The sequence below is a fragment of the Drosophila subpulchrella genome, unplaced genomic scaffold (assembly GCF_014743375.2).
Source record: "Drosophila subpulchrella strain 33 F10 #4 breed RU33 unplaced genomic scaffold, RU_Dsub_v1.1 Primary Assembly Seq380, whole genome shotgun sequence".
Lineage (NCBI taxonomy): Eukaryota > Metazoa > Arthropoda > Insecta > Diptera > Drosophilidae > Drosophila > Drosophila subpulchrella.
Genome location: NW_023665602.1, coordinates 367,775 through 439,863, shown reverse-complemented (window position 1 = coordinate 439,863; position 72,089 = coordinate 367,775).

The window sequence follows — 72,089 nt, the reverse complement described above, 5'->3', positions numbered from 1 at the left end:
GGAGAAGGCCACGAAAGGTGGTAACGGGCGAAGACCAGTACCATTGTGGAACGACGAGATAGGCAGCGCGAGGAGAGACTGCCTAGCAGCCCGGCGCAGGTGTCAGAGAAGCAGAGGACGCGGAAACCAGGAGCTAAAGGAAACAACCTTTAGAGCCAAGAGAAAGGTGCTGAAGAACGCGATCAAAGCTAGCAAGGCCAGATGCTCTCAGGAGCTGTGCAAAGTGGCGGATGCAGAACCATTCGGCCCCGATGGCATTTCCAATGCTGCACTGCACACATTGGTGGCAAACTACCAGACTACCAAACTACAACATGTGACTCACCCAACGAACCTTCCCCATAAGTTGGAAGCGTCAAAGGTTGGTGCTTATCCTAAAACCGGGCAAGTTAAACGACGACGCATCCTCATACAGACCCCTATGTATGCTAAATACAACGGGGAAGATATTCGAGCGCATAATCTGCACCCACCTCGAAAAAGAACTCGACCTACTTAGAGCGTTATCGGGCCACCAGTTTGGCTTCGGGAGAGAAATAAGCTCCATTGACGCGATCCAAGTGGTCACCCAATTGGCTGCTCACGCATTCGAAGGAGAAAGGTGGCTAGGTGGCTCAAAACAGTACTGCCTCGTCTGCACCCTGGACGTCAAGAATGCCTTCAACTCTGCCAACTGGAACCTTGTCCTGCAGGCATTTCATCGCATGGGAATCTCGAACTGCCTGATCGACCTCGTAGCGGACTACTTCAAGGACAGAGTTCTCACATATTCCTCTGATGCCGGAGAGCACGAGTACCTGGTGACAGGAGGAGTACCTCAAGGCTTAGTCCTGGGCTCGATACTGTGGAACGTCATGTACGGCGGAATCCTAAGGCAGGTACTACCCGAAGGATGCACTGTTGTGGGATTTGCGGACGACATAGCGCTGGTAACGGTAGCGAAAACCCTCGAAGAGATCACGGATTGATGCAGCCTCTCGATAGACACCCTCATGTGCTGGCTCGCAGACAACGGATTAGCAGTCGCCGAATACAAAACGGAGGCAGTGCTCATAAGCAGCAGGAAGATTGTGGAGAAGGCCACAATACGAGTCGGATAAACTCCAATAGAAACAAGCGCCTCAATCAAGTATCTTGGAGTACTGATCGACCACAGGCTATCGTTTAAGACGCACCTATCGTATGCAGCAGCCAAAGCATCCAGATCGACTGCAGCCATCTCAAGGATGATGGCCAATACTCGGGGACCAAAGCAGCACAGCAGAAGGATCATAGCCACAGTGGTGACATCTACCATACTGTACGCCGCGCCCATATGGGTCGAGGCCATGAAGACCGCATCATACAGCCGCCAGTGCAAGGCTGTCTACAGACGCTACGCACTGCGCATCACAAGCAGCTTCTGCACGGTATCTGAGGAAGCCGCGCTAGTGGCAGCCGCTACTATACCGATAGACCTGCTGGCGGCAGAACGAAGAACTGGGAGCACAGGAAGCAGGACCCAGCGCAGTAACACGATCGAGGCATGGCAAAGGAGGTGGAACAATGCGACCACAGGGCGGTGGACGCACAGGCTAATTCCCAGTCTAGCCGCCTGGCTGCAGAGACGACACGGACAGGTAGACTTCTACCTCACGCAGATGATCTCTGGACACGGATGCTTCAAGTAATACCTGCATAGGCTTAAGCACGAGCCAAACCCCAACTGCGAAGCATCGAAGACGAGGAGCACGCGCTATTCATCTGCCCCTATGCGCTAGGAACCGAGCCGAAGCTGAAACGACAACCGATTGTAACCTGACAGCGGACAACGTGATCAGCTGCATGCTGGAAAACCAAAGCAAGTGGGACGCGATAGCCAACATGGCCGCTGGCATCCCGAAGGAACTAAGGCGTCGAGAACGGAGTCGACGCAACAAGTCATAAGGACGAGCGGCAACCTGACCGCCATCCGTCCCGCGAAGTATAGCTTTGCGGCAGTCCCGCGGGAACGGAACACTTCGATCTTCCTCTTCCTCTACCATTTTTATTCCTGTATATATTTAAGCTTTATTTAATAAAAAAAAAACATTCGGTCTTGCTTAAACTGCTTTGCCTCGTTCTGGCGCGCTCTTTGATTGTGTCGGTCTTTTCGCCTTCCTTGCTCCAATCGCGCATAGCCTAGCAGATATTTTCAGTACGGTGAGACAGTGCAGACATTCTATCGCTACCGCATTGCATTGGCATTTGCTTGTTAGAAATAATCTGAAAAAAGGAAGTTGCTAGTCACAAAGGGTGGAAGTCGGAAACGTATTGACAGAACTCCCTCAGGGGAGGACGACACAAACGAATTGCTGGAACAGCTTGAGCGGAATAAGAATCATATAATTACAATTGAGGCTACAGTTTGTAGTCAAGTAACTCCCCCTAATGCGTGCGAAATGGAATGTCGTTTAGGTATTTTGAATGGATACATCGAAAAGGCGTTCGAGTTGCAACACCAATTAGAGGCAATTAATAATGAACTAGTATGTAGAGAGAAGTTAGAAGAATTATGTGTATCTGCAAAGGCATTATTAACGTCAAATTGTAATCGGTCCGAAGAAATCATTCTACCTTCGCAAATAATAGTAGTTTAAATTCTTCAGCAAGTCACAGCAGAATACTACCACAAATGAAACTCCCGAAATTCGATGGCAACTATGCCGAGTTCAAAGATTTTATAGGTTTATTTAACAGCTTAGTTCACGACGACGAATCTCTATTAAATGTTGAAAAGTTTAATCTCCTGTTATCCTGTTTAGAGAACGAAGCCTTAGGAACAGTAAAGGCTTACCAGATCACAAAAGCATATTAAGCAAAGGCCCATGCGGCCTTGGTCAGGATTTATGATAATGATAATGATATGACCTCTCGAAGAACTTAAATCTAAATGTTGACAATCAGGTACCCTAACAGTCACTAAGTGCCTCGGTTAGTCAGCCTATGCCCCAAAAAATAGATCACGTTACGAGGATCGAAGTCAGTCAGGATCCAAGCTGTGCGCTAGGATTTTGTTAGGCTCAGGGTCACAGGTTAATTTTATTAAGGAGGAATTGGTAAATAATCTGCAATTAAAACGGTACCGGCATGAGGCTAAATTCTCAGGCATCTGGAAATCCGCGTGTTCAGCTAGCTTCGGAGTCCAGACCAATTGTCGTCGCGACGCGATTAAACTCTTTCGAAGCGGCAGTTGAATGCATAATTTTACCGTCGATCTCAGGGTATCGTCCAGAAGCAACCGCAATCTCTTCCGATTGGATTCGTAATGATATCTCCCTAGCAGACCCTTACTTTTACAAGACCGAACGCGACGACATGCTGATAGGCGCTGACTTGACGGACAAGTACGTCACAAGCACTTCTGGGAAAATTGAAAGAACACCCGGCTTAACGAAATCGCAGCTCTATACCCCTGATCAAGTGTTGAGTGAAAAATCGTTTGCTAGCACCGTCTCTTGTGACTCTACAGGAAAATTTGTAGTTAGCCTGCCTTTCAAATCGAGTCCTTCGTGTCTCGGTTCCTCGTATGACGGTTTCTGTGCTAAGAACAGCGTATGAAAGGAAACCCAACAAATCATTCGTTGTATACCCAGTTTATGAAGAAATATTTAGCTCTCGGTCACATGGAGGCTACAGATAATAGGATACCCAACGAGCCTCATTATTTTAAACCGTATCAGTGCGTTCTCCGACCTGAAAGCTCTTCGACTAAATTAAGAGTCGTATTCAACGCGTCGAGCAAAACCATTTCCCAAATTTCATTGAATGAAATTCTCTTGGTAGGGCCAACGATACAGCCTTGCCTGTATGCCACGCTGCTTAAATTCCGATTCCATAAATTTGCTTTGTCGGCAAATATTACTAAAATGTACAGACAAATGGTATTAGATGAGGCCCATAGAAAGTTCCAGTTAATTATATGGCGTGAGACCCCGCAAGACCCTCTTCAAATTTATCGGCTGAACACCGTTACGTATGGTACGGCACGTTCTCCTTTCCTTGCCATACGGTTTTGAAGCAGCTTAGCGAGATCTACTCCGATTATCTTCCCTTAGCTTCGCAGTCTCTAACAAATGATTTTTACGTTGATGACTTGATAACAGGGGCCGATTCCATCCGGTAGTTAAGCAAATTGCGAGGGGAAATCACAGAGATTTTAGATTCCGCAGGGTTCGCCTTGGCTAAGTGGGTGTCGAATTGTACCCTCAGGTCGCCGAGTCAGAAGTCCTTATTGGAGAAGACGCCGATACGAAAATTTTCGGTCTCACTTGGAGTCCAAAACAAGATACGTTCAAATTCAACGCCCAAAATCTGCAGCTTGAAGACCCACCCACAAAGCGATCCATGCTTTCATTTGCAGCGCGGCTGTTCGATTCGTTAGGACTCATTTGCCCTATCGCTACCCTTGCAAAGATATTAATTCAAAAACTCTGGTCAAAAACTCTGATGCTTACTGTTTTTGTCTGTACGTAAGGTCAGGGTTGCACCGATCAATAGACTTAGTATTCCAAGACTAGAACTCTGTGCGGCTCACCCCTTAGCGAAGTTATGGAGTGATTTGCAGACACTTAATCTTTACCGCGTCGAGCAGGTTACCATGTGGTCGGATTCTGAAGTTTTCCTCTTTTGGTTGCGCTTAAGAAATGTTATTTCTAAGCCTAGAAGGTCATATGTTAAAAAAAACCGAAGCTAAAATTTGTTTCAAATTATTTTCCCACCAATTTTCCGATCGTTCCTATGGCAGCTATATGATATAGTCGTCCGAGTTTGATCAAATTTAATTCTAAATTCAAAACTAGTTAAAAAATGTTATTTCCAAGTTTATGAGGTTATATGTTCAAAAACACCATAACATAATAATAATTAAAAAAAAATTGTTTCCGATTATTCCTATGGGAGCTATAAGATATAGTTGATTGATCCGGCTGGTTCCGACTTATATACTACCTGCAAAAGATATAAGACTTTTGGAAAAGTTTCAGCCCGATAGCTTTAAAACTGAGAGACAAGTTTGCGTAGAAACGGACGGACAGACGGACATGGCTAGATCGACTCGTCTAATCATGCTGATCAAGAATATATATATTTTATGGGATCGGAAACGTCTCTTTCACTGCGTTGCAAACTTCTGACTGAAATCATTATCATTATCATCATCATCATTATCATCATTTCGATTTAGCGTCGCTTGTGAACGGTTGTGTTTACTCTTGTGCTCTGAATTTTTGTCTATTCTGTGATTTTTTGCGAGTGTTTTGTGTTTGTTTATTAACAAAGCTTAGTCTAACCGCTGGGTTAGTGTGTTTAGTGTTTTTTACTAGATCTCCCAGTGATTATAGTTATTTTAACATTTCTATTAGATTTGTTTAGTCTCCTAGCTTTGTTAGTGTAATTTTATACTCACTAAACTTGCTAAAACTCTTTGATTTTCACTCTCTCTCCCGCTCTATATTAAAACTGTAACTTAAACTCTCTCTGAACCTGCCAAATTTCTGGTAGTGCTATTCTCTTGTCTCTCTCTCTCTTGCTTGCTTTACATTGTAACTGTTCCTGCGTAAAGTTGTCAGTATCCCACAAGCAACGCTCAATCGATAGAAGATTTATTCTCTCGTGCTCTCTTACATTTAAAATAATTACGCGATCTCGAGCTCTTATTTGTTTTCGTGTTTTGTGCCTTTGTGGTTTTGGAATTTGATCCCAGTGCCAAATTTACTTGACGTATTTTTCATATATTATTTTATTTTATTTCATTTCCTTTAAATGGCTCTTGTTTGCTCTAAGAAAAATTGTACTCTTTCGTCTTCAACTAAAGACCCTTTTATTTTCTGCTGGCTCTGCGAATCGATGATGCACGTTAAATGCGCAGGATTTACTGGTAGAGTCAAAGACTTCATTGATCAGAATTCTGGACTCATGTGGTCATGCGGATCCTGCAAGGAAATGGTTGTTGAGATGAGCGGCTTATGAAGCAGACTCGAGACAGCCTTTTGAATCTCTCTGGTGCTTTTAAACAGCTCAATGAGGGGTTCAATTCCGTTTGTGCCCAATTTAATAATAAAAAATTACTAACTGAGTCGCCTAAACGTAAAAAAACCCTTCGATCTTCCTCTACCATTTTTATTCCTGTATATATTTAAGCTTTATTTAATAAAAAAAAAACATTCGGTCTTGCTTAAACTGCCTTGCCTCGTTCTGGCGCGCTCTTTGATTGTGTCGGTCTTTTCGCCTTCCTTGCTCCAATCGCGCATAGCCTAGCAGATATTTTCAGTACGGTGAGACAGTGCAGACATTCTATCGCTACCGCATTGCATTGGCATTTGCTTGTTAGAAATAATCTGAAAAAAGGAAGTTGCTAGTCACAAAGGGTGGAAGTCGGAAACGTATTGACAGAACTCCCTCAGGGGAGGACGACACAAACGAATTGCTGGAACAGCTTGAGCGGAATAAGAATCATATAATTACAATTGAGGCTACAGTTTGTAGTCAAGTAACTCCCCCTAATGCGTGCGAAATGGAATGTCGTTTAGGTATTTTGAATGGATACATCGAAAAGGCGTTCGAGTTGCAACAACAATTAGAGGCAATTAATAATGAACTAGTATGTAGAGAGAAGTTAGAAGAATTATGTGTATCTGCAAAGGCATTATTAACGTCAAATTGTAATCGGTCCGAAGAAATCATTCTGCCTTCGCAAATAATAGTAGTTTAAATTCTTCAGCAAGTCACAGCAGAATACTACCACAAATGAAACTCCCGAAATTCGATGGCAACTATGCCGAGTTCAAAGATTTTATAGGTTTATTTAACAGCTTAGTTCACGACGACGAATCTCTATTAAATGTTGAAAAGTTTAATCTCCTGTTATCCTGTTTAGAGAACGAAGCCTTAGGAACAGTAAAGGCTTACCAGATCACAAAAGCATATTAAGCAAAGGCCCATGCGGCCTTGGTCAGGATTTATGATAATGATAATGATATGACCTCTCGAAGAACTTAAATCTAAATGTTGACAATCAGGTACCCTAACAGTCACTAAGTGCCTCGGTTAGTCAGCCTATGCCCCAAAAAATAGATCACGTTACGAGGTTCGAAGTCAGTCAGGATCCAAGCTGTGCGCTAGGATTTTGTTAGGCTCAGGGTCACAGGTTAATTTTATTAAGGAGGAATTGGTAAATAATCTGCAATTAAAACGGTACCGGCATGAGGCTAAATTCTCAGGCATCTGGAAATCCGCGTGTTCAGCTAGCTTCGGAGTCCAGACCAATTGTCGTCGCGACGCGATTAAACTCTTTCGAAGCGGCAGTTGAATGCATAATTTTACCGTCGATCTCAGGGTATCGTCCAGAAGCAACCGCAATCTCTTCCGATTGGATTCGTAATGATATCTCCCTAGCAGACCCTTACTTTTACAAGCCCGAACGCGACGACATGCTGATAGGCGCTGACTTGACGGACAAGTACGTCACAAGCACTTCTGGGAAATTGAAAGAACACCCGGCTTAACGAAATCGCAGCTCTATACCCCTGATCAAGTGTTGAGTGAAAAATCGTTTGCTAGCACCGTCTCTCGTGACTCTACAGGAAAATTTGTAGTTAGCCTGCCTTTCAAATCGAGTCCTTCGTGTCTCGGTTCCTCGTATGACGGTTTCTGTGCTAAGAACAGCGTATGAAAGGAAACCCAACAAATCATTCGTTGTATACCCAGTTTATGAAGGAATATTTAGCTCTCGGTCACATGGAGGCTACAGATAATAGGATACCCAACGAGCCTCATTATTTTAAACCGTATCAGTGCGTTCTCCGACCTGAAAGCTCTTCGACTAAATTAAGAGTCGTATTCAACGCGTCGAGCAAAACCACTTCCCAAATTTCATTGAATGAAATTCTCTTGGTAGGGCCAACGATACAGCCTTGCCTGTATGCCACGCTGCTTAAATTCCGATTCCATAAATTTGCTTTGTCGGCAAATATTACTAAAATGTACAGACAAATGGTATTAGATGAGGCCCATAGAAAGTTCCAGTTAATTATATGGCGTGAGACCCCGCAAGACCCTCTTCAAATTTATCGGCTGAACACCGTTACGTATGGTACGGCACGTTCTCCTTTCCTTGCCATACGGTTTTGAAGCAGCTTAGCGAGATCTACTCCGATTATCTTCCCTTAGCTTCACAGTCTCTAACAAATGATTTTTACGTTAATGACTTGATAACAGGGGCCGATTCCATCCGGTAGTTAAGCAAATTGCGAGGGGAAATCACAGAGATTTTAGATTCCGCAGGGTTCGCCTTGGCTAAGTGGGTGTCGAATTGTACCCTCAGGTCGCCGAGTCAGAAGTCCTTATTGGAGAAGACGCCGATACGAAAATTTTCGGTCTCACTTGGAGTCCAAAACAAGATACGTTCAAATTCAACGCCCAAAATCTGCAGCTTGAAGACCCACCCACAAAGCGATCCATGCTTTCATTTGCAGCGCGGCTGTTCGATTCGTTAGGACTCATTTGCCCTATCGCTACCCTTGCAAAGATATTAATTCAAAAACTCTGGTCAAAAACTCTGATGCTTACTGTTTTTGTCTGTACGTAAGGTCAGGGTTGCACCGATCAATAGACTTAGTATTCCAAGACTAGAACTCTGTGCGGCTCACCCCTTAGCGAAGTTATGGAGTGATTTGCAGACACTTAATCTTTACCGCGTCGAGCAGGTTGCCATGTGGTCGGATTCTGAAGTTTTCCTCTTTTGGTTGCGCTTAAGAAATGTTATTTCTAAGCCTAGAAGGTCATATGTTAAAAAAAACCGAAGCTAAAATTTGTTTCAAATTATTTTCCCACCAATTTTCCGATCGTTCCTATGGCAGCTATATGATATAGTCGTCCGAGTTTGATCAAATTTAATTCTAAATTCAAAACTAGTTAAAAAATGTTATTTCCAAGTTTATGAGGTTATATGTTCAAAAACACCATAACATAATAATAATTAAAAAAATTTTTTTCCGATTATTCCTATGGGAGCTATAAGATATAGTTGATTGATCCGGCTAATTCCGACCTGCAAAAGATATAAGACTTTTGGAAAAGTTTCAGCCCGATAGCTTTAAAACTGAGAGACAAGTTTGCGTAGAAACGGACGGACAGACGGACATGGCTAGATCGACTCGTCTAATCATGCTGATCAAGAATATATATATTTTATGGGATCGGAAACGTCTCTTTCACTGCGTTGCAAACTTCTGACTGAAATCATTATCATTATCATCATCATCATTATCATCATTTCGATTTAGCGTCGCTTGTGAACGGTTGTGTTTACTCTTGTGCTCTGAATTTTTGTCTATTCTGTGATTTTTTGCGAGTGTTTTGTGTTTGTTTATTAACAAAGCTTAGTCTAACCGCTGGGTTAGTGTGTTTAGTGTTTTTTACTAGATCTCCCAGTGATTATAGTTATTTTAACATTTATATTAGATTTGTTTAATCTCCTAGCTTTGTTAGTGTAATTTTATACTCACTAAACTTGCTAAAACTCTTTGATTTTCACTCTCTCTCCCGCTCTATATTAAAACTGTAACTCTAACTCTCTCTGAACCTGCCAAATTTCTGGTAGTGCTATTCTCTTGTCTCTCTCTCTCTCTTGTTTGCTTTACATTGTAACTGTTCCTGCGTAAAGTTGTCAGTATCCCACAAGCAACGCTCAATCGATAGAAGATTTATTCTCTCGTGCTCTCTTACATTTAAAATAATTACGCGATCTCGCGCTCTTATTTGTTTTCGTGTTTTGTGCCTTTGTGGTTTTGGAATTTGATCCCAGTGCCAAATTTACTCGAGGTATTTTTCATATATTATTTTATTTTATTTCATTTCCTTTAAATGGCTCTTGTTTGCTCTAAGAAAAATTGTACTCTTTCGTCTTCAACTAAAGACCCTTTTATTTTCTGCTGGCTCTGCGAATCGATGATGCACGTTAAATGCGCAGGATTTACTGGTAGAGTCAAAGACTTCATTGATCAGAATTCTGGACTCATGTGGTCATGCGGATCCTGCAAGGAAATGGTTGTTGAGATGAGCGGCTTATGAAGCAGACTCGAGACAGCCTTTTGAATCTCTCTGGTGCTTTTAAACAGCTCAATGAGGGGTTCAATTCCGTTTGTGCCCAATTTAATAATAAAAAATTACTAACTGAGTCGCCTAAACGTAAAAAAACCAGCTTAGCGGCAGTTAATACGGTCACGGTATCCACCCCAAATCCGAACTTGGCGGCTGCAGCAGTCTCTGTTAACACTGTGGTAAGTGAACCTACTGCGCCTATGGATACAGCTGTTTCAGGTGAAGTCACTGCTTCTCGAAGTCGGGTGGTAAAGATACCTTCAGTGCCGGCTACGGTGCCGACCGTACCTATAGGTACAGAAGTTACCGTTTCTGGCTCTCAGCTTAGTGAGGTGCAATCTGCTGCTGGGGGACGTAAGAAATTATCAGTTGTTCCACATAGAAAACAATTATTTGTTTCGAGATTCACCCCAGATACCACATCTGAGGATGTTTTGGAATTTATTCGTGAAAAATTCCCATCCGAGAATATTTCAGTTGAACAATTTAGATTTTCATATGCTCGTAGTATATCGTCTTTTAAAATATTTGCTCCGCCTGATGTGTTTAAGGTACTACTTTCTGAAATCTTTTGGCTTAATGATGATATAGTAATAAAAGAATTTGTTTCCAATAAACCGAGAACAAATAACAGACCTTCCACTGCACCAAAAAACTAAAAAGTTTATTTTTGGCTTATCAAAATGTTAGGGGACTAAATATGAAGCTACCCAAGCTTTATGCTGACTCCTCTGCATTTACTGCTGATATTTTGGCTTTTACGGAAACTTGGCTGAAACCAGAGATATCTGACAATGAAGTTCTGTCAAACAATTTTAATGCCTATAGGACCGATCGCTCCTCACGTAGGGGAGGCGGTGTGCTGATTGCCGTTAGCACTAGCCTTACATCCGAGAGAATTCACTCTGATACTCCTAATGAAATTGAATTTGTTAGTGTGAAAGTTTCCTTGCAATCATTCTCAATATTTGTTACATGTTTCTATATTTCACCTGGCTCTGATTTAATAATTTATGAGCACCACCTGTCTGCGATAAAATCTGTTCTATCCCTTCTTTCTAACAGTGACCTTTTGATTGTTTTGGGTGACTTTAATCTCCCTAATATTTCTTGACTCACTAGTCGCTATACCTCTATCCACCCATGATTTTGTAGATGGTCTTCTAGAATTATCGTTACAGCAAGTAAGCTTTATACGGAATTCATTAAATAGACAACTAGATCTCATGTTTGTTTCAGACCCGTCTGAAGTCACGGTATCTAGAATTGACGCTCTTGTTGTACCTGAAGACCGATATCATCCAACAATGGAATTGACAATCTGCCTCCCATGCGTTGATACCCTCTCTCCTTTAGTTTCTCAAACTAAAGTGGGATGTTTCCGAAAATGTAACTATAAAAAACTTAACGACATGATTTCTCAATATAATTGGACAGAATTGTACAATTGTATGGATATTGAAAGTGCCACTGAACACTTCTATATAGTGTTAAATACCTTTTTTAATGAATGCGTTCCTGATAGGTTTCCTTCAAAGACATACAGGCCACCTTGGTTTACCAATGCGCTTCAAAGACTTAAAAACCTTATAAAAAGTATAAGAAATCGGGTAAGCCATCTGATTTTTCGAAATATGTGGTGGCTCGATCGGATTTTAATGTTCTCAATAGTCATTGCTATTCTATGTATTTAAGTCAATGTAAATTTGAATTTTCAAATGATCCGAAGCAGTTTTATAACTTTGTCAATGCCAAGCGTAAGTCGTCAGCATTGCCTTCATCGGTACGTTTTAACTCAATGGAGGCATCGACGGATTCTGAAATTGCTGATTTATTTGCCGAGTTTTTCCAAACTACTTATAGTTCGGCTGCTTGGTCAAATTCTAACTACCCTAATCCCTTAAATAAGGCAAATTGTATCTTTAACCTTTAACCTTCTGGAGTTGTCATCTATTGTAATAAATGGATTTAAGAATAAAATGCAGACTGACGTTATATACACAGATTTTAGTAAGGCCTTTGACACTGTCAACCACTCTCTTCTCTTATTTAAATTAAATCAGCTTGGGTTTCCATGTAATCTATTAACTTGGATTTCAAGTTATTTGAATGGTAGGACTCAGAGGGTTATATACAAGAACGCTGCCTCAAAACTGAGCTATGTGACATCTGGAGTGCCTCAGGGTAGTCATTTGGGCCCTTTGCTGTTTACTTTGTTTATTAACGATCTTCCCTCTATCATAACACACTCTCGTGTACTAATGTATGCTGATGATGTTAAGCCTTGTTTATCACATAATGATATAGCGTCGGGTTTCAACTTACAGTCAGATATGGATTGCTTTCAGGGATGGTGTGAGTATAACCTTTTTAATTTGAACTGCCTTAAATGCAACGTTATGACTTTTCATAGGGGTACTACTACTTTTGTTAGTTACTCTCTTCAAAATACGCCACTCGACCGTATATATTCAGTTAATGACTTAGGCGTTCTTCTGGACCCAAAACTTAAATTTGACTGCCACATAATGTCCACTGTCAGCAAGGCCATGAGTGTTCTTGGGTTTATAAAGCGTTGGTCAAAAGAATTTGATGACCCTTATACAACCAAATTGTTATTAACCTCCCTTGTCCGTCCTATTTTGGAATATTGTTCTTCGGTTTGGAGTCCACAATATCAAGTGCATATTGACCGTATTGAGTCGGTACAAAAAAAATTTCTTCTTTTTGCCCTTCGTAGTTTGAACTGGGATCAAAACATAAGGCTACCTTCCTATCAGAGTAGATTACTATTGCTTAATTTACCTACCCTTGCAAATCGTAGAACAATGCTTGGTACTATTTTTATGCAAAATCTTATAAGAGGTGATATTGATTCTGTAGAACTTGTAAACCGCCTAACTTTCAATGTTCCTGTTAGACTTACACGAAATTATTATCCCCTAAATTTGCCACGATGTACATCTGATTTTTTTCTGCACGAGCCCTTTCGCGTTCTATGTAATAATTATAACAACCTTTATCATTTAATTTGCACTTCAATTTCTATCCCGGTATTAAAAACTAATATTTTAACTCATTTGCTTCTTTCTTAGATGCTTCTTTTATTTTCATTTGTGTCCCGTCTCTATTTGTTTTTTGTATCTTCCTCGCGAACTCGTATTTTTTGCCCAAATTTATAAAAGGGCCCCGCGCGTAACAAGCACGTGCTTGGTGTCGTTGGGCCACTTGTTTGTACTGCTCGTAGTGCATCAACGTCCATCAATATTATCATCATTAGCATCTTCAAAAAAATTGGAATTGACTCCAAGGACTTTGCAATTGCAGTATCTATTTTTAAGCACACTGTTCGTACCCAAAGGTACTCAACATGAACACACCCAACAAATCAAGCAGTAGCCAAGTTGGGAACAGTACCAGGCGCTTAGTAGCACTCACTGCAGATGAGAATTGCTGATCAGCATATTATATGTCTCACTAACTTATCGTCTCAGCGGTACTCTGACCCGCCAATGCAGTCAGCACATTTTGCAATGTCAGCCGAGCCAACTACGAAAACTGCTACCATAATCGAAACTCCCTGACCTACCTACCTACTTTAGAATATAGCTTATTTCACTAATCATTACACTAAACTGACGTGTTCCGAGTAGTACATAAGCATGTATCAAATGAAGAATAAATCAGTTATCAACGCACCTCATAACTCCGCGGTTCTACTTCCTACCTTTGGGAATAGGGCTCGTAATACACTATCTTAACTAGCAGCTAAACACGTTAGCTCAACCTCAGCGCAACTCAGCATCGCCTGTGGTCCGGCATCGCAGTAACCATCGTTACCATTGCCGCGACACGATCGTCCTGCCAACAAAGCGTCCCCGTGCCAGCGGTGTGACCCAGAAGTGTCTATTTTGGTTAGGCACAAACATTGGTGACCCCGACGTGATCCTTTACCAACAAAGGATCACACTCCAGCAACCCCCTTCTCACCAAAAGCTGAACCTCTGACTGGTGAAAAGAGCCGTTAAGTTTACAACATCTACCCGCCATGGAAACCAAAGCTCATCCAGCTTCACAGGATACGCAGCTTAATCCAGCTTCACAGGATACTCAGCTTCATCCAGCTTCACAGGATTCACAGCTTCATCAAGTTTCACAGGATCGTCAGATTCATCCAGCTTCACAGAATACCGAGCTTCATCCAGCTTCACAGGATACTCAGCTTCATCCAGCTTCACAGGATACTCAGCTTTATCCAGCTTCACAGGATCGTCAGCTTCACCCAGCTTCACAGGATACTCAGCTTAATCCAGCTTCACAGGATACTCAGCTTCATCCAGCTTCACAGGATACTCAGCATCATCCAGCTTCACAGGATACGCTTCTTCATCCAGCGTCACAGGATCGTCAGCTTAAGCCAGCTTCACAGGATTCACAGCTTCTTCCAGCTTCACAGGATCGTCAGCTTCATCCAGCTTCACAGAATACCGAGCTTTATCCAGCTTCACAGGATACTCAGCTTCATCCAGCTTCACAGGATACTCAGCTTCATCCAGCTTCACATGATATGGTTCTTCATCCGGCGTCACAGGATCGCCAGCTTCACAGGACTCACAGCATAATCCAGCTTCGCAGCACACAGCTTTATCCGGCTTCACAGGAATCTTTGTTTCCAAGACACACAATACGTCTACTTCATTCATAGAGGAAACAAGTCACACAAAAATCGATTTACACAATCGATTTCTAGATAACCAAAACGAGCTACAAGGGAAAATCCAACAGCTCATTAAGAGTTATGGCAAGGATTCTGCCGACCGACGCCACCGAGACGGCTATTATTCCGGTATACTAAATCAGTTAAACGGTCTCTGACAGCAGTTTTGCGACCTAGATGAAGAAGTCCAGCAAGCGGCATTACCAACTGGAAGTGAGTACTCTTCACGACTAGTAGCACTTAAGGAGATGGTCAAAAAATATCAGAATATCTTTCTGGACAACATGCCGACTGGAAGCGAGCTTCCGAAGGCCCCCAGACGAACTTCGACCAACATCAAGCTCGCAACAAGAGATCAAGTCAAAGGAGACTCCACAATTGACAGGGTGATCCGACAGTTGCAGAGAAGATGCAACGAATTGGAATCATCATTAAAATTAGCCTCGAACGCTCCAACCGGCACCCCAGCCCTATAAAGGCACCTGGATCTCCATTGGGCGTTACTGAGGCAAGCCCACGACAAATTAGATAGTACACCTGGGTCCTCAGCTCTGGCAAAAGCAGAGCTAGCCCAATTCCAAACCTTATATGAGGAATACGAAATGAACCTGCTTCGAGAAAACGACGCGCCAATGAGCCTAAACTTGGCACTTCCGCCAATTAGCATTCCGGAATTCAATCGCGAGTATATAGACTGGCCACGGTTCCATGACCTCTTTGTAGAGTTAGTACACAATAAACCATATTCGACCAGTCAAAAACTACATATTCTACAAAGCTCGCTTCGTGGTGAAGCGAGGAACGTCTTGACAAACACAGCCTTCTCGCAAAGATCGTTGACTTTAAGCCTATCTGGCTCTTCACGCCAAGTCAGGGCCCTACATGACACGATCAAAAATTCAATGAGCACTTTAAGAAACCTGGAAATCTGCACAAAGAGCTGGGATCCAATTACAGAGTGCGTCGAAAACTAGATCAGTATACGTATAGCCGCTCTCGAAGATTCAGCCAACTCACCGACAGAAGTCCCGTGTTTTAGCTGTTTTAGAACGTCGCTCCGGCATGTTGGAAAAATTGGATGCTCAACCCATGGAACATACAAAAACATTGGTATTACAAGATAACAGTTGTAAAACTAGCAACATGGGCACACACCGGCCGTTATCCTGAAACATGTTTCGAAGAATGGATCCGGACAACCGTCGGCAGGCAATTACGAAGATTGCAGGCTGTGCCAACTGTCTGTCAAACTACCATAAGACAAGCAGTTGCCCATCGCCAATGCCTTGGCGGTTTTGCCGTCAACGGCATCATTTCATGCTGCACAAACATCCAGAATCCACCGCGCCGTTGTTGCCATCACTACCCGAGATCAACCATTGCAAGCAATGGATGCTTCAGGTCCAAATCAGCAAACCCCATTGGTCAACAAGGTGTCTGCGTTGGCCCTCGAACAACAGCCGAATACGTACGTATTACTCGCCAAAGCCATAGTGGCAGTACAAGGACAAACCGCGAAACGAGAAGATTGTCGCGCAATCATCGCAATCAAGGAGTTGAACAACATACGCAGGGATCTTCGTCATGGGCACGTGTGCTGCTGTCATCGTTAAGGTCAAACTTTCAGAAAGAGATCGATGTGTTTATCTTACCACAAATGACGAAAAACCAACCGTCGGAATCCATAGATGAAGAACTTAGTAACCCGAGCACAGTAGTGTTGGCGGACCCAGAGTTCGGCATAGACTTACTTCTTGTAGCTGAAGTATACTCACGATTGATAAGGCCCGGACTTATCAGTTTGGGGACGGAAAAGCCAACTCTACAAGAAACGTCTCTTGGGTGGATGTGTTCGGCGCAGTGAGGCGACGTATGCCAGCAGCCATAGCAGGAAATGTCACGACAATAACACCGGAGGATCCGTTACCAGCCATAGAAAAATTTTGGAAGCTAGATACGTTTAACACCGAGGTACCTGCAATGACACTCCAAGAGAGACTTTGTGAAGAACACTTTCTATCAAACATCAAATTCTGCCCGGATCAACGACTAATGGTAAGATTGCCATTCGCAGAAAATCCAAGGGAACTAGGAAACACATTAGTGTTGGCTCAACGTAGATTTTCCGGTCTAGAACATCGGTTAAAACCGGATGCTCCATGACGGAGGTACCACTCTCCAGGGTACCAAGGAATCATTACTTTATTCCCCACCTTTGCGTCCTAAAACCGGACAGCTCCACCACAAAATTAAGAGTGGTTTTTGACACTTCGGCGCCTAGTTCAACAGGAAAGAGCCTTAACAACATCCTAAGGATCGGGCCGACAGTTCAGAGTGATTTGCTACTACGACTGCATGTGCGCCTTACTTAGCAACAAAATGTTTACAACATTTGGCACAGGGAGCGCCGACAAGCCAGCAGCTATGCGCGAACGACATTCAACAAAGCTTCTATGTCGACGATTGCTTATCTGGAGCCGACACGCTGGAGGAGGCGATACGGCGATATCAGATTTGCGCAATTCTAGGGTCGGCAAAACTAAGGTTAAGGAAGTGGTGCGCAAATCATCCCGAGTTGCTTAAAAACATTCCAAGGGACGATCTCAGCAAATTCTCGGATGCAACAATAAAAACACTAGGGATAGTCTGGAATCCTAAGGAAGATAAAGTCCAAGGATGCCATACGAACAAGGGACGGTCACAAAACGAGTTGTGTGCTCTGAATTAGCAAAAATATTTGATCCACTAGGGTTACTATGCCCTAGAACGACAGCAGCAAAAATATTTATGCAGCAACAATGGCAAAAATCGTTAAGCTGGGATACTGAATTGGACAAGGAAGATACAACCCATTGGCAGGCGTTTCGAAATGATAGTCAGGTATTGGTTACCATTGAGCTCGCCAGGTATCCGCTTCCACCAGCAGAACCAACAACCATTCAACTGCACATATTTTCTGATGCATCAGAAGTCGCTTATGGAACGGCTGCTTATCTTCGTACGATCACATCCACCGGTACAATAGTAAGTAGGCTGCTATGCGCGAAATCACGAGTGGCACCCTTGGAAAAACAAACATTGCCTAGACCAGAATTGTGTGCAGCTGTGCTAGGAACTGAGCTAGCAGAAAGAATCCAAGGCGATCTGAGGATAAGGATCGATAACGTCCAATATTGAACGGACTCGACAATAGTTTTAGCATGGATAAACGCAACAGCATCATCGTTTCACACGTTCGTGGCAAACCGAATTGCCCGGATTCATGAACTAACAAATCCGGAGCAATGGGTGCATGTAGCATCAGAAGACAACCCAGCAGACCTTGCGTCAAGAGGGTGTTCAGCAACACAGCTTAAACGAAAGGAGTTGTGGTTTAATGGTCCGCCATTTCTGACAACGAACCAAGAAGCCTGGAAACAACAAACTAAGCATGTGCTGAGCACGAATGACCCAGAACAACGGACTATAACCAATCACGTCCTGAGTCTCATCAAAATCGATGATTGGACCACTGAAATCAGTCACCACGGGTCATTTGACACGCTGGGGAATAACAGCCTGGATGTTACGTTTTGGAAACAATTGTCGACCAGAAACTCAGAAAGAATCAGGACCCTTAACGCCGGAACAACGTGCAAAGGCGTTACAACGAATAGTGCAACAGATACAAGGAATAGCATTACAGCCTACTATAACTCAATTGCAGAAGAACGGTTGTGTGGCAGTATAAGATCCTTACCGGTCGTTAGACCCGTTTCTGGACAAGGTGCTGCGATTGGGAGGGCGACCCCAAAATTCAAGTCTAGCATTCGATTAAAAACATCCTATGTTACTGCCAGCAGGTCATGAAGTAACGCGGCTCATATTTGAGAACAAGCATCGGCAGCTTAAGCACTGTGGCCCTCAGGCACTGTTGGCAAACACGCGACAACAATTCAGGACGATCAAGGGAAAACAACTCGCATCGACGACAGTACGACGCTGCATCACCTGCTGCCGAGCTCGGTCAAGGTTATTAAATCAGATCATGAGTCCGCTACCAACAGATCGGGTACGAATTGCAAGACCGTTTAATATCAGTGGGGTGGATTACTGTGGACCGTTCCTGGTGCATTACAAAATCCGAGGAAAGAAACCCCATAAGGTCTACTTAGCCATTTTTTGTTGTTTCGCCACCAAGGCAGTAAACTTAGAAGTAGTTTCGGATCTAACCACCCAAGCGTTTTTGGCAGCACTTAAAAGATTCAATGGAAGGAGAGGAGTCGCAAGAAGCATCTATTGTGACAACGCCACGAATTTTGTCGGGGCGAAAAACGAGTTGCGAGAGTTTAAAACTACGATATATTCGAATAAGGCTCTGGAAAAAATTACGAAAACATGCTCGCAACTAGGAACGGTTTTCCATTTTATTCCACCACGGGCACCTCACTTTGGAGGACTATGGGAGGCGGCAGTGAAATCAGCAAAACATTTGTTGATCCGCACGGTGTCAACGGCAGATTTGACATATGAAGAATTAGAAACAGTTGTTATCGACATAGAGGCAATGTTAAACTCACGGCCTCTCACTCCCATTTCTTCCAGCCCACGCGATCTGTCTGCATTGACTCCAGGACACTTCTTGATCGGAGGACCAATAACCGCATCCCCCGACATTCATAACAAGAAGGTAGTATCGGGGCTAGTGACAAGATGGAAACAAGTAGACAAGGTCAGACATGATTTTTGGAAAAGATGGAGCCACGAGTGCCTGGAGGAATTACAAAACTGATCAAAATGGACAAGAAAACAAAAGACTGTTGCCGTAGGAGACCTTGTGGTGATAAAGGAGGACAATATGCCGCCGTTGCAGTGGCCACTAGGGAGAATAGTGACGGTACACGCAGGAAAGGACGGTGCAATCCGAGAATGCACGAGAGCAATTCATCGGCTGGCGATTTTACCACTAGACACTCAAACCGAAGAAGTGACGAAAAATGTCAGAAGGTCCCCAAGATTATGTTCCAATTCATAGTGTTGCTGGTCGTTGCCAACGCCACCCAAGCCGTCCCAATCATGACAGAACTTCCCGTAAAGGTTGGTCCATTACCTTATAATACGGGAACGTATGTAGAATTAAGGAATATAATAGCTCTGATGTCAGCAGAATGGACAATCATATCATATTTTGATCTACGGCTGCTAGCGCAGGAAATCACTGCATTTAAGAAAAATATGACAGAATTATCAACCTGGTGCCTTGGAGGCGAGTCTTGTCCGACAATAATACAGGTGCTTGAACAAGAGGCCAGCGAGCTATATGATGGTCAACAGCTATTCGATCATCGTCGACAACGGAGAGGAGCCCTGAATCTGGTTGGAAATCTCGCCAACGGACTATTTCGAGTTTTAGACTCTTAGTATGCGCAGAATATGGAGGATGTCATCCGCAGAATCCAGGCTAAGGAATTGTACAACACGCATCTGCTCAAGAATCAGACGTCGATCTTAAATAGTACAATAAACGTGATGAGAACCAGTAATGATGAAATGAAACGCAGGGTAAGACACTGAACTGAGAACATGGCACAGGTGTCATCAGAGCTAACACTAATATCAGGGCATGTTAAGAGGACATAGACAGCAGTCATCAACATTATAGCCGGATTAAGAAGGGGCATAGTCAGCCCAGCATTAATCTCCGTAAGTCAGATACGAAATGAGCTTATAAACATACATGCGACAGAAACCAAGTATCTAGCTATTAGTGATCATCGAGATCGACATTTCGCACTAACTGCGCAGGAGCTGAACCAGTGCACGAAGATGTCAAAAAGACCAATGCAACCAGTGCAATATAAAACAAACCACGTTGGGTCCAGCGCACTAGCAGTTCCAATGCGCCCTGGCAGCCATTCAAGCTGAACAAAAACCTAGCTGCAAACCCGAAAAGATCAACACAACAAGCATATGGTATCCCCTTGATGCTCCAAATGTTTGGATTTTTGCTTCGACATAGGAGATAACGCTAACCTATGTTTTTGGGAACGAAGGAAGAAAAATACAAGTGCATAATAATGGAATCGTGACATTGAATGCGGACTGCATTGCAAGGAGTCCAATAGTTACGTTACAGGGACACCCAGCGTTAAGGTCGATAATAGAGGAAAAACCGGCGACAATTATTACACATTCGTTCAGGAGACCAATACAGGAGAGTCAGCAAGATACGACCATACATAGCAGTACAACAAGCAACCTAAATCACCTGCAGGGAGAAGTACATCAACTTCAAGAGCAGCTAGAAAGAGGGGATTCAGAGACAACATCGAATACGCAGGTGAACTGCGTTAAACCAATCTCCATTGCAGCAGGTCTAGTAAAATTACTGTTGCTAGCAGCAATTGTTGTACTCGTCACAAAGGGTAAAAAGACAAGAATGTTTCACCAAGAGAACGTCGTAGAACAAAGCGTCACTTCTCCAATACCTATGAGTCGGGTGAAAACGCTGACGACCACGAAATAAAAAAAAATCATTGCTACTTAAGAATTTATTTAGTTTTAAGGTGAACCCAAAAAAAAACATGAACAAGTAGTACCTTGACTATCAGATGCCCGATATTCAGCTAAAGGGACCAAAGGGAAATGGAGATATGCAAGCAGAAAAGAGTGATTGAAATGCGCCACCTACCGGCAAATTTTTTTTGGATCAATCGATAGGTATTCACGAGACTAATACATATCAGTTAAAATTTGTTATCTAGCATGAAAATTGTGGGCGCCACAGGCTTGGGCGGCTTGTGGGCGTTAGAGTGGGCGTGGCATATTCGCGTAACAAATTTGCGCAGCGTACAAGGCTACGGAATCTAAATCTGAGATCCCAATTCTCTATCTTTAATAGTTTCCGAGATATCTAGTTAAAATCTTTATTCTAGCATCAAAACTGTAGGAGCCACAGCTGTGGGCGGCTTGTGGGCGTTAGAGTGGGCGTGGCAATCTGCTGAAACAAACTTGCGCTGCGTAGAAGCTCAGGAATCTGCACGCCAAATCTCAATAGCCTATCTCTTACAGTTTCCGAGATCTCAGCGTTCATCCGGACGGACGAACGACAGACGGACAGACGGACATGGCTAGATCGACTCGGCTAGTGATCCTGATCAAGAATATATATACTTTATAAGGTCGGAAACGCTTCCTTCTGCCTGCTACATACTTTTCGACGAATCTAGTAGAGCCTTTTACTCTACGAGTAACGGGTATCACTATTGGAGTCGTAATACATCTCCAGGGGATCGGCGTCCGGCACTGGAGGACCACGCAAGGTAACGGCAAGCACAGCCAACCGAACAACAGCAAAACGATTGTTAGGAACAATGTCGCGCAGTCATCGACCTTGGCTCTCAGCTAAATCTCATGTCCAGAAGGATGGCAGATCAACTTGGTCTCCCCACCTTCAGCACTTCACAAGGTATCCTAGGAATTGGACACACGGCGCAGGGATCTTCGTCATCGGCACGTGTACGGCTGTCATCGTTGAGGTCGAATTTTCACAAGCAGATTGAAGTGTTTATCCTACCACAACTGACGAAAAACCTACCGTCGGAATCCATAGATGAAGGACTCAGTATTCCGAGCACGGTAGTATTGGCAGACCCGGAATTCGGTCAACCCGGAAGCATAGACTTGCTTCTGGGAGCCGAGGTGTATTCTCGATTAATAAGACCCGGACTTATCGAGTTGGGAGATGACAAGCCAACGCTACAAGAAACCGCTCTTGGGTGGATTGTGTTCGGCGGAGTGAGACGACGAGTGCCAGCAGCCATGGCAGGAAATGTCATGACAATAACCCGGGAAGACCCACTACCAGCCCTAGAAAAATTTTGGAAGCTAGACACGTTTAACACCGAAGTACCAGCAATGACAGTCCAAGAGAGGCTTTGTGAAGAACACTTTGTATCCAACGTCCAATTCTGCCCGGATCAACGACTAATGATAAGATTGCCGTTCGCAGAAAATCCAAGGGAACTAGGAAAAACATTAGCCTTGGCTCAACGGAGATTTTCCAGCATAGAACGTCGTTTGGAACGGGATCCAGCAATGCTAGAAGGATACGTGAGTTTTATGGATGAGTATGAACGTTTAAATCACATGACGGAGGTACACCTTTCCAGTGTACCAAGGAATCATTACTTCGTTCCCCACCATTGCGTCCTGAAACCAGACAGCTCCACCACAAAATTAAGAGTGGTTTTTGACGCTTCGGCGCCTAGCTCAACAGGAAAGAGCCTTAACAACATTCTTAGGGTCGGGCCGACAGTTCAGAGTGATTTACTATCAATTTTGTTACGGTTCCGGACTCATCGGTTCGTGTTCCCAGCAGACGTAGAGAAAATGTATCGACAAATCTGGGTTCATACTCAGGATAGGGGCTATCAACTCATAGTATGGCGACGAAACCCACTAGAAAAAATACGTTACTTCCATTTAAATACGGTGACCTACGGGACTGCATGTGCACCTTACTTAGCAACAAAATGTTTACAACATCTGGCACAGAGAGCGCCGACAAGCCAGCAGCTAGGCGCGATCGCCATTCAGCAAAACTTCTATGTTGACGACTGCTTATCGGGAGCCGACACACTGGAGGAGGCGCTCCGGCAACGAGATCAGATTTGTACAATTCTAGGGTTGGCGAAACTAAGGTTGAGGAAGTGGTGCGCAAATCACCCGGACTTACTTAAGGATATTCCAAAGGACGACCAGGCGTTGGACCTCGACTTCAGCAAGTTCTCGGATGCAACAATAAAAACACTAGGGATAGTGTGGAATCCTAAGAAGGATAAACTCCAAGGACGTGCGACGCCATACGAACAAGGGACGGTCACAAAACGAGTTGTGTGCTCTGAATTAGCCAAAATATTTGATCCATATTTACTATGCCCCATAACGACAGCAGCAAAAATATTTATGCAGCAGCTATGGCAAAAATCGTTAGACTGGGACACTGAATTGGACAAGGAAGATACAACTCATTGGCAAGCATTTCGAAGGGATAGTCAGGTATTAGCTACCATTGAGCTCGCCAGGCACCCGCTTCCACAGGCAGACCCAGCAGCCATTCAACTGCATATATTTTCTGATGCGTCAGAAGTCGCTTATGGCACGGCTGCTTATCTTCGTACAAGCACATCGTCCGGTCCAATAGTAAGTAAGCTGCTATGCGCAAAATCACGAGTGGCACCCCTAGCAAAACAAACATTACCTAGACTAGAATTATGTGCAGCGGTGCTAGGAGCTGAGCTAGCAGAAAGAATCAAAAGGGATCTACGGATAAGGATAGATGAAGTCCAATATTGGACGGACTCTACAATAGTGTTGGCATGGATAAACGCAACGGCGTCATCATTTCATACGTTCGTGGCAAACCGAATTGCTCGGATTCATGAGCTATCAAATCCGGAGCAATGGGGGCACGTAGCATCAGAAGACAACCCAGCAGACCTTGCGTCAAGAGGATGTTCAGCAACACAGCTTAAACAAAAGGAGTTGTGGTTTAATGGTCCACCATTTCTGGCAACAAACAAAGAAGTCTGGAAGCAACAGACTAAGCATATGCTACACACGAAGGACCCAGAACAACGGACCACAACCAATCACGTCCTGAGTCTAATCAAAATCGAGGATTGGACCACGGAAATCAGTCACCACGGGTCATTTGACACGCTGATAGGAATAGCAGCCTGGATGTTGCGTTTTGGAAACAACTGTCGACCAGGCAAGCAAAGAGAAACAGGATCAATAACTCCGGAACAACGAGCAAGGGCATTACAACGAATAGTGCGACAGATACAAGGAATATCATTTCAGCCCACTATAACTCAGTTACAGAAAACCGGGTGTGTGGCAGTATCAGATCCTTATCGGTCATTAGACCCCTTTCTGGACAATACCAAGGTACTACGAGTAGGAGGACGACTCCAGAATTCAAGTCTAGCATTCGATGAAAAACATCCTATGTTGCTGCCAGCAGGTCATGAAGTAACACGGCTCATATTTGAGAACAAGCATCGGCAGCTTAAGCATTGTGGCCCTCAGGCACTGCTGGCAAACACGCGACAACAATTTTGGACGATCAAGGGAAAACAACTCGCATTGACGACAGTACGACGCTGCATCACATGCTGTCGAGCTCGGCCAAGGTTGCTAAATCAGATCATGAGTCCACTACCGACCGATCGGGTACAAATGGCAAGACCGTTTAATATAAGTGGAGTGGATTACTGCGGACCAGTTTTTGTGCATTACAAAATCCGAGGAAAGAAACCCCATAAGGTCTATTTAGCCATTCTTTGTTGTTTCACCACCAAGGCAGTACATTTAGAAGTGGTGTCGGATCTAACCACTCAAGCGTTCTTGGCTGCACTAAAAAGGTTTAATGGAAGGAGGGGAGTAGCAAGGAGCATTTATTGTGACAACGCCACGAATTTTGTCGGAGCGAGGAACGAGTTGCGAGAGTTAAAAACCACGATATACTCGGAAGAAGCTCGAGAGACGATTACTAAGGCGTGCTCAAGGTTAGGAACAGAGTTCAATTTTATTCCACCACGGGCACCTCACTTCGGAGGACTGTGGGAGGCGGCAGTAAAATCAGCAAAACATTTGTTGGTCCGCACAGTGTCAACGGCGGACTTGACATATGAAGAATTAGAAACAGTGATCATCGACATAGAGGCAATATTAAACTCACGGCCCCTTACTCCTATTTCTTCCAGCCCACGCGATCTGTCTGCATTGACTCCCGGACACTTCTTGATCGGAGGACCAATAACCGCATCTCCCGACATTCATAACAAGGAGGTACGGTCGGGTCTAGTGTCAAGATGGAAACAAGTAGACAAGGTCAGACAGGATTTCTGGAAAAGATGGAGCCACGAGTACCTGCAGGAACTACAAAACCGGTCAAAGTGGACAAGAAAACAAAAGAAAGTTGCCGTAGGAGACCTAGTGGTAATAAAAGAAGACAATATGCCACCATTACAGTGGCCGCTTGGGAGAATACTGAAGGTACACGCAGGAAAGGACGGTGCAGTCCGAGTCGTCAGCATCCGGACTTCAACAGGAGAATGCACGAGAGCGATTCATCGGCTTGCGGTGCTACCAATCGACACTCAGAGGGCACCCGAAGAAGTGGAAAAGGGTGTCTGAAAATCCCCAAGGCTATGTTCCAATTCATAGTACTGCTGGCCGCTGCCAACGCCACCCAAGCCGTCCCAATAATGGCTGAACTTCCCGTAAAAGTAGGTCCATTACCTAATAATACGGGAACATATGTAGAGTTAAGGAATAGAATAGCTCTGATGTCAGCAGAATGGACGATCATATCATACTTTGATCTACGGCAGCTAGCACAGGAAATCACTGCATTTAAGCAAAATATTGAAGAATTATCAACCTGGTGCCTTCGAGGCGGGTCATGTCCAACAATAATACAGATGCTCGAACAAGAGGCCAGCGAGCTATATGATGGGCAACAGCTGTTCAATCATCATCGACAACGGAGAGGAGCCCTGAATCTGGTAGGAAATCTCGGCAACGGTCTATTTGGAGTTTTAGACTCGCAGTATGCGCAAAATATGGAAGAGGTCATCCGCAGAATCCAAGCCAAGGAATTGCACAACACACATTTACTAAAGAATCAGACGTCGATCTTAGATACAATAAACGTGATGAGAACGAGTACTGACGAAATGGAACGCAGGATAAGACACATGGAAACACACGTCACAGACCTCAAAAACACCATACGAACTGGGAACATAGCGCAGGTGTCATCAGAGCTAACATTAATAGCAGGGCACATAAAGAGGACACAGACGGCAGTTATCAACATCATAACCGGATTACAAAGGGGCATAGTCAGCCCAGCTCTAATCTCCGTAAGTCAGCTACAAAAGGAGCTTATAAACATACAGGCCCATCTCCCGAAGGGGAGGCGGCTACCTGTTACGCAGGAAACGCTGCATGATATCTATCAGGTGATGGTATCAGAAGTTCAGGAATTGGACAACACTCTTGTATTCCATACTAAAATACCGTTAGTAGACGAAGAGGAGTACGACGTGTATCAACTAACACCAATTCCAGTAGCCACCCACAATCATATACTCGCAACGGAGACAGAAACCAGATATCTTGCGATTAGTGATCATCTTGATCGACATTTCGCACTAACGGTAGAGGAGCTGAACCAATGCACGAAGATGTCAAAGGGACCAATGCTGTGCAATATAAAACAAACAACATTGGGCCCCACGCACGAGCTGTTCCAATGCGCCCTAGCAGCCGTTCAATCTGAACAAAAATCCAGCTGCAAACCCGAAAGGATCAACACGACAAGCATATGGTACCCTCTCGATACTCCAAATTCTTAGATTTTTGCTACAACACAAGAAATAACATTAACCTACGTGTGCGGGGATGAACGAGGAAAAATACAAGTGCGTAATAATGGAATCCTGACAATGAATGCGGACTGCATTGCAAGAAGCACAGTGGTTACGCTACAAGGGCATCCAGCGATAAGATCTACAATAGAGAAAAACCCCGCAACAATCATTACACATTCGTTCAAGAGTCCAATAAAGGAGAGGCAGCAGTACACGACCATACGTAGCAATACAACAAGCAATCTAAATCATCTGCATGGAAAGGTTCATCAACTTCAGGAGCAGCTAGACAGAGGGGAGTCGGAGGCAACTACGAATACGCAGGCGAACTACGTTAAACCAATCTCCATTACAGCAGGGCTCGTAGTATTGCTGTTGCTAGCTGTAATTTTTTTACTCATCAGAAAGGGTAAGCAAAGAAGAATATGCCAACAAGAGAACGTCGCGGAACAAAGCGTCATCAAATAAATCTAAAAAAAAAAAAATAAAAAAAAGGGATGTCACTACTCATGACCCGAGTCACTAGTGGAGTCATAATACATCTCCAAAGGATCGGCGTCCGGCACTGGAGGACCACGCAAAGTAACGGCAAGCACAGCCAATCGAACAACAGCAAAACGATTGTTAGGAAGAAGGATGAAGGAGCCGTCGTGGACCGTCACAGGCCGATTGGGAGGATAACGCAGACCATCTATAATAGGACCCCACGGAGTACGGATCAAGACCGTACGGCGTTGTGACGGCGATTCCGACGCCGCCTCAATTATTCCCGATCCCCACAGAGGGGAGGAGGAAATACGATACTTTTGTTATAGTTATTTTTGTTCTTCCTTTTATTTTTAATAGCTTTGAGAGAAAACAATGGATTAAATAATTAGTATAATAAACCTAGGCGCAAACAAACATAAATATATTATTTGATAAGTAGAATGGAGAGAAGAGAGCAGGGAAGAGAGGCGAAGCCGGGAACAACTCCTACGCAGTTGCCTAAGAAATTCACCCTCAAAGGAGCGAGAGAGAGCAGTAAGCCGAACGAACTTAACGGAACGCAAGGCCCACCTCAGCGACTGCGCGGTCGACGACAACCGAGAGCGAGATGGAATATCGAAAAGCGAGCTTGGCCTTTCCGGCCAAGGGCAGGAGAATAAAAAAAACTGAAGGAGCTCATGGAGATTGACACGCGAACAGCGGAGCCGGATATACCTACTTAGGGAGACTAGATAAGTCGCAATTAGGCAGATTAGGTTTTTGTAGTCGGTAAGCCAAACGATATAGTCGCGCAGGATTTTTACTGGTGCAGCGAGAAACGAGATTAGAACAAAAAACTGTAGACGGAGATTTGTGAAGTTGTGTGGACGAGACGAGAAGGCGAGAAAAGCCAAGGGTGAATAAAGACAAGTTTAATTAATTATAATTTTGACAACGAGTGTGTATTCCTTTTCCTTGAGTCCGCCCGAGTTTTATCGTAATTAGTAATAAAACCCTGGGTCCGCCCGAGTTTTATCGTAGTTAGTAGTAGCGAAACCCTGGGTCCGCCCGAGTTTTATCGTAGTTATTAGTAACGAAACCCTGGATCCTCCCGAGTTTTGTACGATAGCCGTTTACCAAGTCCAGGGTCTGCCCGAACTCGGTAACCGGGGTTAGGTCTAGTCACGTACCTTTTGTTTCGATTTCCTCTCCTAGTTATAAAGACCACGCCTCAAAGCTCACTCGATTCATCCACATCGTCCATTGTAAATTTATAAATATTTTGTGGAGGCCCTAGCCAACCCCTGAGCATATCCTGGCTGGGAAAACATCCTTACAGCGTTTACGACGTTCATAAAATCCTGGGATATTATCTAGTAAAGACCAACAGGTGGGAACACAAGTATAACGCATCGAACCGTCAAAGTCCAAAACGACTTCGCAATGATCATCAAGCACCATTGCGACAAGCTGAGACCCGACGCACAGAACACCGCAGTTTTATAGATGATTAACGAAACCTCAGCAAAAAACAGGGAAGAAAGCTATAGTCGAGTACCTCGACTATCAGATACCCGTTACTCAGCTAAAGGGACCAAAGGAAAAGTGAGATATGCAAGCAGCAAAGCGAGATTGAAATGCGCCACCTACCGGCGGTAGACAGATTTAATCGTTGTGGGTGTGGAAAAGTTTTTTTTAGATCAAATCGATTGACGAGACCAATACATTTCAATTAAAAATTTTTATCTAGCATGAAAATTGTGGGCGCCACAGGCTTGGGCGGTTTGTGGGCGTTAGAGTGGGCGTGGCATATTCGCGTAACAAACTTGCGCTGCGTACAAGGCTACCGAATCTAAATCTGATATCCCAATTCTCTATCTTTAATAGTTTTCCAGATATCAGCGTTGATACTTACGATTTTTTGAAGTTAGGTCAATCGATAGGTAATGATGAGAAAAATACATTTTAGGTAAAATTTTAATTCTAGAATTTAAACTATAGGAGCCACAGGTTTGGGTGGTTTGTGGGCGTGGCAAACTGAAAAAACAAACTTGCGCTGCGCAAGAAGCTCAGGAACCTACAGGCCAAGTCCCAACTTTCTAGCTTTTGTAGCTTCCGAGATCTCAGCGTTCATACGGACGGACAGACAGACAGACTTTATGGGGTCAATAACGCTTTATTCTACCTGTTACATACTTTCCGACGAATCTAATATACCCTTTTACTCTACGAGTAACGGGTATGGTAAAAACGGGTATGTGTTTGACACGAAATTTCGCATCAGAAACAAAGTACAATAAAAAGCTCGTTTTCGACCATTGTCCAATAAAGTATCTCGAATAGAACATAGGTATTTTATCAAATGTGACATTGATAGAAATAAATGTATATCATCTTCAGTTGATGGCATATAAACTTTATATATATTGGCAAACCCGCCAAATGGTCAACAAGGACCGAAACAAAAAAATCATCATAATCATCGTATTTTTAGCGCATTTTCACAAATAAATTTTTCTTTTGTTTTGTTAAAGAAATTTCACTGGAGTCTGAAAAAATATACTTTTTTCATTTTTCATTTTTCATTTTAATTATTTCGGAAGGAAAACATATGACTTGTTTGCACTTTTTCTACCAAATCTCTTTATTGCAATCTAATAAACAGATAAAAATGTACGTACGTTCGCGACCCGTGGAAATGCCCATATATTCAATTGCAAGATCTTTAGAATAAGCAAGACGTCCCAACACACTGGAACTTTTAAAATGTTCGAGCGTCTGTACTTTTAAAATACGCAGTTATGGCCACGCTATCGATTCTGAGGATAGACTTGCAACTTTCTTCAGAGGTTTGGGAAGTTATTGAAGGAGTGCTTCCAGTACTGAAGCCATTTTTCAAAATAAACGAACGTGACACTGTCGAAAGCTATTGTGCTATCTGGCACTTTGCAAGATAAGATTTCGAGCATGATGACATTGGCCACAAACAAAGAAATTGAGAGTTTCATTGAGTGCATATAACCATAAAAAACTGCTTGCTTTCATGATTATGAATCGAACATTTTGTACGCCGAAGGCACTATATTCAAAGGGCGAGTGTTTAAATCAGATTAAAAAATAAATTGATGCCAATGGGTTTGGCCACTGCTCAGTCTGAATCTGCCGTAAAAGATAATGCCTGTCAAACCAAACACAATGAAGATGATGATATTTGGAATGATTTGGAAAACACTTTCCAAAAAGACAACAAGCCCGCCAACAGCACTGACGCAGTCATTAGAAAACTGGATAAATACTAACCAGCTACTCCAACCTGAGGGGAGTGCCAAAGCCGGTCTTGTGGTGAGCACCAGGGCCAAAGAGTTCAAGAGGACACCACCTAACCAGGCAGGACCTCTGGAACACAAGAAAGCATTTCGTGTCCTTAAACGGATGGCCACCAACCCCATACGTGAGGATCAAACGTCGATATTGGATTACCATAAAATCCAAGAAGACATAGCCTGGGCAAAGAGGGTAATCCCAGAGTTCGACATCGAAGCCAAAATAACGAACCGCGGCACATGGTCGAGATCCTATGCTGAAGTAGTAAAGGATCGGAAGATCATTGGCGTCATCGACCAGAGCGATGAAGGCGGTAGGATCCCTAGGAACCAATGCGGTCTGGTTAGACGGTCCCTTGCGTCAGTGGCCTTAAAAGTGCTGGACGAGAACCCAGGTCCGCCATCCGATTGCACAGATGCTGGGTGGTACCAGGGCAATGTAAAGTTCATCGGCTGTGAGGACGAAAGATCGGCAGCACTTTACAAGGCTGCCATCAACAAGGTCGGCGAGGTCTACCGCGGGGCCAAGCTGGTAGTTTGCAAGGCTGCAGACATCCCGTCTCGAACGAGAGCGAGGGTGTGGCTGCTGTCTGAACCCTCGGAGCCAGGGGCTATTCTTACCCTGCTGATGGTTGGAAGGTGGTTAAGGTGGAGACACCCGAGCGCGTCACCATGAACGTGGTAAACCAGGCCTGCTTGGAACCCCTCACAGCGCAACAGAACCGGCTAAATTACGGGCTCGACAAGGTGCAACTTCGCATCTATGACACGGACAAGCTAGCGGCAGACAACCTGGCTGCCTATGCGTCGTATGAACCCCCGAGTGACGACGAAATGGAGCACGAGGAGGCCACCCATACAGGGAACGTGTCAACTGACTCAGAGCTAACCGAAAGACTGATGCAGCTGTGCAATCAGGACACGACCCGACCAGGGCGCACTGTTCTCCAAGACAAAGCGGAGGAAGTCCGACCACGGTCCTAAAGATGGTGCAGTTCCTACAGATTAATCTGCACCACAGCAAGGCAGCATCCGCTGCTCTCCTCATCCGCCTGGCAACAGGCAAAATAAACGTAGTCCTCATCCAAGAGCCATGGATTGTTTGTAACAACATCTGTGGCTTATTAACCCCCGTATACAAAGTATTTAACACCAAGGGTAAGGGTAAACTAAGGAACTGCATTCTTACTAAAACACACATTAACGCTTATCTTATTCCACAGCTTAGCGAATGTGACCACACCACGGTCAGACTGGAGCTAAACGAACCCTTTCATCACACCATAGCATCATTCTATCTGGCTCACTTCTATGACGGGCCATTACCAAACACCACAACACAACAACTTATACATGCAAGTTATCCAACCCGTGAAACGGTTCCACTTATGGAATTTATAAACAAATTTTTGAATTCAATCTCAGCTATGTTACCCTTGCCTTCAGCGACATTGCCTTTGCCTTTGTTTAAGATTCTGCCTTTGCCTTTTCCATTTACTTCGAGGGCCGCGCTTGACCGTCCTGCTAAGATAAATAAACCAATCGTAAAGTAAACACAAGCTTCCGTTAGAACCCCACAGTATTGCGTTCTAAGTTCAGAACATATTGCGTTCCGATTTTCAATCAAATTGCATCGGTCAGCATAATTTCATTTCACAACGAGATGCGACAGTTTCAGCATAAGCTCTTATTTTAAACGAAAATTAAAGTTCTGGAAGCTTAAGAAAAGGAAAGCTTCTGGCCGAGGTTCATTGGATAATTTTTTAGAATTAAGAGGCAGTCCTATTTTATCCGAGACCGCGATCGGTTCACAAATTTTAAAAGTGTCTTGAATTAATTGAGTTTTAAGAATAAAGGTTTATCACCCGAGTTTTAAAAATAAAAAAAATAAATTTTTTTAAGTCATCTACTAACGACGAATTTAATTGGCGCCCAACGTGGGGCCGCGTTAAATAAAAAGTTCCAAAAATTATTTAATGAAAAATAAGTTAAATATAAACGGAGCTCGCGCGGCCAACAACTCAACATTTCTAGTGGAGAAATAAAAAAATTCACCAAACAACACAACAAAGTGACAGCGGTCGTTAACAATAATTAAATGGAAATTAATAAATGAAATAATCCATTTAAAGGTGAGCTTTAAAAAAAGGTGGACCAAAATCTTAAATAAAAAAAAAGAACACAAAATAAAGCAAAACCAGAAACGCACTAAACAAAAACAGTTAAACAAACCAGCTCTTACAACAACAACAACAAAATCACAACACGCTGAAACAGGAAAAATTGAAGAAGGAAGGAAGGGCATTCTATCGCCAATAATTTATACTGAATCCAGGAAGGAAGATCACCCCACAACCTCACAGAAGGAAGACCCCATCGGGACAGTCTCGTGAGAAATTAATTTTAAGAAATAAAAGAATTAAAGATTATAAACTAAAATCAGGGAATTTAAGAAAAAATAATATAAGCTTTAAACATTGATAAAAAGTAAGATAGATTCGCGATTTAATAAAAAATATCGAGAAACAATCTGGAAGATTTAATAAATAGCTTTGGTGAAATAAATTTAACAATGGCAACCGGACGTTCAGCACCACATTTTTCAGCAGGTAGTATAGCCACAGCAGGCGGCTTAACATTGGAATTAATAAATAGATTAATAAATGTTCAATTAAATGAAGTGAGCAGGAAAATAGAAGGATTAGAAGGAAAGTTAGCCACATATGCAAACACTGTGGAGGATTATAAAATACAAATAATCGACCCAACTATAAAATGCGATACAACACTTGAAGTGGTAAAATCTTTACCAAAATTCACGGGGGAACCAATACAATATGTAGGTTGGAGGGAAGCCGCAGAAACTGTAATGAGTCTCTATAAAATTCAAAGTGAACAATATTGTATCGCCTCAACCATTTTACCAAATAAAATTTTGGGAGCTGCCCATGATGCTTTTACCAATCATGGCACCGTTTTAAACTTTCGAGCAATCTTATCTAGATTGGACTTTATATGTAGCGATAAACGACCAATACATATTCTCGAGTCAGAACTAAGTATCCTCAGGCAGGGACGAATGACAGTTACAGAATACTATAATGAAGTCAATAAAAAATGACTCTACTAATAAACAAAACCATAATGACATACGGAAAGGACAGCGTAATTACCAAAGAAACAAACATAACAATAAGGAGCAAAGCTTTACGAATTTTTTTACATATGGGCTAAATGGATCTATCTCAGAAACTCTTTTCTCATTAAATCCTCCAGATTTACCCAATGCTTTGGCAAAGGTCCAGGAATTAGAATCAAACAATTTCCGTGCTCAATTTGCAAACAGGTTTAATGGATTTAAAAATGAAAATAAATATCAGAACAATAATACTAATAAAATGGAAAATAATTGGAGTAATAACCAGAATTATAATTGGCCACAAAAGGATAATTTTTGGCAAAACGATAATCATAAAACAATCAAAAGCTACAAGCCGTCGAGCCAATGGATGTTGATCCATCGATTCAACTCCAGAATAAACCTAGTTACAATCGGCAGCCGAATAATAATTGGCAGGCAAATAATAATCGAGGTAGGTACAATAATAATTATCATCAAAATAATAATCGATCAAATTACCATCGCGCTAATCAAAATAAAGAGCAAACTCAATAAACTCAGCTAATAAAGTAACCAGATTAAACAATATCAACGAAGATCATTTTTTAGACCAGACCCCTACAGGGGAATGCCTTATTTAAATAGGACAGACCGAAAAACCAAGAAGCAGTTAAAGATTTTAATAGATACAGGAGCCACTGCTTGTTATATAAAAAAGGGAATTTTCGAAAATAAAAAAGAGTTATCAATATACAAAAAGGTAACTAAAGTTCATGGGTATTCAATTATTAGGTATTACCATATTATAAATGTATTTGAAACAAGACAATTATTTTATAAAATCAAAGGATTAGAATCTGATCTGCTAATTGGATTTAATTTATTAAGAAAAATTGGAGATATAATAAAAATAGAAAAGGGAGTCTTGGAATATAAAGGGAAAACAGAAAAGTTAAAATATTGTGATAATGAGGAAAAAGTGATATAAGTTTAATTGAAGAAAATAATATTCTTCCGTTAATAGAATTTATTATAAAAAATATTTTGATGAAAAAAATAGCGAAAACACAGATTCATTATTTGTGCTTGGGAAATTCAAAATCAATAAAAATACCAATATCTTGGGAATTCAAAATCCTGAGAGTGCCGACGAAGTAATTACCGTCAAAAATCGAATAAATAAAAATCGTTTGAAATGTAAAAATTTCAAACCCGCCCTCGTGGAGTTATCCGACAAACAACAGATAAACAATATAGGTACTGATCAATTAGACGGACTAAAGGAAAAAATAGTTCACTATATTGAAAAAGAGCATTCAAAGATAAATATGCAAATTCCTTTTAGAACAGACATAAAGGGGGAAATAAATCTTATTCACGACAGGCCAATACACAGGAAACAATATCCGTACGCTTTTTCTGTCACCGACTTCGTGAACAGCGAAATCAGTAGAATGTTAGCAGAGGAAATTATAAGGCCTAGTCGAAGCCCTTATAATTCACCAGTTCTGGTAGTACCAAAGAAAGGAGAAAATCAAGACGGAAGCCGTAAATTAAGACTCGTCATTGACTATAAAAAATTAAATGAAAGTACAATACCTGACAGGTACCCAATGCAAGACCCATCAGTAATTCTATCTAATTTGGGAAAAGCAAGATATTTTTCAACAATAGATTTAGAATCAGGTTTTCATCAGATATTAATGCAAGAATCTAATGTAGAAAAAACATCCTTTTCAATAAATAATGAAAAATACAAATTTTTAAGAAGTTTTAAATTACGCCTCTATAGCCAAACCTCAAACAAAATATCTTGGAGGTCATAATGGCAAAACTTCAAAAAGAATGTCAACAAAAATGTTAATTCAGCTGGATGAGCCAGCTATTAAAGCTTTTAACGAGCTGAAAAAAAATCTCATTGCTCAAGTAGAATAAGTTCAATCGGATTATAATAAAAAATTTACCCTGACCACCGACGCTTCGGACGTCGCAATTGGTGCAGTATTATCTTAAGAAGGTAAACCAATTACTTTTAACCTTGACTAAAACGGAACAAGTTTATGCAACTAATAAGAAGGAACTTTTAGCCATAGTATGGGCTCTTAAAAATCTAAGAAACTACTTATACGGAGTGATTGGAATTGAAATCCAAACCGATTATCTTTCGCAATCTCTGATAAAAATCCTAATATTGAAATGAAACGCTGGTACTCCTTCATAGAAAGTTTCACTCCAAAAGTCATTTATTAGTCAGGTACAACTAATGTAGTTGCAGACGCCTTATCAAGAATTCAGATTAACAACTTAACTGACAGTAACGAATCGGTCTCAGATCAAAACACTCAGCATTCAGCAGAGAGTAGTTTTGAGAATGTTATACAAGAAACCCGTAAACCATTAAACCAGATTAAGCAACAATTGCTATTAGCAACGGGGAGGTATACAATACATGAGTCAATTAATATATTCGAAAATACCAGACATATAATAGAATTTGACACTCCCGAAAATTTGATATCAATCTTAAGAGAATATATTCCTCCTAATTTAACGGTAGGTATTCAATGTACTTTAGAGGACTTTTATAGAATTCAAAAACCACTTAAAGATAATCTTGTGAATAAATTTTTGTATACAAGAATATTTGTCCAAGATGTAGAAACTTCTGAGGACAGAGCACTTATAATCGAGGAAACACATTGCACAGCACACAGGGGACGACGAAAATTATAAACAAATCAGTAGATTGTATTATTGGCCAAACTTACTTACAAAATTAAAAGAATATATAAAAAATTGTAAAATTTGCAATGAAAACAAATATAACAGACACCCCATCTCCCGAGTAAAGAAGGCGAAAATTTACACATCGACATATATTACGCGCAAAGTCTAACTTTCATAACTTGTATTGACGCTTACTCAAAATTTTTAGTAGTAAAAGAAATCCAAAATTAATTAAATATCGAAAACAAAGTAATGGAACTTCTTCAACAATTTCCACAAGCCAAAGTAATAATGACCGATAATGAACCAAGCTTTATCTCGGCCCAATTTAAATCTTTTGCAGTTTAACTTTACATTACGCAGACCCGAGGCACAGTACCTCAAACGGACTAGTTGAAAGGGCACATTCTACATTAACAGAATTATCTCGATGCATTAAAGAAGAATTTAATTTAACCGACTATTCCGAAATAGTAATAAGAGCCGCTCAAGAATATAATCAGAGCATTCATTCTACAACGAACCAAAAACCTTTTGACATTCCTCAAATTTTAAAAAATACACAAGAGAAAATGTTAGAAACACATAATGAAAACAGAAAAGAAAAAGTATATCATGTAGGACAGGTAGTTTATGAAAAGAAACACGGGGAAAGAAATAAACCTAAAACTAGATATAAAAAACAAGGAAGAACGCTATAGTCGAGTACCTCGACTATCAGATACCCGTTACTCACCTTAAGGGACTAAAGGGAAATGGAGATATGCAAGCAGCAAAGCGATATTGAAATGCGCCACCTATCAGCGGTAGACAGATTTAAGCGTTATGGGCGTTAGAGTGGGCGTGGCAATTTTTTTTCGGGTCAATCGATAGGTTTTGACGAGACCAATAAAGTTCAGTTAAAATTTTGTATCTAGCATGAAAATTGTGGGCGCCACAGGCTTGGGCGGTTTGTGGGCGTTAGAGTGGGCGTGGCATATTTGCGTGACAAACTTGCGCTGCGCACAAAGCTACGGAATCTAAGTCTGAGATCCCAATTCTTTATCCTTGATAGTTTCCGAGATATCCACGTTCATATTTACGATTTTTTAAAGTTTGTGGGCGGTTTGTGGGCGTAAAAGTGGGCGTGGCAAACTTTTTTTTTATCATTCGATAGGTATTGATAAGTACAATACATTTCAGTTAAAATTATTATTCTAGCATCAAAACTGTAGGAGCCACAGTTTTGGGCGGTTTGTGGGCGTTAGAGTGGGCGTGGCACTCTACTGAAACAAACTTGCGCTGCGTAAGAAGCTCAGGAATCTTCACGCCAAATCTCTCATAGTTTCCGAGATCTCAGCGTTCATCCGGACAGACAGACGGACAGACGGACATGGCTAGATCGACTCGGCTAGTGATCCTGATCAAGAATATATATACTTTATGGGGTCGGAAACGCTTCCTTCTGCCTGTTACATACTTTCCGACGAATCTAGTATACCCTTTTACTCTACGAGTAACGGGTATAACAAGTAGTTTAAGAAAATTTACCTAACAAAATAATAATCAACAATAGAAATATAATTATTCACAAAGATAATATAAAATTCTAAAAATTTATATGTTACTTTTTTTTACCGTTTCCAGAAAATGTTTTATCAGGTGCTCATACTACACCTTATTTTATTAATAAAATCAAAAATAATTGACTATACAAGTCACGAGTATCTTTTATTCAAGGACAATAAAGACGTATTGATGTACGATTCATACGCAGAATTATTCCACGTAACTAACTTAAGTTTTTATAAAGAAATAATAAAATTGGAATCAGATAATATAAAAAGGGATACTAATAAAAGGTCACAATGGGAAATTAAATATGACATAGAAGTAATCGAATTAATTTTATCACAATTAATATCAACTAGATCAAAAAGGGGGATAAATGAGATAGGCACTGTGTGGAAATGGTTAGCTGGAACTCCGGCTCATGATGACTTTATTAAAATACAGAATAAAATCGATGAATTAATTGAAAATAATAATAAGCAATTTATTATCAATTCCAAACTGTTTAAAGAAATAGAATCTCTTTCTGATAATTTTAAAAATGTTTTTATTGATCAAGATTTGATGACTTTATTAAAATACAGAATAAAAGAAACCGAAATTAATAATATTTCACATACCAATTTGGAAAACAAAATTCTTAACTGCTTAACTACGAACCACTTCAAAAATTATGAAATATCCGATTACATATTATCAAATAACTCAGAACTTTCTTTAGATAATATAAACATTTTAAATCCTTTCATTAAAATTAATAATACCAAAATATCACTTACCTTTACATTATTAATTTTAATCATTATATATTTGATTTTTTTACTTATTATAAAATACAAAAATGCCATATTACTTGTAACCAAAAAACAACGGCCAGAACCAGAAAAACCTATTAACCAAGAAAATTTTTTAACAGAATTAAAAGATCAAGTAAATGAATTTCATGTTGAATCGGGACGATCCATTTTAGAAGGGGGAGAGTTATCCAACCCGTGAAACGGTTCCACTTACGAAATTTATAAACAAATTTTTGAATTCAATCTCAGCTATGTTACCCTTGCCTTCAGCGACATTGCCTTTGCTTTTGTTTAAGATTCTGCCTTTGCCTTTTCCATTTACTTCGAGGGCCGCGCCTGACCGTCCTGCTAAGATAAATAAACCAATCGTAAAGTAAACACAAGCTTCCGTTCGAAGCCCACATTATTGCGTTCTAAGTTCAGAACATATTGCGTTCCGATAATAATTTCATTTCACAACGAGATGCGACAGTTTCAACATAAGCTCTTATTTTAAACGAAAATTAAAGTTCTGGAAGCTTAAAAAAAGGAAAGCTTCTGGCCGAGGTTCATTGGATAATTTTTTAGAATTAAGAGGTAGTCCTATTTTATCCGAGACCGCGATCGGTTCACAAATTTTAAAAGTGTCTTGTATTAATTGAGTTTTAAGAATAAAGGTTTATCACCCGAGTTTTAAAAATAAAAAAAATAAATTTTTTTAAGTCATCTACTAACGACGAATTTTATTTGCACACTCATCTATGGAACTCATCCTGGGTGGGGACGCTAACTCACACCACACGCAATGCGGAAGTACAAGCACAAACGAAAGGGGTGAGTTACTCTACGACTATCTCCTTTAATCAAATCTACTCATCTGCAACAAAGGTAATCCCCATCTTTCATGACTAGAAATAGGAGGGAAGTCTTAGATATTACACTTATATCTGATCTGCTACTTAACCAGCTAGAAGCGAGATAAGCCAACTGGGGATACTACAAAAACATCCTCAATAGAAACTTACACGCTCCACCGACGCACGTACTCAACGGTCAAAAATTAGAAAACCTAGTTAATACTTTCACTGACATCTGCGGTGAGGCCATAAAAAGGGCTTGCCCAAGCAGAACAGTCAAAGCAAAGCACAAACAGCCATGGTGGAACACAGCCCTGGCAAACCTTAAAAGAGAGAGTATAACTTACTTAAATAAATCTAAATACAACAACAGCGAATCTTCCTGGAACTTATAGCATACAAAGTTAAGTCTATACAAAAAGGAAATAAGAATATCAAAACGAAGAGCATGGGCTAGTTTCTGTAGTAGCATAGAATCTACTGCGAAGGCATTCCGAAGTAGTAGATTAATACGGGAGCTGGCTCACTAGGTAATAAATCATGTCAAAAAAGGAGGTGGGGGTGACCCTAATTAGTCACGCATGGTTGCACACAGGTGTTCTAATGACCTAATTAGCATAATTAAGTCAAAAAGGGGGGTGTTGCTGACCCTAGTTAGATGAGCATGGTTGCACACAGGTCACTTAATGAGGTTAGAAAGTGGTGTGTAGGAGTGTGAGAGAGTGGTGTTTTGATATGTCTTGTTTTGTCTTGTCTTTTTCTCACGCTAAAGGTGCGTGTGTGATAGGGGTGTTTTGTCATGCGTGGGATTTTGTGGAGTGCAATGGTTGCACACAGGTCACTATGTTGCTTCTAACTTGGGTTAGAACGCGTTATGCGTGGGCGTTTTGTTGAGTCAATTAGGGTTGTAGGTGACACCTGGCTTACGTGTGTGATAGGAGGTGTCTTGTCATGCGTAGGATTTTGTGGAGTGCAATGGTTGCACACAGGTCACTATGTTGTTTCTAACTTTGGTTAGAACGCGTTATGCGTGGGCGTTTTGTTGAGTCAATTAGGGTTGTAGGTGACACCTGGCTACGGTCTTGTGGTCAAAAGGTGTTGGTTTGAGGGATATTAGACCGCATACTTTTGTGGTGTGAAACAAGCGTGAGTTCGGTAACCTCCCCCTCTTTAGCGAGCATTAGATGGGAAAGTGAGTGTGGGAGTGTAACAAAAACGTTGTTTTGTTATGCGTGGGCGTTTTGTTGATTCAATTAGGGTTGTAGGTGACACCTGTTAGTGTAACCTGCCTACGGTCTTGTGGTCAAAATGGTGACTGTGGTGGTGGTTCCTAACAGAACAAAACCAAATGAGATCGTTTATTTAGTCAAATACGTTTTTCTTTAATCATATTTGAAAATTTTTTCTCATGCGCTTACATGAGAGAGAAAACGGTTACCTTCTATGTTTTGAAAAAATGTATGTGTTAAGGAGAAATGTGGAAAGTAGTTCAGTTTTAGAAAACTATTCGTTTTACAAGGGGTGTTTTGTCATGCGTATGAATTTGTAAAACTATATTTCGGCGGAGGAGGAGGAGGAAGGGAAGTTGTTTTGTTATGCGTGGGCGTTTTGTTGATTCAATTAGGGTTGTAGGTGACACCTGGCTACGGTCTTGTGGTCAAAAGGTGTTGGTTTGAGGGATATTAGACCGCATACTTTTGTGGTGTGAAACAAGCGTGAGTTCGGTAACCTCCCCCTCTTTAGCGAGCATTAGATGGGAAAGTGAGTGTGGGAGTGTAACAAAAACGTTGTTTTGTTATGCGTGGGCGTTTTGTTGATTCAATTAGGGTTGTAGGTGACACCTGTTAGTGTAACCTGCCTACGGTCTTGTGGTCAAAATGGTGACTGTGGTGGTGGTTCCTAACAGAACAAAACCAAATGAGATCGTTTATTTAGTCAAATACGTTTTTCTTTAATCATATTTGAAAATTTTTTCTCATGCGCTTACATGAGAGAGAAAACGGTTACCTTCTATGTTTTGAAAAAATGTATGTGTTAAGGAGAAATGTGGAAAGTAGTTCAGTTTTAGAAAACTATTCGTTTTACAAGGGGTGTTTTGTCATGCGTATGAATTTGTAAAACTATATTTCGGCGGAGGAGGAGGAGGAAGGGAAGTTGTTTTGTTATGCGTGGGCGTTTTGTTGATTCAATTAGGGTTGTAGGTGACACCTGGCTACGGTCTTGTGGTCAAAAGGTGTTGGTTTGAGAGATATTAGACCGCATACTTTTGTTGTGTGAAACAAGCGTGAGTTCGGTAACCTCTCCCCTCTTTAGCGAGCATTAGATGGGAAAGTAAGCGTAGGAGTGTAAGAGGGATGGTGGTGGTGGCGGTGCTTGTGGTGGTGGTTCCTAACAGAAAATACACAAAAACAAATGAGATCGTTTGTTTAGTCAAATACGTTTTTATTTCTATATATTCGTCTTAAATTAGTTTACATTGAGTCTTTTAAATAAATTAATGTATCTTTCCATCAATTTTAAGGCGTCTTCTTCTCTCTTTTCAACATGCATACACCTGCAAGTGTCAGGTCCAACTTTACAATCATCATATGCCCATGCACAGGATGATAGGTGTTCTCCATACTTTGAATGAATTAGTGGGGTGGCTTCTACATCTTTAAAAAATGTATGAAATGATTTCAATTTCGTAGCATGTTCCTTGAAGATCTCACTTCCATGCTCCCTTAAGAACTCTTCAATTTTTGAGGAAATCATTTTTTCTTTCAACGTAATAGTCTGAATGTTTATCTTAAACTAAAGTTTGGTAGAGATAACTCGTTGTATTATACTTAGAAAACAGATGTTAAAAAATGCAACAGCTGATGATAGACCCACCCTCGAAAACAAATTCAAAACAATAGAAATTTTTTTTTTTTGGTTTTCTCTTTATTTAAAAATTTCAATATATGATGAAATTAATTTTCTAACTCTATATTGTTGAATTACAAAATGAAAACAAGCACAAGTTTCTATATTATCATTAGAAAATGTACATAAATTTAAATGTTCTCCAAATGTTGTTTTTATAAACTCCTTTACGTCAGTACCCATGAACATGTTCCTTGTCTCCAGTAGTAATTTCAAGTCCTCTTTTGAAATCATATTTCCAAATGTATTAATAAAAAAATTAATTTTATTTATTAAAGATGAATAAGTCGGTATATTAAGATTGTTATTAGAATCAGTCATTTCGTAAACTTATTTTCCCGACTATCAAAATGTGAAAGAATTGCTTAAAAGGTGTTTAGGAGTTTTCGTTTGTGTAAAAGTTTAAGATTTTATGAGCATTGTTCAGAGAGCAGACACCATCCCGAGCATGTAATGAACAATATGGAAAGTGATTTCCATCCATTATTTTTAGAGAGGGACAACCAATTTCATCAATGTTAATTACATTATCAATTTTTAAAAATTTTTGTAGGAATAACCTTTTTTGATATTCCGTTACAAATTATTTCCTGTTTTCTAATTATTTCTCTTAAATACATTTGTGTTTCTTTGAAAAAGTATACTCCATCATTCCAATAAATTTTGTGATGTTTTTTTGTTAGCCAAGTAGCTGTTTTTCTACATTTCTTATTCAATTCAATAAAATCATGTGGAGAGTGTATGATAAAACAAGGAAGAACGCTATAGTCGAGTACCTCGACTATCAGATACCCGTTACTCAGCTAAAGGGACCAAAGGAAAATGGAGATATGCAAGCAGCAAATGCGCCACCTACCGGCGGTAGACAGATTTAAACGTTGAGGGCGTTAGAGTAGGTGTGGCAAAGTTTTTTTTTAAATCAATCGATAGGTATTGACGAGACCAATACATTTCAGTTAAAATTTTTTATCTAGCACGAAAATTGTGGGCGTCACAGGCTTGGGCGGTTTGTGGGCGTTAGAGTGGGCGTGGCGTATTTGCGTGACAAACATGCGCTGCGCACAAGGCTACGGAATCTAAATCTGAGATCCCAATTCTCTATCTTGGATAGTTTCCGAGATATTCACGTTCATATTAACGATTTTTTGAAGTTTGTGGGCGGTTTGTGGGCGTAAAAGTGGGCGTGGCAAACTTTTTTTTGGGTCAATCGATAGGTATTTATGAGAACAATACATTTCAGCTTAAATTTTTGTTCTAGCATCAAAACTGTAGGAGCCACAGTTTTGGGCGGTTTGTGGGCGTTAGAGTGGGCGTGGCACTCTACTGAAACAAACTTGCGCTGCGTAAGAAGCTCAGGAATCGGCACGCCAAATCTCAGTAGCCTAGCTTCCATAGTTTCCAAGATCTCAGCGTTCATCCGGACCGACAGACAGACGGACAGACGGACAGACGGACAGACGGACAGACGGACATGGCTAGATCGACTCGGCTAGTGATCCTGATCAAGAATATATATACTTTATGGGGTCGGAAACGCTTCCTTCTGCCTGTTACATACTTTCCGACGAATCTAGTATACCCTTTTACTCTACAAGTAACGGGTATAATTAGAATTCAAGATTGTCTCGTTTTTGATGACGACTCCAATTTCCTTTAGAATAAATTTATTGTTGTTCCCAAGAAATCCTTGAACATCAATTGCAACAATATGGTGTTGCTGACCCTAGTTAGATGAGCATGGTTGCACACAGGTCACTTAATGAGGTTAGAAAGTGGTGTGTAGGAGTGTGAGAGAGTGGTGTTTTGATATGTCTTGTTTTGTCTTGTCTTTTTCTCACGCTAAAGGTGCGTGTGTGATAGGGGTGTTTTGTCATGCGTGGGATTTTGTGGAGTGCAATGGTTGCACACAGGTCACTATGTTGCTTCTAACTTGGGTTAGAACGCGTTATGCGTGGGCGTTTTGTTGAGTCAATTAGGGTTGTAGGTGACACCTGGCTTACGTGTGTGATAGGAGGTGTCTTGTCATGCGTAGGATTTTGTGGAGTGCAATGGTTGCACACAGGTCACTATGTTGTTTCTAACTTTGGTTAGAACGCGTTATGCGTGGGCGTTTTGTTGAGTCAATTAGGGTTGTAGGTGACACCTGTTAGTGTAACCTGCCTACGGTCTTGTGGTCAAAATGGTGACTGTGGTGGTGGTTCCTAACAGAACAAAACCAAATGAGATCGTTTATTTAGTCAAATACGTTTTTCTTTAATCATATTTGAAAATTTTTTCTCATGCGCTTACATGAGAGAGAAAACGGTTACCTTCTATGTTTTGAAAAAATGTATGTGTTAAGGAGAAATGTGGAAAGTAGTTCAGTTTTAGAAAACTATTCGTTTTACAAGGGGTGTTTTGTCATGCGTATGAATTTGTAAAACTATATTTCGACGGAGGAGGAGGAGGAAGGGAAGTTGTTTTGTTATGCGTGGGCGTTTTGTTGATTCAATTAGGGTTGTAGGTGACACCTGGCTACGGTCTTGTGGTCAAAAGGTGTTGGTTTGAGGGATATTAGACCGCATACTTTTGTGGTGTGAAACAAGCGTGAGTTCAGTAACCTCCCCCTCTTTAGCGAGCATTAGATGGGAAAGTGAGTGTGGGAGTGTAACAAAAACGTTGTTTTGTTATGCGTGGGCGTTTTGTTGATTCAATTAGGGTTGTAGGTGACACCTGTTAGTGTAACCTGCCTACGGTCTTGTGGTCAAAATGGTGACTGTGGTGGTGGTTCCTAACAGAACAAAACCAAATGAGATCGTTTATTTAGTCAAATACGTTTTTCTTTAATCATATTTGAAAATTTTTTCTCATGCGCTTACATGAGAGAGAAAACGGTTACCTTCTATGTTTTGAAAAAATGTATGTGTTAAGGAGAAATGTGGAAAGTAGTTCAGTTTTAGAAAACTATTCGTTTTACAAGGGGTGTTTTGTCATGCGTATGAATTTGTAAAACTATATTTCGGCGGAGGAGGAGGAGGAAGGGAAGTTGTTTTGTTATGCGTGGGCGTTTTGTTGATTCAATTAGGGTTGTAGGTGACACCTGGCTACGGTCTTGTGGTCAAAAGGTGTTGGTTTGAGAGATATTAGACCGCATACTTTTGTTGTGTGAAACAAGCGTGAGTTCGGTAACCTCTCCCCTCTTTAGCGAGCATTAGATGGGAAAGTAAGCGTAGGAGTGTAAGAGGGATGGTGGTGGTGGCGGTGCTTGTGGTGGTGGTTCCTAACAGAAAATACACAAAAACAAATGAGATCGTTTGTTTAGTCAAATACGTTTTTATTTCTATATATTCGTCTTAAATTAGTTTACATTGAGTCTTTTAAATAAATTAATGTATCTTTCCATCAATTTTAAGGCGTCTTCTTCTCTCTTTTCAACATGCATACACCTGCAAGTGTCAGGTCCAACTTTACAATCATCATATGCCCATGCACAGGATGATAGGTGTTCTCCATACTTTGAATGAATTAGTGGGGTGGCTTCTACATCTTTAAAAAATGTATGAAATGATTTCAATTTCGTAGCATGTTCCTTGAAGATCTCACTTCCATGCTCCCTTAAGAACTCTTCAATTTTTGAGGAAATCATTTTTTCTTTCAACGTAATAGTCTGAATGTTTATCTTAAACTAAAGTTTGGTAGAGATAACTCGTTGTATTATACTTAGAAAACAGATGTTAAAAAATGCAACAGCTGATGATAGACCCACCCTCGAAAACAAATTCAAAACAATAGAAATTTTTTTTTTTTGGTTTTCTCTTTATTTAAAAATTTCAATATATGATGAAATTAATTTTCTAACTCTATATTGTTGAATTACAAAATGAAAACAAGCACAAGTTTCTATATTATCATTAGAAAATGTACATAAATTTAAATGTTCTCCAAATGTTGTCTTTATAAACTCCTTTACGTCAGTACCCATGAACATGTTCCTTGTCTCCAGTAGTAATTTCAAGTCCTCTTTTGAAATCATATTTCCAAATGTATTAATAAAAAAATTAATTTTATTTATTAAAGATGAATAAGTCGGTATATTAAGATTGTTATTAGAATCAGTCATTTCGTAAACTTATTTTCCCGACTATCAAAATGTGAATGAATTGTTTAAAAGGTGTTTAGGAGTTTTCGTTTGTGTAAAAGTTTAAGATTTTATGAGCATTGTTCAGAGAGCAGACACCATCCCGAGCATGTAATGAACAATATGGAAAGTGATTTCCATCCATTATTTTTAGAGAGGGACAACCAATTTCATCAATTTTCATTACATTATCAATTTTTAAAAATTTTTGTAGGAATAACCTTTTTTGATATCCCTTACAAATTATTTCCTGTTTTCTAATTATTTCTCTTAAATACATTTGTGTTTCTTTGAAAAAGTATACTCCATCATTCCAATAAATTTTGTGATGTTTTTTTGTTAGCCAAGTAGCTGTTTTTCTACATTTCTTATTCAATTCAATAAAATCATGTGGAGAGTGTATGATAAAATTAGAATTCAAGATTGTCTCGTTTTTGAATACGACTCCAATTTCCTTTAGAATAAATTTATTGTTGTTCCCAAGAAATCCTTGAACATCAATTGCAACAATATCTTCACTCATGATTGATTGATTAATTGTTAGACAATCCGCTGAACTAGACCATTCAACGGGTTATATTCAACTAAACGATCATGTATGAGCACGCAATATACTTGAACATTTTCGATAGTGGGCTTGGTAAGTTCAATTGAAATCCTAACATCAATGGGTCCCGATTTAACCATTTCATTTTGATATGATAAGTCAATTACGATAATAGGAGCTTTAGTTTTAAACTCTGTAGGTGATAGTAAAGGAGATTCACTTCGGTTATAGTAGCTAGATTGAAACTTGCAATACATTTCATATAGGTGTGCAAAGTGTGTCCAAGTTTAAGTCACCGTAGGGATATGTTTCAAAGTTTAAGTAGACCTTTAGATTTCTTAAATTGTTTGTAATCAGATGGTGGTTATCTTTAAATCCAATTAAAGCAAATCGTGGACGTTCTCGGTTAGCAGCTAATTTAACATTCCAAACATGATTTGTTCCATTACTTAGTTTAGGATTAATGTATGTATCCCAACTACGGAATGCAATCGGTAGATTGGTTCCACTTTTTATAATATCATACATTTTAATTTTCGTTGAATCGCTGGGTGTTATATGAGGAATTTTCCATGTAATATTAGTCATATTGAGATGATACTTTCCGAGTAATTGTGCACTCTCAAATTTATCTTGCTCAAGTACATCATTAAAATTTTTTGATATTAATAGTACTAGTTCATGTTTACAATTTAATAATACTTTTTTGAAATCTTCAGCAAATCCAAGTAGATTTTTAAGGGGTATTGAAAAGTTGAAGTGGGGGGCTAAATTGAAATCGGGTCCTCTTGGGGCCTCTTTTATTGTATATAATCATTGTATTAATCTTAAGTGTAAACGAATTGTATAGTTTTCACCGCGTAAATTTATTAATTCACCGTTCTGATCAGTGATGTGTATAGAAAGTGTACATATTTCTCTAGTGTTGACTGGTAAGTAAATAAGATTGTGTGGTGTGATATTCATTTTATAGCCTGGTGGAACATTAATTCCAAATTCGTATAATGAATGATCTTGTCTACTATCAATATATGACCCGCTTACAATATTACATACTAAGCGTATTGTGTTTATTTTTAAAATGTTGACAGGTTGATCAGATATATATGTTTTTTTCAAGTCGGGGTAAATTATTTTTTTATTGAAACCAAGCAATTGTCCAATGGAGTTGTTTCTATTAAAATAAATAGGTTCCTTGGTAGTTGTAATATGAACTTGAAGTGTGTTATTATTACTCTCCATTTGAAATGTTTTCTCAAGATCATAATCTTTTAGTTTATTTTTTAGAAAATCATAAATATCATTGAGTTCATATGATCCGATTGGAAGTTGAATTACTTTATCACCAATATGAAATAGATTATTATTTATATCAACATTGGGTATAGAGTTGTACATATGAAAGTCAATGAGTGCACACTCATATTCACCATTTGTCAGTTCAATGGGTGGGAAATAAGAAATGTTTGTAATGGGTTCATTGCCATTTAATGTAAGAGTGAATGATCTACTCATTTTGGGGTCTAATAATGTACTGTGAAAATATAGCTTACAGAATGAAACTTATATTCTCAAATAATTATAAATTCATTAAAACCCTTCCTGTATCTTCCCTTTTCCATATCGTTATCTTTACTTATTATGAGGAATCCGTATTTATCACTCCAACACTTTTGACAAATTTTCATAAATGAATCATAGGACATATCAGTATTTACATGATCACGATATATATGACGCATATTTAAATCATCTTGTTTAAACATTATAATCATATTCGCGTTATCACGTATTAGATGTTTTGGAATATGAGTATATGTTTGGCATAGGTAAAAAGAATCTATATTTTTATGACGCCCCATACAGAAATATGAACGAATGTTGTTTTGTTTTTCACAAGCAACATCATCAAAAATCATAATAGAGTTTTCTTTAGCCTTAGCGGGTGGTAAAACTTCATCATTTTGTGAGAACGTATAATATCCCATTCCCTTTATCGGTTTAATTAGTTTCTCTAAATACTCATACTTTGGTTGATATAAACTCTTTGAGAATACATATATATTCTCAAATTTTAGCCCGTTTGGACTTTCAATAAGGCTGAGCATAACATTTGTTTTCCACAGTTTGAGGGACCGACAACCAATGCTCTTATTGTATTGGGTAATAAAGAACTATGTCGTGGAACTGAATTTGTTAATGAATGATCACCACCCTCGATATTTCTAACACAGATTTCTTGTTTTTGACGTATTAAACGCATATTCACGTGTGTAATGTACTTCATTCGATGAGAAATGCTCCTTGATTAAACATTATATAAAATGGGTAAAAGTTTTTATAATTGTTGCAGTCAGAGTTCAAACTTGAAACGAGGTAGTGGTATTATCAACAAAATAATTAACACACTTCCATTTGAAGTACATATTCCTGGTTATAATTTTTGTGGACCTGGAACAAAGCTAAAACAAAGGTTGGAGCGCGGTGATCGTGGGATAAATCAATTGGATGAAGCTTGTAGAGTACATGATATTGCATATTCACAATATAAGGATCTAGCTGATCGACATAAGGCTGACGCAGTACTAATAAATAAAGCGTGGGAACGTGTTGGTTCAAAAGATAGTAGTATTGCAGAGAAAACAGCAGCATACTTGATTACAAATATTATGAAAACAAAAAAGAAATTCGGAATGGGTGTGAAAAAGGGAACAAAGAGAAAGTGTAAGAAAAGGAAATCAAAGGTAAAGAGTTTTTCAAATGTTATCCAAACAGGAATGCGGGCATTGAAAACTCAGAAGCCACTAGATCTAATGAGTGCGATTAAGGTTGCACGTAAAGCAGTCAATAAATCAATTGGCAGAAATAAAAAAAAATTAAGATTCCTCGTATTATTAATGTACCGAAAATTGGTGGTTTTTTACCTATTGTACCCATTTTGACTGCACTAAGTGCATTAGGTAGTCTCGCCTCTGGTAGTGCAGCTATTGCTAAAACTATTAATAATGCAAATATGGGGAAAAAACAATTAGAAGAGAGTAAGCAACATAATAAGAAAATGGAAAGTATTAAGGTAAGTGAAGGTACGTTTCTTAAACCTTATAGAAAAGGTTAAGGATTATATCTTAATCCATTTAGAGGAAATCCAAAAAACTAATTACTAAGCTACCTAAAAAACCTCTTTCAAATTTCGAAATTTTGAATTTTGCTCAAAAGTACATTCCACATTTCCGAGGTGTGTTTATGAGAGACTCACTGCCCAAATCTCCTTGGAGAGAAGAGTCAGGAATTATAAACCTAGATGATAGTTCATCAAATGGTACACATTGGGTAGCTTATAACAAAAATAAAAAAAGTATACATTACTTTGATAGTTTTGGAAATTTACAACCCCCAAAAGAAATTGTGAAATACTTGGGGAATAACATTAACTATAACTATGAGAGAAAACAAGACTTTAATAGTACCAACTGTGGACACCTGTCCCTCCAATTCTTACTCTCTCTATCCCACCCTAACTTTTACACTATGATCAAGTAATTTCTCTATGATTCTTGAAACCCACCCTATTTACATGCTATTCACTGCTGTGATTGGTCGATGCTAAATCAAGAATGAGAGAGAACAGGGAGGGTTAGTTTACCTCAAGGTATAAAAACTCGATCAAAAGTTATTCTAACACACATTTAAAAACCACCTGCAAACAGTCTCAACCTAAAAGTTTCAAGCTAAAACGTTCTCAGCCTAAAGTTTCAACCTAAAAAATCTTGCAATCATCAAAATCAACAACAATAAGAACAACATAAAAAACAGTTAAAACAGTAAGACAACAACAACAATTAAAACAGATACAACTGCTAGAAACAGCTGAAAACAACAACAAAACAGCTACATCTGCTAAAAAACAACTAAAATTAACAACAAAAACAGCTACAACTGTGGGGGCCAGTCGTAAATGGAAATATAAACTTTTGAGAAAAATCTAAGTAAAGTCATTTTGCATGTAAATTCGCATATGTCTAACAGCTAAACGCAGGGTATAGCAGAGAGCAGCGAATATCGTCCAGCTGACCCGCTTACACGTATAGTCTGTCAGCATAACAGCCTCTCTTTCTCGCGCGGACCGAAAACGTGTGAAGGCAGAAAGGAGAACAGAATCTGGAAAGATCCCGTTAGGTGTGCTTGGCAACGCTGCAGCGTACAGCCAACTTATCGCGTCAAGAGTTCTCGTTCACTTCGTTTAAAACTTTGAATGTGAACGGACGCGAGGCTGCTGCCGTAGTTAGAATACCAACGGAAAATTACAACCCACGCGGTTCGGTTTCCGTTAAGTGTGTGTGCACCGGCCAAGTCTATGTTAACAGGAGGATCATATATATATTTTTGCACCCAACTACTGGTAAATAAGAACAATTGAATTTAACCGCATAGGCAGGCTAGTAAGTGGCGTGTATTTCTATGTATTTTTTTGTGTAATAGGAAAAGAAAGAAGGTTCTGTCAAAGCCGGCCGGCAACATCAGCGCCAGCGCGGCGTGATCGCGCCGTTTTTAATTCAGCAACCGGTCGGCCAAGACGAGACTTTTTCTGGGAGTCAGTTTAAGCCAACCTGCCACGGCAGGGATGCCACCCGCGGACACGTGTCGCGCTAGGAGCCCCCTGTGATCAGCAAAGGCGCGAACATTCTGGAAGGTGACCGAGGCTACAGATCGCCGCGAACGGCATAAATCTCTGGCCCGGCATCCCACCAACCGCATGCCAAGTGCGGCCTTGTAAGAACCGCCCTAATCGAAGGAAGTCTACCTGAGTGACCACTGTGGCTAGTGCATAACCTCACCCACACGCGCCACGCGCGGCATCCACCGCCCCAGCTCTGGCTAAGCCATAGAGCGATATTCTTGGAGGGTTATGGTGCTAGTACAGCGGCCATTTTTGGACCACTGATCGCAGCCGTGGTCATACTTGGATAAGGAAGTGAACGGATACCGGATGTGACTTTTGCTGCTACACCCACATCGCCTCACCAACACGCGCCATGCGCGGCAACGGAATCTCAGCTCTGGCTAGTCCAGTGAGCAGTATCTCGGAAGGCGATTTGTAGCGCAACAGACCCGGCACTTCGCCCGTATTCGCCACGTGCGGCTTGCCGATGGGAACAGCCTCACCATAGGTGATCGCATTTGAAGGAAAGCAACAGACCCGGCACTTCGCCCGTATTCGCCACGTGCGGCTTGCCGATGGGAAAAGCCTCATCATAGGTGATCGCGTTTGAAGGAGAGCAACAGACCCGGCACTTCGCCCGTATTCGCCACGTGCGGCTTGCCGATGGGAAAAGCCTTACCATAGGCAAATGTATCTGGAGGAGAGCATCGATTGATCAGACCTGCTGTCTGGCATGCGAAGACGCAGATCCCTTCGTATGTTGTGAGCTGTCGGAGGCGCTAACTTTTGTGTAGTTTAACTTTCGATCTATGTAGAGTAATTTTTCGGTACTAGCTTATGTAGCGTACCGTTGTATTGATTTAGTAGTAATTTTCTTTAAGTTCTGACAATGACCATCCGTACATTCCACATAACTGATCTTGTCAGAAATTAATATGATAACTTGTCTTAAAAGCATCCTTGCACAGCGTCTTCGATGGGCCCACCGAACCTGCATCGCCGGAGTTTTGCGTAAGTGAATATTGTTACCACCATATTGATTTTCTGACATTTGACCCATATATAAATGATATTATGATTATGCGTGCCAAATCAAACGGACGGTTATTCAGTCAGATTGAGTTTTGTTATATTTTGAGTTAAATTTGATATTTGAATATGAAAGAATTTAAGTTGTTTTGAAATCATGATTGTAATTTCTGATTTTCTTTTGGTAATTGAAGTTGATAGTTCAACAATGGTTGAATAAAGTTGTAACGCGGAATCGTGATTGATCTTGCTATGCCGCCGCTATATAAAGTAAAAATGTGAATGATGAATAAACATTGAATAAGGGATAACCGCAAACAATTTCACACGAGTTATCATGGTAGGGAGGGTACAGAAAGGGGGGGCAATATCATCGAGCCACCCTAACTCTTAATGTTTCCTGATTCGCTTGTGCCTTCAACGTCCGTCCGCGTGCCTTGAGTCCGTTTACACCCATTATTTTGTTGTTCGATCCTTTTAGATTACCGCTTAGTGCACTTAAAACTTTTTTTTGCGTAGTACGGTGCGTGTTATAGAGAAGACTAGGAAGATCCCACGACAATCCGACGAGCTTAGCACCGAGCAATGCTAGAAGTGCACGAACCCGAATCTTCCTATACACTAGGTTATCCATAGTCTAGTGAACGCAGGCCTGAAAACCCTAGCTGTCTACTACATAAAAAGAAAAAATGGCGCCCAGAACGTGCGGCAAACCAATCGATATTTACGTCCCTAGAAACCGAAACCGCCTAGATTCTAGTTGATTTCTAAGCGCAGGCTACTAGGAGGAGGTTTAACTTCACGTATTGCTTTACCAGTTTTCAAGAAAGTCTTTGTTAGAGTCTGCTGAAGTTTAGTTTTCTCTTCTCGGTTTATTCAGTGATCACTTGTATCTTGAGGCCGGAACAGCGACGACGATTCGAGAGTCTGCGGATCGGGTCGACCACTCAGATCAAGGGGGTCATGTAAACATGTAGAATTGGAGGTTAACAAGAATAAGAAAGTATTTGCGAATATGGATGTCGGTAAACCAGGTCTCTAGGAATTGCGATTGTATTTCGAGTTATTACGGAATAGTCGACCAGAACCAACAGGTTACATGAGATCTCATATCAATGGAATTTCTATAAACTTACTCTTAGATCACGATCGTCTGAGCAATGGAATTGCAAAGTATCGGAGGAACTTCGATCTTTGACCGGTTCAGGACACGTAATTCGGGGAGTAAGCATTCAAAACAATTTTAGTTAGTGTTATTTTATTTTTTTTTTGCCAAGCAATCAAGGAACATTAGAGAGTTTAATTTATATAGCGAGCAGGAACTTGTAGTAATATCAATCACGATCCAGTTAATGTTTTACACAACAAACTCAAGAAACTAGTGTTTAGAGAAGATGTCATTGCGTCACAGCAATCTCGATCTACCAGCCGCAATAGGCGGCGAGATTACATCGTGTACGATTTGTACGCAGCCATTGATCGCGAACGATATAACAGCATCTACCCCATGCGGTCATACATTCCACCAACAGTGCATCAGGGATTATATACTTGATTTTCACGAATGTCCGGTGTGTAACAGGGAGTGTACCATACAACAGTTGTCTATGCCAAGCAACAACTTGTCAGCAGAGTTGTCAGCTGCTGATAGAAGGACAGGAGAAGCTAACGCTCCTAACGGCAGTATCGCGAGCAATGATGTGAACAGAGGAAGGACAGGTGGAAGAAGAGGAAGAAATACAGGTCAACGCAGAGGCGCTGCACCGCGAACAGGAATGACACTGAGATCAAATCGCAATAACCCAGCGAATCACCACGAACGTAGTCTGGACACAGACTCGATAATAGATACTTCTAGGACAGAGAATTTAGAGGAAATAGAGCGAGTAGTACAAGCAGCCATGCAGGCGCAACAACTGAACCTCAGACAAGAACTTTCTGATTTCATTAGGGCACAGGTAGCAAATATGCAGATTGTTAGTTCCGCTCAAACCCCAAGTAGGAGGTTGGATGAAAGGCAAGGTCAATCAGGGGAAGCTCATTCCGCAGGAACAGTTTATCACGACATTCACCCAAACGCTCAACGCGTCAACAGGTCGAATTCCGCAGTGCAGCCAGAAAAAGTACCGAACATCATTCAGAGCTGGCACATCAAGTTTGATGGATCCAAAGACGGGTTACAGACCGAAGAATTCCTGTATCGTGTACAAGCATTAGCTCAGCAAAATTTAAATGGAGATCGTCAGCTTTTGTGTGACCATTTACATTTATTTTTCGTGGGGAAGGCCAGCGAATGGTACTGGAAGTTCCATCGTTCATGCCATCAATTTAATTGGATAGAGTTTTGTAGAGAGTTCCGAAATAAGTTCAAGGAGAGCGACAACGATATGGACATTTGGGAGTTTATAAACAGCAAGCGTCAAGCTGAAAAAGAGTCTTTTGAGGATTACCAATTTCAGGTGGAAAGACTCGTTTCTCGTTTGAGTACTCCGATCTCAGAAGAATCGTTAGTGAAGCTTCTCATACGACATTCAAAGCCATCTCTGCGGTACGAACTTATGCATTTACGTATAGTTACGTTAGCTCAGCTCAGGGAAGAAGTCAGAACTCATGAACAATTTTGTAGACAGATGAAAGCACAAACAATGAAGAGTAGTTTTCATCAACGCCCTTTTGTTTCTCAGATAGAACAAGATTTTGTCGACAGCGAATCAGCTGAAGTGGCAGCGATACAACGCAAGCAATTGAAGTGTTGGAACTGCGATATGCTAGGTCATCGTTTTGATGAGTGTTTCGAAGCTCGGACCATCTTTTGTTACGGATGTGGAGCGAAGAACACGTACAAGCCCAAATGCCAAAAGTGCAACCCTTCGGGAAACTACACTATGGATGCGCCGGTCAAGAACCACACGTCGCATCCGAGGCAGTAAAATCCGATAGTGGTACCCAAACAGAAATATTAGTAGAATTAGTCCCAGACAAGTCAATCAACCAACCGGACGAATCCTTATCAACTAGTGTCAAATACCCACAGCCATATCATATTAGAGCAGCACGTTATGCAGCTGCTAGACAACGGATCTTCGGAGACGTCAGTTCTTGCATTCGCGTGCGTAAAACCAAGCGTTCAACCGAGCGAATGCGAAGTTTTTGGAAAAGAGTTCAAGGAAGTCGGCAAAAGCTGATCTCCGCACTCTTTATGAACTCAGACAACCGATTGTATACCGATATAAACGTAGCTGGTCATCACTATGTGGCTCTATTGGACTCAGGTGCTTCCATAAGTTGCATTGGTGGTACAGCAGCAAAAGTATTGGGACAGCATCCCAAAATGCGCAAGTGTTCTGGCAAGATTCGAACAGCAAACAATGACGAGTGTTCAGTTGTCGGAAGACTTGAGTGTGAAATTACCTATCGTAAAATTACCAAGCCGGTACAGTTTTTTGTTATACCAGACCTTAAGCAAGATGTTTATCTTGGAATAGATTTCTGGCGTGATTTTGGTTTACTCAGTAAGATTCTGGATAGTAAAGTCTCAGTTTCAGAGTTAGACGTAGGTCGAGAAGACGTAGCCGTTGAGTCGCCCAAAGTTCACGTGCTGTCAGCACAGCAAAAAGAAAGATTAGATTAAGTCATAAATAAGTTACCATCTTATGAAAAGAACGGTCTAGGTCGAACACATCTGATGGAACATGTTATTGATGTAGCGGACGCGAAACCAGTAAAGCAGCGGCATTGGCCAATCTCACCGGCCAAAGAGGACCTTATGTTTTCCGAGTTGGAGAATATGTTAGCGTTAGGCGTGATTGAAGAATCCAAAAGCCCATGGAGCAGTAACTGTGTTCTCGTGAGGAAAGGACAGAAAGTTCGCTTGTGTCTCGATTCTAAAGAAGTGAATAAGTTAACTATAAAGGACGCTTATCCACTACCGCACATAGACGGGATACTTAGCCGATTGCCTCCCGCGCGCTATATCACAGGCCTTGATATGAAACACGCTTTCTGGCAAATTCCGCTCGAGGAAAAGTCCAGGCAGTATACGGCATTTACAATACCTAACAGGCCCTTGTATCAATACAAGGTGATGCCTTTTGGTCTATGTAACGCTGCTCAAACTCTGTGTAGACTAATGGATTTGGTTATTCCAGCGAAATTGCGTACGAGAGTATTCGTCTATTTGGACGACCTCTTGGTTTTGTCTGACGATTTCGAGTCGCACATGAAGCTGTTAGAAGAGATCGCAGGCTATCTTCGTGATGCGAACCTGACAATAAACATAGCCAAATCAAAGTTCTGTATGACTGAAATTAAGTACCTAGGTTTTGTCATTGGTCACGGTGAACTGAAAGTTGACCCGGACAAAGTAAGTGCAATCGAAAAGTTCCCTGCACCTACAACCGTTAAGCAATTGCGCAGATTTCTTGGTCTAGCAGGTTGGTACCGACGCTTTGTGGATAACTATGCCACGATTGCCGTTCCGCTAACTGATCTGCTCAAGAAAAATAAAGTTCTGTCGTGGACTCAAGCGGCAGAGGACGCTTTTAACCAGCTAAAAACCAAATTAGTCTCATCTCCAATCTTGAGGACACCAAATTTTAAGAAACCTTTCATTCTGCTTTGCGATGCAAGCCTGTACGGGCTCGGCTGCGTATTAGCTCAAGAAAATGAGGATGGAGTCGAACTACCCATAGCGTATATGTCTGAAAAGCTGTCTAAGGCGCAGCGAAATTATTCGGTGACCGAATTAGAGTGCTTAGCAGTCATTAAGGGCATAAATAAGTTCAGAGCCTACGTTGAAGGTCAAGATTTTTGCGTCATAACTGACCATGCTTCACTTCAATGGCTAATGCGACAAAAGGACTTGTCCGGCCGTTTAGCTAGATGGTCCATTCGTCTGCAAGGATTCTCATTCACGATCAAACATCGCCGTGGATCAGAAAATGTTGTGGCCGATGCACTTTCGCGTCGCGAAGAGGAAGTAGTGTCTTGCATTTCCGACGGAGGACCCATTATTGACTTAAGTTCAAAGGAGTTTAATTCAGAACAGTACCTCGAACTGAGAAAACGGATCAATGACAACCAGTCAAAGCTACCCGATCTCAGGGTCGTGGATAATTTTGTGTATAAGAGAACCGAATTAGCGAAAGGAGACTTGTTGCAGGAAGAGGAATCATGGAAACTTTGGGTTCCAATCAACCTCATCCACCAGGTTTTAATACGGGCGCACAATTCCCCCGATGCTGCACACATTGGAATGAACAAAATGATTGAGAAACTCAGGCGTCATCTATTCTGGCCAGGAATGGTAACGCAGATTCGCAGCTTCGTTTCACAGTGTTCCACTTGCAAGTCAACAAAGAGCCCAAACAAGGTTCTTAGACCACCCATGGGGAGACCCACAACTTCAGACCGCCCATTTCAGAAACTGTATATGGATCTTCTTGGCCCATACCCACGGTCCAAGAAAGGAAATATAGGACTTTTGATAATAGTTGACCATTGTACAAAGTTTCACTTCCTACAGCCATTGCGAAAATTCACGTCCGAAAGGATTTGCGAATTTCTGGAGAAGCACGTGTTTTACACCTTCGGTACACCAGAGTCCATACTCACGGACAACGGCTCGCAGTTCAAGTCAGGTTATTTTAGAGCGTTCTTAACGAAATTCGGAGTCAGGCATATTTGCACAGCAATTTATTCGCCACAAGCTAACGCAAGTGAGCGAGTAAATAGATCGATACTAGCCGCAGTTAGAGCTTATGTCGGCGGTGACCACACTAACTGGGATCTAAATATCGATGCGATAAGCGCGTCTTTAAGATCTAGTGTACACCGCAGTACAGGATTTTCCCCGTATTTTCTCTGTTTCGGTCAGAACATGGTAGCCAACGGACAGGATTACGAATTGCTTAGGAATCTGGGTTTGTTGACCGACGATGTGGCACTGAAAACACCTGACATGTTGCAAGTAGCACGCCAGCAAGCTAAAAAGAAGATTTCAGAATCACATGCCGCAAATGCTAGGGTATATAACTTGCGTAGCCGAACCGTTCAATTGCACGTTGGAGACACGGTATTCGCTCGCAGTTTCGCCCAGAGTAACGCAGCGAAAAAGTTTAGTAGCAAACTTGCGCCTGTCTTTATCAAGGCATCGGTGACGAAAAAGATTAGTCCAACATATTACGAGTTAGCGAACGAAGCAAATAAGTCCTTAGGAGTATACCATTTGAAAGATATCAGATCCTAAAGTGTGCATATCATGGAGCTTACTGACCCTTGGTTTCTTTCAGTTAACTCCTCTGTGAGTTCAATCTCTTGCCGAGTTAACTGTGGTGTGGGGGCCAGTCGTAAATGGAAATATAAACTTTTGAGAAAAATCTAAGTAAAGTCATTTTGCATGTAAATTCGCATATGTCTAACAGCTACACGCAGGGTATAGCAGAGAGCAGCGAATATCGTCCAGCTGACCCGCTTACACGTATAGTCTGTCAGCATAACAGCCTCTCTTTCTCGCGCGGACCGAAAACGTGTGAAGGCAGAAAGGAGAACAGAATCTGGAAAGATCCCGTTAGGTGTGCTTGGCAACGCTGCAGCGTACAGCCAACTTATCGCGTCAAGAGTTCTCGTTCACTTCGTTTAAAACTTTGAATGTGAACGGACGCGAGGCTGCTGCCGTAGTTAGAATACCAACGGAAAATTACAACCCACGCGGTTCGGTTTCCGTTAAGTGTGTGTGCACCGGCCAAGTCTATGTTAACAGGAGGATCATATATATATTTTTGCACCCAACTACTGGTAAATAAGAACAATTGAATTTAACCGCATAGGCAGGCTAGTAAGTGGCGTGTATTTCTATGTATTTTTTTGTGTAATAGGAAAAGAAAGAAGGTTCTGTCAAAGCCGGCCGGCAACATCAGCGCCAGCGCGGCGTGATCGCGCCGTTTTTAATTCAGCAACCGGTCGGCCAAGACGAGACTTTTTCTGGGAGTCAGTTTAAGCCAACCTGCCACGGCAGGGATGCCACCCGCGGACACGTGTCGCGCTAGGAGCCCCCTGTGATCAGCAAAGGCGCGAACATTCTGGAAGGTGACCGAGGCTACAGATCGCCGCGAACGGCATAAATCTCTGGCCCGGCATCCCACCAACCGCATGCCACGTGCGGCCTTGTAAGAACCGCCCTAATCGAAGGAAGTCTACCTGAGTGACCACTGTGGCTAGTGCATAACCTCACCCACACGCGCCACGCGCGGCATCCACCGCCCCAGCTCTGGCTAAGCCATAGAGCGATATTCTTGGAGGGTTATGGTGCTAGTACAGCGGCCATTTTTGGACCACTGATCGCAGCCGTGGTCATACTTGGATAAGGAAGTGAACGGATACCGGATGTGACTTTTGCTGCTACACCCACATCGCCTCACCAACACGCGCCATGCGCGGCAACGGAATCTCAGCTCTGACTAGTCCAGTGAGCAGTATCTCGGAAGGCGATTTGTAGCGCAACAGACCCGGCACTTCGCCCGTATTCGCCACGTGCGGCTTGCCGATGGGAACAGCCTCACCATAGGTGATCGCATTTGAAGGAAAGCAACAGACCCGGCACTTCGCCCGTATTCGCCACGTGCGGCTTGCCGATGGGAAAAGCCTCATCATAGGTGATCGCGTTTGAAGGAGAGCAACAGACCCGGCACTTCGCCCGTATTCGCCACGTGCGGCTTGCCGATGGGAAAAGCCTTACCATAGGCAAATGTATCTGGAGGAGACCATCGATTGATCAGACCTGCTGTCTGGCATGCGAAGACGCAGATCCCTTCGTATGTTGTAAGCTGTCGGAGGCGCAAACTTTTGTGTAGTTTAACTTTCGATCTATGTAGAGTAATTTTTCGGTACTAGCTTATGTAGCGTACCGTTGTATTGATTTAGTAGTAATTTTCTTTAAGTTCTGACAATGACCATCCGTACATTCCACATAACTGATCTTGTCAGAAATTAATATGATAACTTGTCTTAAAAGCATCCTTGCACAGCGTCTTCGATGGGCCCACCGAACCTGCATCGCCGGAGTTTTGCGTAAGTGAATATTGTTACCACCATATTGATTTTCTGACATTTGACCCATATATAAATGATATTATGATTATGCGTGCCAAATCAAACGGACGGTTATTCAGTCAGATTGAGTTTTGTTATATTTTGAGTTAAATTTGATATTTGAATATGAAAGAATTTAAGTTGTTTTGAAATCATGATTGTAATTTCTGATTTTCTTTTGGTAATTGAAGTTGATAGTTCAACAATGGTTGAATAAAGTTGTAACGCGGAATCGTGATTGATCTTGCTATGCCGCCGCTATATAAAGTAAAAATGTGAATGATGAATAAACATTGAATAAGGGATAACCGCAAACAATTTCACACGGGTTATCATGGTAGGGAGGGTACAGAAAGGGGGGGCAATATCATCGAGCCACCCTAACTCTTAATGTTTCCTGATTCGCTTGTGCCTTCAACGTCCGTCCGCGTGCCTTGAGTCCGTTTACACCCATTATTTTGTTGTTCGATCCTTTTAGATTACCGCTTAGTGCACTTAAAACTTTTTTTTGCGTTGTACGGTGCGTGTTATAGAGAAGACTAGGAAGATCCCACGACAATCCGACGAGCTTAGCACCGAGCAATGCTAGAAGTGCACGAACCCGAATCTTCCTATACACTAGGTTATCCATAGTCTAGTGAACGCAGGCCTGAAAACCCTAGCTGTCTACTACACAACTGCTAAAAACAGGTAAATTCAACAACAAAAATAGCTACAACTGCTAAAATAACAACTAAAATCAACAACAAAAACAGGTAAAAGCAACAAAAACAACGAAAACAACTACAAGAAGAAACAACTACAAATGGTCAATCCGGGAATGATGAAAGTACTCAAGGAGTTTAATGGTAACGCACCAAAACCTCTCTTAACAAAGACGAAGATGAAATCGGAGGTGTGCTACCCTATTCGACGTGCTCAACGTAAGAAAACCAGCTTTGGGATGGCCCTCACTCTTGAACTTGAAGAGTATATGCTGTACTTGCCGGAACGATACTCAACTTTAGAGGATTCAACAATTGATTATATAAAAGATAATCTTTTTTGTATTATTAAAAAGAATGATAACAATCTCTGTTTAGAATTAAATAAAGCTTAAAATGTTTTCATTTTTAATATTATTAATGTATCTATTTTGATAAATAAAAATAAAAATAAAGTTTTATAAAACTCAAACTCAAACCCTTTGTTATAAATATTTAAATTATACTACATTTTTCCCAGTAGCACATGAGTATCAGAGAAAACGACAACAATGAAGCGTAAACTTTTAGAACAGTTGACGAAAAGTAGAAATTCATTAAAAAGAAAATTTGATGAATTGAAACAAATAAAAAATGAGAACGTATCAAATTTGGAGGAAACTTTTAAACCTATTACAGAACCTTTACATGAATTACTCACTGAAAATAAAAAATTTAATAAAAAAGAATATATTAATGATACACATGATATTAAGACTAAGTTCAAGAAAGAGAAAATAAAAGTACCTAAAAGTAAAAAAGAAAAAAGGGTACACGAGAGAGTAATCGAAAGTGATAGTGAGAGTGATGCTTATGTTGATGCTTTTTCACGACAGTCTCTTATAGATGAATCTGATGTTTCACAACAGTCTCTTATAGATGAATCCGATGTTTCACAACAGCCTCACACAGATGATTTAAATGAAAGTGTGTATGAAGAAACCGGGGTGAAGTACAATCTCAACATTAATCAGTTAAAGCAAGAAAAGATTTTAGACAATAGTTATGGGCCAAGAGAAGAAAATAATATTTTAATGTTGGGTAATACAACACTTAAAATTAAAAAAAATTTAATGAAATTAGGAAGTGGAAATTTATGGACTCTATCACCAGGTCTATACTCTTTAATTTTTCATAATAGTCCTAAGGATTATACTAAGAATGATTTAGAATCATATAAAAACATTTTAATTGAAACAAGTGCTCACAAAAGAAACTATCAACCAGATGGTCAAGTAAAGGGTAATCGTTCTAAAAAATATTCTTCAATTATTAAACCATTAATATCATCTTCAGTAAATGAAGAATTTACTGGTTCTGGGTATATGAGACTACAAAAAATACCACCAAACTATGTATATTGGGATAATGTTAATGAACTTGTTGAAAGATTGCAACTCTTAATGGCATCGAGAGCTGCTGGTAATAATAACCATACTAATGAAATTCTTTCAATAATAGAAGAATTGCGGGAAGCAAAAATAATATATTAATAAAATAGAAAACATTTTCTCATTTTGTTTAATAGTAAAATGTCTATTGACAAGTTTGGTCACTTTTCAAATGATAGAGATTTTTCCTCGCTTTTCAAAAGGGAAGTTGAGAGTCTTACAGGTATATATCTAGACACTGATGGTCACATAAATGTTCGGAAAAAAAGAATTAAAAACTCTTCAAAACCAATAAATGGAAATGATTTGGCTATTAAATTTTATGTTGATGATAAAATTAATGAAGCGAAATCACATCAAATGGAAACTATAACTAAATCATTTCAACTACGAAATAAAAGAGTATCAGAGCTGGAAAGTAAAGTAATAAAAATGATAACTCAAATGGAGTATATACATAATTCAATAAAAGAGCTTCTAGATAAATTGGAAAATCTTAACAAATTCATAAACCAACATTTAAAAAAACCTCCACCAATCATTCGTTCTGATCAGACACAAATAGATGGAATAATACTTCGGAAAAGTCCATTTGCACATCGTGTAAACGAAGAAGAAGAAGTTTTAACAATTAATGTGGATCATACATAAATATACCACTCTTTCATTATTTATTTTATAATTAAAATGTCAGTTGATAAGTTTGGTTGTTTTTTAAATGAGAAAGAGTGCTCAAGAGATATAACAAAAGGTCTAGAAAAATTTCAAAGTATACTTAATGATTATGATGGACATTTAAATGTTCAGAGGAAACGATTTAAAAATTCCCTACCCCCCATTCATGAAAATGATATTGCAACAAAGATTTATATTGATGATGAAATAAGTAAAGTAGTACAGAATACATCTAATGAAATTTCTAAGCAACCGCAGAAACAACAAATCTTTAGATTAAGACCTCGAATCAATAACATTGAGGGAAAAGTGAGTGAAATTTCTAAAAAATTGGAATTTCTCATGAAAACTTTTAATAAGGTAGTGGAGGATATAAATGAAATAGAAAGTAACATTTTCAATTATATAATTGCACCAACCTCAGTTTTAAAAGGTGAAACTGAATCTTTAGAGAAGAAACCATTTATACCAGATAAAATAAAGCTATGAGTAAACGAGATATTGTAAATAAGTTACATCGCCCATCATTCAAGAATTTCCCAAGACGTAGAGTTATAGAAAAGGGTATTAATGATTTATGGCAGGCTGATTTGGTTGAAATGGGGGCATATGCATCATCAAATAAGGGGTATAGGTATTTGTTAACAGTAATAGATACATTTTCTAAATAAGGATGGGGTGAAGCAATAAAATCAAAAAATGCAGATGAAGTTACAAAAGCAATGGAAAAAATAATGAAATCTGGTCGTGGAGTACCAAAGAATTTACAAACAGATAATGGAAATGAATTCTATAATAAACAATTTAGAGAATTGATGAAAAGATATGAAATTAATCATTACTCAACATTTAGTACTCTTAAAGCATCTATTGTGGAACGTTTTAATAGAACAATAAAAGAACTTATGTGGCGTGAGTTTAGTTTTAATGGAAAATATACTTGGCTTCAAATATACAAAGAGTTGATTAATAATTATAATAACAGGAAGCATAGAACGATTAAAATGAAGCCTATTGACGTCAATGCTAAAAATGAAAAACAGATTTTGATGAGATCATACAATCATCTAAAAATATTTACAAATGGGGACTTTAAAGAGGGGGATCATGTACGAATAAGTAAATATAAACATGTCTTTGAAAAAGGCTATACCCCAAACTGGACAACGGAAATTTTTCGAATTCGGAAAGTACAAAATACATCCCCCACCACATATTTACTTGAGGACTTGAAGGGTGATCCAGTACAAGGTGGTTTCTATAAACAAGAAATTAAAAAAACAAAGTTCCCTAATACTTATCTTGTTGAAAAGATTGTGAAACAAAAAGGTGATTATGTGCTTGTGCGTTGGCTAGGCTTTTCAAAATCAGAAGATAGTTGGATTCATAAAAACGAAATTCTATAAAGAACAAGTGGAAGCATAGAACAATTAAAATGTAGGCATTGACGTCAATGCGTGAAAATAAATTATGTTTCTTCTTCACAAGCACGCAATTCCTATTTATAAACGGAATGGAACTTGATTATGAGCTTGTGCGTTGGCTAGACTAAAAGAGTATATACAGATAAGAATTTTGGGTGGAACTTGATTATGTGCTTGTGCGTTGGGTAGGCCTTTCAAAATCAGAAGATAGTTGGATTCATAAAAACGAAATTCTATAAAGAACAATAAAAATGTAGACATTGACGTCAATGCGTGAAATAAATTATGTTTCTTCACAATCACGCAATTCCTATTTATAAAGTGTGAAGAAAAGCATGTACAGATAAGAATTTGAACAGAACGTTACATATTTATATATACAAATCTGGAGGGTATAAAGGCGGAAGAATTTCAAAAAGTGTTCAGTTTACATCTATTCGTTCACGCAACTCAATTTCGAATCGTTTGCTTATTCATTCATTCGTTCGTTTGTTCGATTGTCAAAAAAAAAAAAACAAAATCAAAATTAAAATGACGGTTTTTATAATATTTTTTGTGATACTTTCCCTCTTTAATCCGATGGTGAAAATGGTACCACTCCCCAATGAAATGACTTTAATTGAAAACCCATCGACTTCCAATAATTCGATTGGGTTATTTATCAATGTTCCAAAACTAAAAAAAATCATTAAAATTGACTTAAAATTTGAGATCCTAGAGGACAGTCATATTTTTATGGATCTCATAAACAAGACAAGTGATGAAAGTGAGAAACCAATCTTAAAAAGTGATCTCGATACAAAAATATTTAATGCTATTAATGGTAGCATTAATGAAAAAGATTTAACAACAAGTACAAGTGCAAGTACAGTTGAAGAAGAAGAAATATCTACATCAACATCTACTACAACTACATCTACCTCAACTACAACAAGTGCAACTACACCTACAATGAGAAGGGGAATTCTGGAGGAGGAGGAGGAGAAGGAAGAAACAACAACTACAACAGCAGCAACTACATTAAAAAAAGAACTTCTGGAAGAAGATACAACAAAAGCAGCTACATCAACAACTACAACCCCAACCAATCTTTTTGATTTTAATAGCGAAAATGAAAGTGTTGATCACATAGAAAATAAAACCATAGGAGAAGAAAAATCAGAAAAAATTGATATGGGTATAATTGATAGTGAGAGAGAATTTGAAAACGTAAGTCGAGCACCAACATTTAGTAATACGTCACAAGAATTAGTGTTGGGGATCAGTGATAGTGATACAGAATTTGAAAGTGTAAGTCGGGTTCCAATAAAAAGGAACACTACTCATAAATTAAAAAGCACTGAAAACATACACAACTCTCAAATCGAATTCACAAAGAGAGGTATAATTGAGAATTTTAAACAAAAATTAGTTGAAAATGAAAGGAGAATAGGAGGGCATATGGATTTGGGAAGAAGGAGTTAAATGTCATTACAATAATATATATAGAAGAACACATTCTAGGCGAAGTCTAAGTAAATCTAAGCGTATGAATTTAAAATATTTATCTAATCGCCACCGCCACCAAAAATCTAAACGCAATACTAATACCCCCTTAGCAACTTTAAGAATAAATTGTTTTGAATTTGCAGAAGTTTTATCCCAAACAGTAATTAATGCAGAGAGACGAAAAGATAGGATTGTCTATGAAAAAATATCAAAGGATGCTGATCTTCTCTCCAAACAAGAGAGTAAAAGAGAAGAGATAGAAGAAGAAGAAACAGGTTATCTTAGTGATGGTCCACAAATCCATGAAATTGAAATAGATGAAGCAGAAAGAATTAATGGAATATATTTAAGAAAGAGAAATTTAGCAGCTCAAATGATGGTTGAATATTTAAATAAAAAAGAAAGTCAGATAAGCACAGATAAAATACCAATTAACGATATTAACGATTTCAAAATAACTAATAGTGATATTATATCATAATCTGATTGAGTAGGGAAATATGTTTGTTTTTACAGAATATAAAAATAGAAGATGAAAATAATAACTCGAGTAAATTAAAAAAAGGTGAGTTTAATATATATATATATATATATATAATTTTATTTATATACTAATATATATATATATATATTTTTTCAGAACTCCAAAACATAAATAAAAAAGTTGAAAATAATATTTCGGATGGAGCTCAAAAAGGTTGGTTAAATACATATAAAATAATATTTGTATATATATATAGTAAAATATTTATATTTTCAGAACTCCAAAACATTAATAAAAAAGAGGATGGCAAATTTTCTCATAATTTGTATGGTGATGACGATGATGATGATGATGATGATGACCAAGATACAATCCTTTATGATGATGAAAATCCGGAACCATGTATTCCAAGATCATCTAGTGAGGATGAAACTATTCTTGTTGAGGGTGGTATAGATAACTATGTTCAAACTATACCGTTTAATTTAGATGAAGATAATGATAAATACATTAAATCAATTCCTTTAAGTAATGATGACAATAAAGTATATAGATTACAGGGTGGTATAGATAACTATAAACAAACTGTACCACTAAATATAGAAGAAAGTAAGCAAATTGAATGTAATTCAAAGAAAATATTGTAATTCTTCTGTTAAATTCAAATTTTCATGTTCTGTTAATTCTCATAAATTTTAACATTACCCTGTAAGTAAAAGCGATGTTTGTTCTGTTAAATAAAAATTTTATAATAATAATATTGTGAATTGTAATATTTGGTTTATACATTACCTTACATTTTACCCTTTAAATAAAAAAGCGTTGTTTGTTCTGTCTTATTTACAATTATAGAGTACATTTATTCATTTTTTTATCATTTAGTAAACTTAATTCTAATTCTGTACAAAACATTTCAAATTCACATTCATATATATTTTTGTGAAATTTTTCTATTTCATTCTCTTGATAATTATTTCTATTAGGACAATTCTCTATTTCTTTTATTCTTTGTTCATAAACATAAATATTTGAATCCATTTCATTAAGTTTATTTTCTAATCTTTTTTCATCTATTTTATAATGGCCATATTGTAGTGTATTAATTTTATTGTCTTGTATAAGAACCTTTGTGTCTTTATGACTGAGAACTACTTTTTTACATTTAATTGTGATAAAAGATGATTTTTAGATCTAATCATTGACATAGAGCCTACCACTTCCTCTTCCGAAAACAAACATTTTTTAAAGCTATTAAAAGTTAATTGATCTATTGCACTTCTTTTAACACCCTTTGATTTTTTCACTGTTTTTTCAGAGCTGTCATTACTATTAGATGTTTTAAAGGCATACATTTTTGATCTCAAACCAACAAATTCAGTCATAGGTCTTCCATTGAGTTCATCTTTAAAAAAACCCAACCTTTTTTTATTAGCTTTAGGAAAATTATAGAGATTAAGTAATTCATCAGAATAATCTGATGTATCAAACTTCATCTCAACATCATTCTGAATATCTTTATAAAAATCTTCAGTGTTAATGGTATATATAAAAGAATCTGTATCCATATAATTTAATTGAACATTTTCATTGTATTTAGGTTTGATATAATTATAATGAAAATCATACATTTTCCATTTCGATAAATCTAATACAGCAAAACCTAAATATAAAGGTTTGTTGTACAACACATTTAATCTTTTCATTTGAAAGGCAAAGAAGTTTTCTGAAAACTGTTTGACACTATGGAAGTTTGACTTTGAAATAAGAGATCTACCACAATGCCTTTTTGGACCAGAAGAATCGGATGGTGAAGCACTTTCCCATTCAGTAATTAATTTAATATTAACGCGCTTATTGACATTTTCCATCGTTTTACCGTAGACAGCATTATTTAAAAGTTTAAAAAAATCCTTTTCAAATGTATTTTTTGCATTAGTTCTATGGAATGTATTCAAATCAATATATGTTTTTAGCCAAGGCTTCTGAAAGAAGCGAAGACCTCTATGAATTTTTGTTAGAATTAATCCATTTTCTATACACTGTTGAAGATTTTTATAATGAATTATATATTTTTCTTTATCCCTTAAATCAGCAATTAATTTTTTTATTTTGTCTGACTTTGTTGGTAACTGATTATTACAACAAAATGGAAGGTCATTATGTTTATCGTGCAATTTTAAAGGATATTTTAAATCTACCTCAAAAATGTATCCATATTCACTATCATCTGCAATCTCAGCAATGTTTATACTATCAAGTTCCCCCCTTGAAATCCATTCAAAACCTCCATATGGTAAAGATTGTGACATAGCCCAACCATATAAATTATTTGCATCCAAATAAATCAAATATGATGATTTTTGAGTACTATCAAAATTCTCAACATATTTATTATTTGCTTTAGCATATCTACATGTACATTGAACTAAGCCACCACGAATACCACTTTGAATAAATTTATACTGATCTATGTCAGTTAATAAATCTAATTCAATTTTAGTACATTTTAACATAGCTTCCCATGATAATCCTGGTGTGAAAAAATGTGCTGGATCAAGTGAATAAATTTTAGTACAAAGTCTTCGAAAGTTTTCAAAGACATCAGACATTAATAAAACATCTGTTTTTAAATATAATTCTAAATAATCTTTAAGATTATTACAAGAAAACTCATTCCATACCTTTTGCGCGTGAGTATAATTTTCAACTGAACATTCATTTTCGGTTAAGGAACTATAGAAAGCTTCTCTAGGAGGTAATTTACTTTCTTTTAATTTCTCAACTGAATCTAAATATTCATATGGAAATACACCCTTTCGTCGCATTAAGTTGAAATGATTTTCATTAGGGAAAAATGATCTTGTTATACACATTTGTTCACTATCTAGATTTGAAGCTAATGTATCTAAAGCAGAAGGCATAAATCGAAACGAGTCTAGAAAACGGATTTCAAAGTTATCACCATTACTTAAAGTTATAATTTTTGAAATTGATATATATTGTTCCTTATTTAATGGAATTACCTTTATTTCACCAGGTATGTCTGCCAAATCTTTAATAAATAGATGGCAATCATACCTGGTGAAATTGTGGAAGAAAACAGGAATAAATTTTGGAACTGTATATTTTAAATTACACTCATTATGTGCTGCCCCTCTAAATTTTCCTGTGAAGTGACAGTGATCCCTAACTCTGTCTAATAAAAGAGGAGTGTTGCATATATGACAATTATTAGATTTTTGGAAATCATCTTCTTCAACATCTGACATTATTAAAGAAACAGATTTTGAAATATAGTTTTCATATATAAAACTTAAATTTTCTATTAGTGATAACAGGAAATTCATTCCCGAGTTAAGTACAGTTTCTAAAACAAACTTATCTAAACTGTTATCATGTGCACACTTTATATAGCATGCATATGAAACAGGTCTATGTATATTTATAATATTTAAATTTAATGTTTCGTTTTTATTAATTGGTTGAAGGATGCATTCAAAGTCAGCGTAAACTGTGAATGGGACCATCACTTCCTTTTGAACATTTGTATACCGTAAAGTGGCATCCTTCATGTTGGGTAAACGCGAGACTTTCTTCCCACAGACTTCTGAATGCCGGTTGGCAGCATCTTCACTTAATGAATAATTTAAGCAAATTTGGCAGAACCATTTTTTTGATTTGTCTCTCGAAACTTGAGAGGAAACCAAACTAAAAAAAGATAAAGACAAGAAAAAAAAATTTTTTTAAGTATGAAAGCTAATAAATATTATGAAATTTAAAAACAAAAACAGGTAAAAGATATAATAATGATAAAATGATAAAACAACTTACTTTGAGAGATTTTTTATCCAAGTATAGTGTGCTTTACATCCTTCCTCCAGTATCAACATATTTATATGATTTCTCCTCACTTCAGGAGAGTAAAATATGGGCCCGAATATAACTCCATCGTCGAATCCAAAAAGTGTAATATTTATGTCTTTATTTATTTCCATAAATTTCGATATATCCGCAGGCTTTAGTGGAAATTGCAATCCAGTGAAATTTAGTGTGATCCCATTGACTTGAATTACTTCATCATTTATATTCACTTTATAGGTTGTGCATCTGTTTGCATTCTTATTTAGATTACTTAATGCTGCGATTAAGCTCCATTTAAAACAATATTCATCATTTGTGTTTTTCACATTTATAATTGCTTTTTTTCCTTCTAAACAAGAGGGTAGTTTTATATAAGATGATCCTCTTAAGGGTGAATATTGATTAATATTCATCTCCAATCGAGTGAGATGAAGCAAAGTCCATCCACTATCCCTTTCTTGGAATTCTTCCATCCTCGCCAAAATTTTTTCCATGTGCTCCTTATATTCATTTTCAATGTTCGAATAGGCACTAATTATTGTCATCTTACTTTGAAATGACTTTATTTCAATACATTCCTTTTCTTCCTTC